The 72,089-nt window shown below is 47.2% G+C and overlaps 1 protein-coding gene across 1 annotated transcript; it reads left to right on the top strand.

The window, feature by feature from the left end:
* Positions 1-31,543: 31,543 nt before the first annotated feature.
* Positions 31,544-67,004, top strand: PNOC (prepronociceptin). Its single transcript, XM_065402185.1, has 3 exons — positions 31,544-31,634; positions 46,596-46,738; positions 66,438-67,004. Exons 2-3 carry the CDS (start codon positions 46,613-46,615, stop codon positions 67,002-67,004), a joined length of 693 nt encoding a protein of 230 aa, XP_065258257.1. The 5' UTR covers positions 31,544-31,634; positions 46,596-46,612.
* The last annotated feature ends 5,085 nt before the right edge of the window (positions 67,005-72,089 follow it).

The following is a 72,089-nucleotide window of genomic DNA, read 5'->3' as shown; positions in this document are numbered from 1 at the left end:
TTATCGCGTCTCGTCTAGACGCAATAAATCGATCCCCGAACGTGCTCCCCGTCGACTCTGGAACTCCACCAGAGCGAGAGGCGGAAGCGGAGTCGACGGGGAAGCCGCGGCCGTTGATCCCACGCCGTGAGGACCCGAGGTAAGTTGATCTAAGATACATCGACTTCAGCTACGCTATTCTCGTAGCTGAAGTTGCGTATCTTAGATCGATCCCCCCTGGCTGTGAACCAGAGTAGGCCTGGCCCTGGCAAAAAAACCACACATTAAGTATTAGCTAACGCCAAATAAGCACATTCCTGACCTGAGAAGATGGTACAGGACATGAAGAGTTCTCAAGTAACTACGTAAACACAATCTTAAGAGATGGTACAGGAGCACACCAACCCCTCCTAAGGATGGGATGACAGGATAATGGAAAAGGATGTTTTGTTCGAACTAGCAGGTACCAGGAGAAGGGCGGTAACTAGTAACGTCTGGAGTGTAATATGTAACTTATTTCATAGGAGGGGCATTTTTGTCCAGCCGAGGGGACAGGGTCCTGGTGCGCTGACTGAGCAGGTACCATTGTTGTGGGCATACATATGTTAGTGTACCGGTAACCACAGAGCCAGAGCATTAGTACTGTGCTTCATCGACAATAAACCTGGCCGAGCGCCTTTGCCACTGAACCGAGCCTCTGGTCTTTCCTTATGAGTAACATTGAGTTCTGCTGAATTAATAGGCTGCACTGTCTGCTAGTGCAGCTGACATCAGAGCGCCAAGACAGTAACAATGCTGCAGCAGCAACAACATTCCTCAGCACGTAACAACACTTATTAGCCTCCCCGCCCCGCCGGGAAGCTCAGGTTAAGATGAGGGTAAGGCTGCTTTGCTTCATTTGCACTTGGCAAGGCTAGTGCAGTATTTTCATATGGACACAGCTCTCACTAGTTATCCTGGCCTTTGGCACCTGGAGATGTTACGACACAGTCTACATGAGGCTGTAACATGAGCGCATCCAGAAACATACGCGAGTACTGGAGGTAGCTGCCTGCTTGTAAGCGGAAGCTGCGTGGTCAGAGCACAGGACACTGGTGTGCTGTACTCCGTACTGGCCTCGGATTGGTTTCCAGGTTGCATTTGCAGTGTTGGCTTTGACCCCTAAAGACCTAACCAGCCCAGGACCAGGCTACCCCAGAAACTGCATCTTTCCCAGTGTATTGCCGCTCCTGTTCTGATCAGCAGAGGCGCTCAAACTTACAGTCCTCAGGCTTAAATGGGAGAGTGGACTGGCAGCAGTGTGCTCCATGGGCATCCTGGACAATTCAACTCACTCTCGGCTCCTGTCTGATATGGTCTGGCTTTGATGACCTTCAGGATATGTTTCCCAAGAGCTCTGTCCCTGTGCCCAGTGCAGGAGCAGAGTGGGAAGGTTTTACTCCACCTTTGTCTCCCCATATTATGGGCCTGTCCAGCCCCCAGTGTAAATCAGTCCAGGCCCAGGGCTGCTCTGCTCCCCATGGTACTCCAAGGGCCGTAGGAAGCAGAGATCAGCTGCAGTACAGCAGCACCCTGGCCATGTTCCCCTTCTTCCCACGTCCCACTCCTGGCTTGCCCCTGACCTTCTTCCTCGCTGCCTCCCAGCATGTTCTTTGTGCTGGGGGCTGGGAAGAGACCTAGTCCCCTCTGATCACTCTATGTTGGCGGGGGGACCCCCTTACACAAGAAGCCATTTCCTCCCCTGGTGCCAAGGGGCCAGAGCACAACAGAGAGTTAGCCCCTCCGAGGGGCCTGCCTATTTTCCAAAGCTTGAGAGCAGGTCTGGTGCTTTGGGGGATACTGGAAAAGCAGATGTGGGAGGTGAGTTATGTTCTTGGGCATTCTGAAAGTTGGGAAATGGGAAAGTGGTCAGTTGCTTTAAAAGATTTTACAAACTCCTAGAACTAGGGAGAGGGGCTTTTTTAAAACAACAAAGAAAGAAGGAATGGGTGAATGCATGGCTTTAGCAGGGTCCCTTTAAATAACATTAGTATGTGTTGGCCCTCTTAGGGTATGTCTACACTGCACTCAGACACCCATGAGTGGCCTGTGCCAGCTGACTCATGGGGCTGTTTGATTGCAGTGTAAAGGTTTGGGCTCAGGCTGCAGCCTGATCGCTGGGACCTTCCCATCTCACAGGGTCCTACAGCCCAGCCCCAGCCCAAGACCTTAAAGAGCCCCTTAGCCCGAGCCCTGGGAGCCAGAGTCAGCTGGCACCAGCCAGTTGCAGGTTTTTAACTGCAGCGTAGGCATGCCCTTAATGTAAACTTCTGCTCTCCGCGGTGCTGAAATGTGCTCTCCCCCTCCCAACTCTGCTGTGGCTCTTTTACCTGTGTCTGCGAGGATGGTACCTGGAAGGAAAGCTTCATTCCAGAGCATTCGTTGAGAGTCTGATTAGTATTGATCAGGCAGCACATTCCACTTAATCTCAGCATCTCAACGTGGTAGCTACAACTGATCACAATCTCAAAGGAAAGCTGGTTGCTAATTATCTTTCTCTCCGGGAACGCCTGAGAAAGCTGGTCAATAGCAGCCCATTTTGTAGTTATCTCCGTGGCATAGAGGGGATGATAACAATGCTGGAGGGGTGCTGAGCACCCCGTCACTGAGAGTTAGAGATGCTCAGGATTTAGCATGCCCAAGCCCAGAGAGCCGGGGAGGGTGTGTGTATGTGTGTGTGTAAGAGACAAAGAAATTTTCAATTAAAACCAAAGTCATTCTCCACATAGCCCTGCTGTTGGGTGAGGAGACACAGAGGATGGTAGAGACAGGCTTTTTTTTTTTTTTTTTAAATGACCTTGAAAGGTCATTGAGTCCAGTCCCCTGCCTTCACAGCAGGACCAAGTACTGTCCCTGACAGATTTTTGCCCCAGATCCCTAAATGGCCCTCTCAAGGATTGAACACACAACCCTGGGTTTAGCAGACTAATGCTCAAACCACTGAGCTATCCCTCCCCCTTAAGGCTATGAGGTCTTTCACACTCAGGCTGCTGGGTGGCAGTGGCTGTAAGAACCCATGGGTCTAGAACCAGGGACTGTGTAGTCTGAGGCAGATGCTGCTTCCTTTCAGCACCAGGGGCAGAGTGGTCACCAAGAAGTCCAGAGAGGCTAAGCCCTGCAGGAAGTCCCACACTAAATGGCATGAGTGACAGCCCTCTGTGATTCCCTGATTGGCTGGCACTCTCCATATAAACCAAGAAGCCATTTCTGGGAGCTGGCTGAGCAATGCAGACCCCCAGTGTGCTTTTGCTCTAGACCCCGCCTTGCCTGGATCCTAGATTCTCGACCTTGGCCTAGCTCCTGACCCTGGCATTGGTTTATTGTCTTTGACTTAGGACCACTGCTGACGCTGGTGCAAGACCTCAGCCTGGCCTGACCCTGATTCTCGCCTCACGCTTTCAGCATGATAACGGACTCTGACTCTGCAGTGTGACCTGGACTGACCTCAGTCTGGTCTTTGCCTCTTCAGCCCCAACACTGAGCAATTCAGCCTATGCCCACAGGCTGCCCGCAGCCCAGCCCTGATAGTGACTGAAAGCCCTTCCCATCCTAGCCAGCAAGCATCCATATCACACACAACCTCCCTCCCTGCCACAAGTGGTGCTAATTGGCTGGCTCAGTAGATGGGGCTTTCCCACTCATCCCCAGAAGAGACCCCCTTAATGACACCACCACCACTTTTCTTGAGAAAGGGCAGACCTGTCTTAGGCGCCCGCCTCCAGGAGGGAGTTCATGGCTGGGAATCACAAGTGAGGACAGGCGCCACCCTCTGACCTGGACTTTGGCACCTAAACTCCTTTGATGCGTGGGGCTTAGGACAAAAGCAGACTGTGTGGATCCCGTTCTTCAGTGCCTAACTCTCCCTATGCCTCGGATGGAGCACCTGGGCTCCTCACACAGGGCTTGCAGTTCCACTACGCACCAGGGTGCCTAAAGCTAGATGCTGCAACGCTGAGCCTAAGTCCCCTTTGTGGATCTAGCCCCAAGCAACACTTGCCCAATATCACATCGGGAGCCTGTGATAAAGCGGGGAATTTAACCCAGATCCCCCAAGCCCCAGGCTAGTGCCCTAACCAGTGGACTGTCCTTCTGGCTGTTGCTGCTGCCTGCGCTGTACCATGTCTATGGCTGGATACAGGACTGCAGTCCCCAGGGCTGTCAATCAGACTCCCTTCACTAGCACTACATTCAGGGAGGGAAGAACAGGGATGTTGTTCTCTCACGAAAGCTCTGGTTGCTGCGTGACGTGTAATTATGGCACACATGACTCTGAAGCGGCTGAGTCCCAGAAGTGTGAGGCTGCTCTTTGAAAAGTGTGAGCTAGAGCCAATGCCAGGAGAAATGCAACAGCAAACAGCCAAGCAGGGAGTCATTGCATTAACAGATGGAACCCTGTGTCTCATGATTCAGCTGTGAGAATAGACCAGGGGTAGGAAAGGGGAAACAGAAATTCCATCCTTATTTGGAGGAGTGTGGCCTCCCTTTTAATGAGATATGGCTGAAAGCGCTGAACTAGCATTTTCCATGGCAATTAGCCACCCTACACATTAACTGGCCTGTTGGGATATTTAAAATAATGGGACTTTTCATAAAAGCTGCACTGGTTTCTGGCCTGTGTTAATGATCGCCATGGCAATGCTCAGTTCATAGGGGCTGATGCAGCTTAGGGGGCTTTAGGCACAATGTATGAAAGGCATGGCTGACTGGAAACAAAGCCGGGTCTCCCTCTGGTAGTGCAGAGTGCTGCCCCATTATAAGTACTAGAATGGGTTAGCTAGGGAGGTGGTGGAATCTCCATCCTTAGAGGTTTTTAAGGCCCAGCTTGACAAAGCCCTGGCTGGGATGATTTAGTTGGGGTTGGTCCTGCTTTGAGCAGGGAGTTGGACTAGATACCTCCTGAGGTCTCTTCCAACCCTATGATTCTATGAACATAAATTTGCATAGGCCATTCTAGGAAGGCCTGCAGCCATGCCCATCTCTGCATGTGTTCTCATCCAATATGAGGGGCATGCGAGGTCCAAAGAAAGCTCAGAGCATTGTAGAAGTGGAATTTGCAAATTGTACCATAGAATCTCTATGGATAGAAATTCCATGCTTGAATAGTAAGAATATAGCAGTAGGACTATACTACCGACCACCTGACCAGGATTGTGATGGTGGCTGAAATGCTCAGGGAGATTAGAGGGGCTATAAAAATAGAACACTTAATAATAATGGATGAACTACACAAAAATGAGGAAGCTAGTTAAACGGAAATTAAAAGATACAGTCACAAAAGTGAAATGCCTGCAAGCTTCATGGAAACTTTTTAAAAATACCATAATAGAGGCTCAAATTAAATGTACAAGAACTGACCAGTCAACACCACACCTCATTTGGAATCAGAAGTACACAATCAGGCAGCAGCAAAGACCTCCCCCCACCCGCCAAGAAAAAAGCAAATACAGTACAGTTTTAAATGTAAACTACAAAAAAATAAAATAAAACGAAAGCAGCATTTTCTTCCACTTAGTGAAGTTTCAAAGCTGTATTAAGCAAATGTTCAGTTGTAAACTTTTGAAAGAACAACCATAATGTTTTGTTCAGAGTTATGAACAACCTCCATTCCCTGGCTCTGCAACTATAACAGTATACTCCATGGAGCTAGAAGGGCAGTAGAGACGGGTGCCGGAGGTCATAGGGTCTGTCCCTGCTGACAAGCGTGCCGCTGTCCGTACGTAGGCACACTTCAGATGCTGCTATTATTAGAGCACAGAGACATAGCTCTGTTGTGTACTTTCTGCCAATGACCCTGCCTCCCTGCCCTGAGTCTGTGATTCAGGCAGTGCACTTTCGTCACTGTTCTGAATCCATTTCCATCCCCCGTTGGAGCCCAGCTGCATAAATTTTCGGCTGGCCGTGGCCTGTTAAGTGCATTAGCCAAGGTGAGGTGAAGAGGCAGCTGTGGCCCCAACCAGAGAAGAAAGGAGCTGAAGCCAACCGAGGCCTAGACCCTGTTATTAAAATCCCCATTTAGATGGATGAGATTGCAGACAACAAGCTCAAGCATATGATTATGAAGCTTTCTCAGGAGATGAGGGCACAGGCGTTGGGGCTGCCTATTGAGTCTCAGGCCATTTAAAGGGTTGAATGTGACTCTGAAAGGAGGGTGGAGGGAATCTGTACATGAGGGATAATGCGACGTGTGCGTTGGAAAACACACGTTATTTAGAGCCTTGTATGAGTTACATTCCTGGTGCTCACCCATCCTGTTACCATTGTTGGAGTCTCTCTCCTCTAGCGTCAAGCTCAACCCCGCGTTATGAGTCTGTTGTTGGAACCAAGTAGCTTACGGAGTCTGAGAAATGATGGGGGAAGGATTCTTAGAGCAGAATTGAATGATACCATGCTCTGGTGTAAAGTGTCCGTGACTCCATCAGAGTCAACGGAGGGTAAACAATCACCCATTGTGCCCTGTAGGCAAATCACACAGGCACTAGCATCTTATTCCATCTCCTAAACAGGGAAGTCCTTGAATGGAGGGAAATCCAGATGCTGCAGGAGGTAGTGCCAACACGTGAGTAGTTGGTGCTTTTACTCCAAATACAGTCCTGACCCCAACAGGCTGTTTGAACTTGCAAAGCTTTCTCTCAGCTGAGACGTAAAACCAAAGTCCCGACTTCCTTGCGTTAAAAGGCCCCGCTGCACATTGTTCAAGGTGGGGACATGAACCCTGACCAAATTACTGCTGGGTTAGTGGCTTAGTGAGTTACATCAGGGTCTCCTGCTGCGGATTGTCTCAGCTCCTGCAGGCCCGGATGCCATCCCTCAGAGATTCTGGGCCAGTTCACCATTGCCCTGCACCTTGCACAGTCATTTTCACCGGTGCAAAGTGGGCGTAACACACTGCCCTTCTGATACAATAGCATTTCCCTCTCGCGTTGTACCAGTGTACACGACTGCACAGCGAATCAAGTCTTTTGTCAGGCTTATTAATATCAACTCTGACAGTAGGAAGCAGATTCAAATCTGGTGCAACTCCAGTTGATTGCAGTGGAGTTGCACATCTTTACACTGGGTCTGGACGTGGCCCTATGGGCCTAGTATACTGATCCTTAACGACCGAGGTCACAAGAGCAAAACTGCAGGAATCAGGAATTAGCTTGTGAATTGGCAGGGCTAATATAAATGCATGTCCCCTTTAAAGAAGCTGCCCTCTTGGGTTCAATGGAATGGGGAGAGTGAGATTATGTTATTATTAGCTGGCATAAATTTGATCTGTGATCTCTTGTCAGATATGCAATATGGTAAGTAATTGTTGTGGTGCCTGATAGAGCCTTATGGAAAGTGTCACTCAGTGGAAGGCTGCTGGGGGATTTCATTATCTGTCTCACATCAGTTGGTGGTGGAGTTTAATAGCCTGATTCTCTAGCTTTGTCTAAAAGTGTTAAGTGGCTTTTGCTGTCACTTTCTGATTCTTGTGTCTAGGGGGTAGATGGTGAGGGATGAGGGACTGGAAGACAAGCACCGATGGGGGCAGAGAACACTACCACCACCTCTTAGTTTTAGTGGGGTCCCTCACTTGCACCCTTGTTCCGTTACATTCGTCTTTCACATCCGTTCATAGACACGACATTCTGAGAGGAAGCACAGTAGCTGACTCACAAAGTATTTACAAGAGTAATTTGCAAATGGAACAGACATGAATCATAAAACTTCAAGGAAGTCTGTCTAGTGGTTAGAGCAGAGAACTTCAAGTATAGCCATCTGTGGGATAATTCTGAGATCTCTTATGCCTGATATCTATGGACTTGCTCCTGATTTGCACCAGTGTAAGTGAGGGATTCACAGAGCCCCTGCTCAGCTGCTACTGAAGCCTGTAGGCATCTACACTCACTCAATGCCTAAATTTTTGCAGTAAAAGTTCCCTCGGGGCCTGTGTACATGCATACTGCAGCCCCATGCCAGGTGCATGGGCGCCTGAGTCCCAGACCAATGCACAAATTGGGGAAAGATGGGTGTTCTCGGGGCCTGATCTGATAAGTGTGCTCAGACCTTGCCTATCAGATCAGAACCCTATAGATGAGCTTACACAGCAGGCATGACTCGCGGACCCCCTGGAGCACCCTCGCGGACCCCCAGGGGTCTGCAGACCCCAGTTTGAGAAATCCTGCAAAAGAGGATGAAATAAGTTAAATCCAACCGGTTTTGTATTATTAATGCTGAAGACGGTATTTGGTACTGTTGTTTCTTTGTTTTGCTCAGTTGCCCAGAGTAAGTAAAAAGCAGCTCCACAGTCTCCAGTAGCTCCAATTAGTCCACTTTTATGTTACTGTTTGTTAAACTGAGGGACCAATGTGTGATTAAAGCCAGGCATAGCATCTTTTTGCTCTGTGTTTGTACAGCACCCAGCACAATAGGGTCCTGGCCTGTAACTGGGGCTCCAAGGTGCTACTGCAGTGCAAACAAATAACAGATGCTGTGCAAGCTTCTTAACTCACCATTTTACCCCTGTACTTCAGACATTACTTGAGCTAATCTAGTAGGGGGCTCCCACACAGCTCTGCAAATGCACCTCCATCCTGAACTGCAGCTCTGCCTTGCTGGGACCACAACACACAGTGCATCACAATCCAGACCTGCCGCCACCCTTACTGTTCCTCATAGGGTACGTCTACACAGCCCGCGGAATCGAGCCTCCCAGTGCAAACTGACAGACTTGGGCTTGCAGGGCTCACATGAGCACTCTACAGATAGCTGCATAGACGGTGCTTTGAAGTTACCGTTCGAGCTCTGAAGCCCACCCCCTCCCTAGGCTTCAGAGCCTGAGCTCCAGCCCAAGATGCAATGTCTACATGGCTGTTTTTACTGTAGGAGTTTTACAAGCCGGGATCTGTTGACCCAAGCTGGGAGGCTTGCTTCCACAGGGTGTGTAGACGTACCTGCACAGCCCCGCCAATGAGTCTCAATCCTGATTTGCACCAAGCCTTGCTATTCTGTTCCTCACTGCCCCTAGTGGGGAGTGCCATTCCTGGCAAATTACAGCTAATCGTAGAGAGGTTTGGTAACACAGACAAGTATCCAAAGGGGGCTAGAAGGAGGATCAGTAAACTCATTTCATTTATTATTTTCTACCCACCTTTGAAACCAACCCAACTGCGGCATCCAGTCTCTTTGTACTGCACCACTTTTAAATGTTGCTGCAATTTTGTTGTTTCACAGCTGTACTGCATTATGAAATTATTGGCTGAGGTCTTACCTGAGAAGTTCAATGAGTGTCACACAGTACAACAAGGAAAATCAGCTTGCAGTAAAGCGAGATGGGAAACACTGCAGGTTTAAAAATACAAGTGTCAATGTTTGCAGCTATTTTGCTTGTGAAGCTTACAAACTTTATTGGCTTAGGCTCCCATCTAGTCATCAGGTCTGCACAGGTGAATCCTTGCTGCTACACAGAGACTTCGCACCAGGATCTGCCTGGGCAGATATTATGGTAAGAGTAGGACCTTTAACAGCAACGCTTGTAAATTCTTTGCTGTGCACCTTGCCACTAGGGGAGCTTGTAAGAAGTTACTTGAACCAACCAGTGCACAATTAAATTTACTTCTCACAGATACACAGAATCATATATGTGAAAGTGCAGACCTGCAGGCAAGGATGTTTTCTACTTCCTCTGCAACTTTCAAGCGTTGGTGTCTTTGTTTAAATCAAAGTTAATCTATTTTCATGCCAAGCAAGATAACAGAGCACTGCATCCTGGCCAAGTTAGGTTTCAGATGCCAGCTTCTTTTTCACCATTTCACGTTTCCACAATGGAGACCAAACATGGGAAATTTCAGCCCTTCATTCCAACAGGGAATGACTCAAAGTAACAAGCACATGAAAACAAAGGGGTTTAGAATGGAAACTGTTCTGCAGCCCTAACTCTAGTGGTTGCTACACGACACAGTGTATCGTATGTGAAATCTGCATTTGGTGTGTGCTGCATCTTCTTCATTTCTTTCTTAAACTCAGACATTTATACCCTTAAAGCACAGCCAGGCGAGCTTAGTATTGACAAGCTTAATTTACCAGTAAAAGGTAATTTGTGAAAGGACCCATGATCTCCAGAAATATCGAAGATTGCTCCTTCTCGTAGCACCGTTTCAATGCTAATAAGTGGCTGCAGCACCAACTGAGTGACAGCTAAATGGGTGAAATTGTTCTTTCAATAAAACTGTAATTTGTAACGAGACGAGAGGAAAATCTTCAAGGCCTCAGAAGGTGCCCACCACAACTTCTGCCAAGAGCTCTAACTCCTGGTGGACGGCAATGCAGTAGACACTCATTAGTAGCAGCATATTGGTGCCCTTTTGCTATGTTGCTCCTAAGCAGCTGTTGCTGTCATGGGGAGCATCAACAGTTCACAGTAGGGAAAGTGTTCCCAGGGGAAATGTTGCTTGTAAGCGGCGGTTGCTCTTACAAGATATTGCTGCAAACAAGCGTCTACTCTACCGTATTCTCATGGTGTTGGTGTTGTTACCTCACATTGATTTTAGTTCCTCTGGAACATATTAAGCACTCACATTGCAAGTACACCTCCGTGTTTGGTATAGATGTCAGGAGATATGACTGTGTATCACTGTTATGCTGAAGACTGCCACCAGATGAGCTTTGGATCCAAAGAAAATCACAGACCATGTTAAAGCCAATGGAGATGCCAAGCATGCTCAGGTTCAATGGAAGATGCAATCAAGCCCTTTTATGTAGTAAAGACAGCTGCAGACAATAGTGGTGACAACCCATGGAAATAGGCAGAGCTTAACCAGGTATCTAGCAGGGGTTTCCCTTGTTACAAATACAGGAGCTAAGAGGTTGGTTGCAGGCGGTGTGTGTAGGAGGCAGGAAAGCCAGCAGGAGGAGTTGTGAGCATGATCCTGAGAGCAAGCAGAGAGACAGCTTCTTGGGCACAGAGTTCGCTGGAGTGGCAGATTTGGGAATTCCTGAGCAAGGAAGCTGCCTGCTGTTTGTTCCTACTGTGTTCAGGGAAACAGGACTTGGTGTTCATTTCTTATAAATAGACATGATTGCACCAGGACTCATGTCACTGATTTCTCAATCAAATGGAAACAGCCCTGGAAGGTCCCAAATTTTGCTATCCTCTTGGGCCAAAAGGGCCACATTATTATTATTTATGCCATGGTAGCCCCTGGGAAACCTAGTCAAGGACTTTTTGGCCCAAGGGCCACATCTGGGTAAGGAAATTGTATGGCAGGCAATGAATGCTCATGAAATTGGGGTTGGGTACAGGAGGGGGTGAGGGCTCTGGCTGTGGGTGCAGGCTCTGGGGTGGGGCCAGAAATGAGGAGTTCAGGCTGGGGCAGGGGTTGGGGTGTGTGGAAGGGGGGTGAGAGCTCCGGCTGGAGGGGTGGGCTCTGGGGTGGGGCTGGGAATGAGGGGATTGGGGTGCAGGAGGGTGTTCCAAGCTGGGATCGAGGGATTCGGAGGGTGGGAGGGGGATCAGGGTTGGGGCAGGGGGTTGGGGCATGGGAGGGACTCAGGGGTGCAGGCTCTTGGCAGCACTTACCTCAAGCAGTGCCCGGAAGCAGCAGCATGTCCCCCCCTCCAGCTCCTACTCAGAGGTGTGGCCAGGTGGCTCTGTGCATTGCACGCTGCCCCGTCCGCAGTTCCTGGTCAATGGGAGCTGTGGGGGCAGCGCTTGGGGCGGGGGCAGCATGTGGAGCCCCCTGGCCGCCCCTATGCGTAGGAGCCGGAGAGGGGATATGCTGCTGCTTCTGGGAGCCACATGGAGCTGCAGCACACACGTACGGAGTGGCCCCAAACACTGGCGGGAGCGGGGCAAGTCCCAGACCCCACTCTCCAGCGGGAGCTCGAGGGCCGGATAAAATCAGCTGGCAGGCCGGGTGTGGCCCGCAGGCCATAGTTTGCCCACCCCTGTGCTAGACCCTGTAGAATCAAGTAACAAAGACAGCCCCTGTTCCAGAGATGTTACAGCATAGGGATGGGAGAAGGGGGGTTGAGAGACAGACTCAGGTGGGAGATGCACAGAAGAGCCCAGGTCGAAGGGATAATGCGCTCTGGGTAGGTGTGGTGGCACGTGGGGGGGGTTTGATACATGGCTGTTGATCAGTTCAGTAGAACATAATGATTTTGTGAAGGAAACCCCCTCACTAAACTATGTTGTAAAATGGGTTCGGGGGGCATTAAGCATTTTCCAGGAGAAGGAGCTCTAGCCTCTCCCTTTCATTTGTTGCTTTTAAATCAATACAGAGATTCTTCATCCTGCTGAAGTCTAAACGGTGGGTTTTATAGGAAAAAGGAGGAAGACCACCAGAGACGTACCTTCCCTTGGGCAGCCTATGCTACATACACGTTTTCACTTAGCTGGCTACAGACTGCCTTAAGCATAAGTCTTTTCAGACACAATTTTATATCGTGTCCTCATTCTCTTCCACAGGGTGTGTCCCGTCACCCAAAGCCCACCCAACGCTGCAGCCTCCCACGACCTCTAGACCCATCACGACAACCCACAGAACTGGCAAGTCCCTGCTCCTGTTTTGAGCTATTTACACTGCTGGGTCCACAGGAGCTTTGGTGATGGAAGCTGAATCAGAGTTTCTCCTCTGGCTACACCTGCCATGCCCCCTCCCAGCCAGCACTCCCGCTTTCTGGGCTGCACTGTCCGTCCCTCCCCTCCCCCCCCCCCCCCCGCAATCTCCCTGATGGCCTGAAGACTGGGACTGTTTTGCATCACTGCAGGCTCCCGTCCCAGCTAACGTCCTAGCACCAGGGCCCTGCTCCTGGCTTATGGGGTTGAAACTGGCCCCGTATGTCCCTTTCTGCATCACTGCCATTTCCAAGCCTGTGTACCAGGCTGCTACATGCTGCTACATGCTGCGTGGCCCTTTCGTTACAGCTCTCTCCCACAGTTCAGCGCTCTGGGTTTCAGCATTTACTTTGCTCTCTGCATGTTGTTCCATGGAGAAGGGGATGTCTCTCCATTTCAATTTCTCCTCTGCCTGGTTAATGACACAGCCAGGCCTCCATGGCTCTCCTGTGTGCCTTCCACCCTCTGGCTTCTATTTCCAGGTTGTGATCATCACTGAGCTTATGTTTTGCTAAGAATCAGTCTGTCTCTTGCTCTTTTTTTTTTTTTCCTTCAGGAATCCATAGCAATCTGACTCGGAGCGTTTCTGTTTTAATTGCCTTTCACCACCACCTCTCAGAGCATCTGCTTCTCTCTCCTCCAAAGCAGGTCGGTTTCCAGGCAACCCAAAGCATCCTCAGCATGACTTCAATCATTTGTTTTGAATAAGTCCAGTTAATCTCCTAGAGCAAAGGGAGGGGCATCCAGGCCCCAGTTCCCTTTGCATGGACTTGAGTTAGACATCTTAGTTAAGACTCATCAATACCAGAAGCAGAGGAGGTAACAAACAAAAACCAATCTGCTAAAGCTCTGCTCCTACAAGTCCTTGCAGGTTGCTCAGCAGGGTGTGCAAAATTGTGGCGCTCCAGCAAAAGTGTGAGTGGAGGCTACCCTGTGGATGCAATAGTCATGCTACATACTGGATGCAGCTGTCCGCACAGTCACAAGCCTTGCTTGTCCATAGACTTACTTACTAGAGTCAAGTACAAAAAGGGGCTGGGCAGCGGTGAGGATATGTGGGTGTCTGTATGATCCCCATCATGCAAACGAGGCACAAGCTATGTGATTTAGCTATCGTACACTGCTCGCTAGGTCTGTGCACTCCATTACATTCCCATCCTGTGCCTCTGCAGCAAATGGCAAAACTCCCATTGACTTCAGTGGCACAGGACCAGAGAGAGTGAGAGAAAAGCAAAGCCAATTGTTGCCTTCCAAGCGACATGCCAGAGACACATATACTAGTGAGATACTGCAAGGAAAACATACTTACCAGGACATTGACTCTGTGACTAACTGGGATGCAGTAAAAGGAGGTTTAAAAAAAAAAAAAAAAAAGCGTCTTCCCCTTTCCCTGATCAATGGGGTGCCATGACAAAGGCATATCCCTCAGCCAATATCCCTTATTTCACTTCTGCGGTGTTTCTAAGTCCTAGGAATGAGCCACTTAGGGCTCGGGACTCAAACTTGGATTCCCCTGATCAAGTGGTAACATGAAGCAGTTCCAGACGGCATTGTGAAAGCCCTGTATGTTCACGAAAACAATGAACATCCTTCAGAAGGTCTGGCCAGTGTTTCACAATAATAACCTGGCTCCTAAATATTGCTAGTTTCAGTTTCTTCCCCAGCAATGTTGGATTGAAGAAATCCAGTTTCTACCTTCTGAGCTGGGCCACATGTGCAGAGCCCTGAGAAAGTGTCACTAACCAATGCAAGGGACTCATACAATCCTTTTGTCTGCTTTCTGATTACAGAGCAATGAACTCCTTGCCAGAGGATGTTGTGAAGGCCAACACTATAACAGGGTTCAAAAAAGAACTAGATATATTCATGGAGGATAGGTCCATCAATGGCTATTAGCCAGGATGGGCAGGGATGGTGTCCCTAGCCTCTGTTTGCCAGAAGCTGGGAATGGGCGACAGGGGATGGATCACTTGATGATTCCGTGTTCTGTTCATTCCCTCTGGGGCACTTGGCATTGGCCACTGTCGGAAGACAGGATACTGGGCTAGATGCACCTTTGGTCTGACCCAGTAGGGCCACTCTTATGTTCTTGTGTGATGCAAAGAGACAAGGAAGTAAAGCGGTTTGATTATTTTTTTGAGAGTTCATTGAACATTTCTGAGCCTCAAAAAGAGAGGTGGCATTTGGGTCAGTCCTTACTGTAGCTGATCACGTCCACCCCTCTTTAGCGACCCACTGCACTTACTTGAGAAACATACATAAAGCACACGAGACAGCTTCCTCCGTGGGATGATGGGAGAATCCCAGAGAACCACCATCGCCCAAAGACAAAACCAAGGTCATTTCCCAGCGCTGACCTTAAGGAATCTTGCAAGGCCGCCTCTCAGAAGTGACCCCTATAGTGTATGGTAGGTTAAGTGGGAGCAGTTTCCTTCCCCATAAGACAGGTTGGCAGCTTCATCCTCCTGCATGAGTTAAAAACCTAGTTCCATCACTGGAAAGCTCAAGCCTGGTACTTAATGTTGGAAGGTCGATGCAAGGAGGGGCTCCCTTCAGGGCTGGAGATAATAAAATGGGCTGGATCCTTGCTGGTAGAAACTGGATGATAAACAGTACCAGCTAAGGAAAAGGAAGGGAAACTGATAAGACAGCAGCCACAAACCCCAGACAGTCTCACTTATTCCCAGCCTGAGGCTTCAGGGTTGGCAGCATTATGGGGGCTACTCTCCAGGATACTGCAGGGCTCCAATGGGCTCTTCTCACCTTGCTTGGCTAACGCAGATTTGACAGGGTGGGATGAACTTTTTAACATCACAGTGGTAGAACCTGAGTCTCTCGAAGTTGTCACCAACTGGCACTGCTCGGAGATTCTTCCTCAGACCCTTTGCCATTGAATGCGTGGTTTGCTGCTTGCTGCTCTGTGTTCTCTTTGTGTTACACAGCTGTCAACAGGCTATTGCAGACACTGCAAGTGGCATCCAGTGGACCAAATTCCCTGCTCAGCAACACCACTGCAGCCTGTCACAGGATCTAACCCAATCCAGTGCTGGACTCTGCCGCTGCCTCAATTTCCCCTGTTGGGGCATCTCAAAAATTGCACCCAGACTCTTTTGAGTCAAACACCACCCCTTCTTGAGAGAAATCTCATTTATTAAAGCAACGTCATAGTTCAAAAGTCAGCTGAAATCAGAACAAGCCTTTCCCCCACTCCACATTTTCCTCAGCCCCTGGCTGGCTCAATAGTTCTTTCCCAAAACTTCTGCCTAGTGTTTTCTCCAGCCTCCTTTAATGGCTCCTGCCCCTCACTGCAGGTAGCTCCAGCCTCTTCATCTGGCTGGTATACGGAGTCCATTCCCCACTCCCCTCTGACTGACCCTGGGTCCTTGCAGGTCTCTCTCCTCATTTATCCTTGTATCAGTGCTTCAGGGCCCAGCATTCTCTCCACTCCCTAAATGCTTTCGAGCAAGGGAGCTCTGCTGGGCCCACCTACATTCTGGGCTTCTCTAGAGCAATCTCTCCATGGTCTTTCTGAGACCCTCTCTCTCTTTCTTTGATGGAGTAGGCTCCCTCTTATAGGCCACCTCCATCTGATGCCTGGTCATCTGATCCAAACCACCAGCCCAAACCCATCACTTGGGATTGGATAACAAGGTAGAGGTGCGGCAGAGCACAAATCTCTTAAAGGGCCAGCTCACCCTGACACATAGAACCATTAACATTAGTGACGTTACACCAGTTTCATCATAAGTAGAATTTGTCGTCCCCCCCTCCCCCCCCGTCTTATCAGTTCTTGAAATGTTAATGTAAAACTCACCATCTCTAATAGGAACTGCTGTATTTTAATAGGTTATTCTGACCACATGAAGAGTCTAGAAGCAGGATTTATACAGACAACATTCATTGGGGAAAATAATTCTGGATGGAACAGAGAGGAGCAAATGCTCCAAGGAACGCTGCCCTATAAACCTGAATTTCAGTAAGTGGCGGACATAAGAACGGCCATACTGGGTCAGACCAAAGCTCCATCTAGCCCAGTATCCTGTCTTCCAACAGCAGCCAATGCCAGGTGCCCCAGAGGGACAGAGTTAATAAAATCAACTAATGTTCCAGCTGAAGATATTTTTTTCTTGGAAGGCACCTGGTCTTGTGCATATTTTAAATTCCTCTGGTTGACACATCTATAAGACCAACAGTTCCAGCTAGAGCCTTAAGAAAGGAACAACTTCTTATGCCTCACTTAATCAACTCCCCGCCATTGCAGGGGCACAGGTGCACCTCAGACCCTCCTATTCTCTGCCTGTAGCGCATAACAGCAGAGCCACCCCAGGGCTGTCGTACTATGGGCTAATTCGAATTGATGGGTTTGTGTGGGGGTTCTATGTGGACTGTGATGTACAGGAAGTCAGATGAGATACACTGATGATGCTGATGATACATTTAGCCCAGTATCCTGTCTTCCGGCAGTGGCCAGTACCAGATGCTTCAGAGGGAATGAGCGGAACAAGGTAATTTCAGGTGATCCATCCCCTGTCATCCAGTCCAAGCTTCTGACAGTTGCAGGTATTGGGACATCTGGAGCATGTGGTTGTGTCCCTGACCATCTTGGCTAATACCTATTCAAGAACCTATCCTCTGTGGATTTATCAAATTATTTTTTTAACACAGTTATACTTTTGGCCTTCACAACCTCTCATGGCAACGAATTCCACAGATTGACTGTGCTGTGTGTGTGTTTGTTTTAAACCTGTCCCCTATTAATTTAATCAGGTGACCCCTAGTTTTTGTGTTACATGAAGGGGGTAAATAATACTTCCCTGTTCACTTTCTCCACACCAGTCACGATTTTATAGACCTCTATCATATCCTCGCTTAGTTGTTTCATTTCTAAGCTGAACAGTGCAGGCTTTTGAATCTCTCCTTGAATGGAAGCTGTTTCATACCCGAGTAATTTTTGTTGCTGTTTTCTGTACTTTTTCCAATTCTAATATACCTTTTTTGAGATGGGGTGACCAGAACTGCACGCAGTATTCAAGAAGTGGGTGTACAATGGATTTATATAGTGACATTATGATATTTTTGGTCTTATTATCTATCTCTTTCCTAACATTCTGTTAGCTTTTTGGTTTGCTGCTGCATATTGAGCAGATGTTTTCAGAGACCTATCCACAATGACTCCATGGTCTCTTTCTTGAGTGGTAACAGCTAATTTAAACCCCACAATTTTGTATTCATAGTTGGGATTATGTTTTCTATTACTTTGCCCTTATCAACATTGAATTTAATCTGCCATTCTCTTGCCCAGTCACTCAGTTTAGTGAGATCCCTTTAACTCTTCGCAATCTGCTTTGAACTTAACTGTCTTGAGTAATTTTGTATCAGCTGCAAACTTTGCCACCTCGCTGTTCACCCCTTTTTCTTTGATACTCTTAAGACAACTCAGGACATAGCACAGCCCCAGGTTGTTCCAGCTTCAAGCATCTCCAGTCTCAAGAATTTTCTGACTCTCAAATCTTCCAGCTCTTGGATCCTCCAGTCCTCCCCAGTACCAAACCTCACATCCTCTAAATAAAAAGGAAGTGCAGCTTGTGGTTTTAATTGGCTGCTGACAGCCCTCTTTCATGTCCTCTCTCAGTTCATGCTGAGTTTAGAATCACAGAATATCAGGGTTGGAAGGGACCTCAGGAGGTCATCTAGTCCAACCCCCTGCTCAAAGCAGGACCAATCCCCGAATAAATCATCCCAGTCAGGGCTTTGTCAAGCCTGACCTTAAAAACCTCTAAGGAAGGAGATTCCACCACCTCCCTAGGGAACCCATTCCAGGCTTCACCCCCCTCCTAGTGAAAAAGTGTTTCCTAATATCCAACTTAAACCTCCCCCACTGCAACTTGAGACCATTGCTCCTTGTTCTGTCATCTGCTACCACTGAGAAGAGTCTAGCTCCAACCTCTTTGGAACCCCCTTTCAGGTAGTTGAAAGCAGCTATCACAGTGATTCTCAAACTTTTGTACTGGTGACCCCTTTCACATAGCAAGCCTCTGAGTGCGACCCCCCCCCTTATAAATTAAAACCACTTTTTTATATATTTAACACCATTATAAATGCTGGAGGCAAAGCGGGGTTTGGGGTGGAGGTTGACAGCTCGCAACCCTCCATGTAATAACCTCGCGACCCCCTGAGGGGTCCCAACCCCCAGTTTGAGAACCCCTGAGCTATCAAATCCCCCCACATTCTTCTCTTCTGCAGACTAAACAATCCCAGTTCCCTCAGCCTCTCCTCACAAGTCATGTGTTCCAGCCCCCTAATCATTTTTGTTGCCCTTCACTGGACTCTTTCCAATTTTTCCACATCCTTCTTGCAGTGTGGGGCCCAAAACTGGACACAGTACTCCAGATGAGGCCTCACCAATGTCGAATAGAGGGGAATGATCATGTCCCTCGATCTGCTGGCAATGCCCCTATTTATACAGCCCAAAATGCCGTTAGCCTTCTTGGCAACAAGGGCACCACTGTTGACTCATATCCAGCTTCTCGTCCACTGTGACCCCTAGGTCCTTTTCTGCAGAACTGCTGCCTAGCCACTCGGTCCCTAGTCTGTAGCAGTGCATGGGATTCTTCCGTCCTAAGTGCAGGACTCTGCACTTGTCCTTGTTGAACTTTCTTTCACCATTGAATGGCACAGACGGGGCTGTCTGCATTACACAAACTTTTCAGCAGAAAAAGATAAACAATGAAAACAACCTTATAAAAATGATGTCAGATCACTCCTATAAAGGCCTTAAACCATTGTAATAGACTCCATTTTTTCCACTAATGACTATTTTTCACTCAAACTATTCCGCAGTGTTATGTAGGGGATGGACAGTGTAGCAGGCACAGAGAGAACTCTCTTATTCCTCCTCCTCCGGACCACCTTTAATGTAGCTGATCTTGCTGCTTGCAGAGCTGAGGGTTAACTCTTTGAGTGCATATGACTTGCTCTGCCACAGACTGCTGAACTGAGTGCTGAGTGTTTTAATTGCTCTGCCAAACTCATTGCAGGATTAACTGAGGGCTTGTCTACACTTAAAACGTTATAGTAGTGCAGCCGTAGCGTTTCCGTGTAGATACTATCTATGCTGATGAGTGGGATTCTCCCATTGGCATAGGTAGCCAAGAGGCGGTAGCTAGGTCGACAGAAGAATTCTTCCATTCCATCTATCTAGTGTTGTCTACACTAGGGGTTAGGACAATATAGCTTAGTCTCTCGGGGGGTGGATTTTTCACACCTCATAGCTATACCAATATAAAATACTAGAGTAGACCAGGCCGCAGTGTTTTAACCTATGCTACCACATTCATTGTAGAACTGAATGTTCTTAGTTAGGTTTTCCTTCCTTTTGTTCTCTCTCTCAAGTGGTTAGGTAAGGGTTAACAAATGTTCCAGCAGTTGCTCTAGTTGATTGCTGCTAGCTTGAATGTATCATTAAAGCTTGGCTTTCTCAGGGCAAGGATCATAGGAAAGTTATAAATAGTGTCACAAAGGAAGAAGGATCAGCCTGAGGAAGGAAGATCTGGACAGTGGATCCCTTTCAGCCCGCTGAGCTCCCCAGTCATTGTAGGGTAAGACTTGCGTTGATTGTTACGGATACCTAGCTTAGAGTCAGGGAAATGACTGTATGGCTGCCCTTTGCTGTTAAATAAAGACTTGAAAGAAGGCCTAGACTGTATATTCAACCCATGCCACCACCAAAGGTTAAGTCCCTGGGAGAATCCTGAGTGAGTTGGTAAAGACTGAAATACTGCTGCAAAATGGTTATTAATAAAATTACTATAATTTTATTCTTCTCTGTTATTACAAACTTAGCTTTGCCTTTACTGAAACTTTTAAGAAATACTTGGTTCCATTCATAGGCATGATACTTGGAGAATATAACGACTTACATGCTTGTGTTCTAATTGCTTCATTAATTATATGAAAGATGTAAGGTAGGTACCGTAATCCCTAGGAGGTCTTTGCTTTCCATCACCCAGGGACAGGCTCATGGACACTATGCTTAGTGCCCCTAGTGTGTTCACACAGACTCTGAAATGCAGCTTTTATAACTTCCATTTTGTTTTAACTTTCTGATACTTCGTAATATTCTTTGAAAAATGTACATACACATTGGTTATTGGGATTTATAGAATATTTGCTAGACGTCTTTAGTTGCAAATTGTAAATGTACCACACCTAGCAGACTGTAAATCTACAAATCATTTGATCTAAAGCAAACAAATATGCCCAATGGCCTGTGATGGGACACTAGATAGGGTAGGATTTGAGTTACTACAGAGAATTCTTTCCTGGGTGTCTGGCTGGTGAGTCTTGCCCACATGCTCAGGGTTTAGCTGATTGCCATATTTGGGGTCGGGAAGGAATTTTCCTCCAGGGCAGATTGGCAGAGGCCCTGGGGGGTTTTCGCCTTCCTCTGCAGCGTGGGGCACAGGTTACTTGCTGGAGAATTCTCTACACCTTGAAGTCTTTAAACCACAAATTGAGGACTTCAATAGCTCAGACATGGGTCAGGGGTTTGTTACAGGAGTGGGTGGGTGAGATTCTGTGGCCTGCGTTGTGCAGGAGGTCAGACTAGAAGATCATAATGGTCTCTTCTGACCTTAAAGTCTATGAGTCTATCAAGACTGTGTATGGATGACCAGAGCACACCCCTGTGGCATAAGATATCAGCTGGTATAGATATGAATTTATTTGAAGAGAACAAACTTTGTAAGATATTTATGTTTTAGAAAGGGTCCTGACTTAAAAAGAACGTAAGGAAGCCTTGTTCAAAATCAAAGAGAAATAATGTTTCGTGATATGTTATCAAGAGCCACAAACTATGTCATACAAGTGGGTTTTTCTTTATACCCCAACCCCACCTCCCCTTTGCAAAAAGTGCTGGCGATTTCCTTATTAAAAGTGATTTCTTTTATAAGCACTGTATAGTGTTCATTCTTTAAACTTTTCAGAGAACACTGATGACTGGAAAAAAGTTTTACAAAAGATTTTTTTTTTTTTTTTACATCTAATCCATCATTCCACTTAAAGGCACAAACTTTGGTTGTTCCTTAAAGGCTTGAGATAGCATGAGCTGCTTTTGAGATGTATATTGCAAACATTTTGTATCTAAATGCAAACCTTATAATAACTTTTTGATACCATTGGTTTATAAATAACAACATATTTTAGGTATCATTAGAGGAAGGTTATCTGATGCCAGAACTAGTTGCTAAATAAGAAGCCACTTGAGTATGGAATATATTTATACTGTGGAATTAGTTAGTTACCTGGCAATGCTTAAGCAAGTCCTTGCCCAAGACAAGAACCACCTCTTTAAAGGTTGTTAAGAAGGAGGGACAATAACTTCTTTGATGACTTTTTACATTAAAGACTCTCTTAAAGAAGAATTTAAGTTGTTTTTTTTTTTAATTATTTTGAGAGCAGAAAGACCTTTACTGGGACATAAGAGTGTCTGGACTTGTTTGAAGCAGAATTTCAACTCCTATTAAACCATGATGGAACTAAAGGGAAACCTCAGAAACAGACTGAACAAAAGAGAGTTTAAACTCTCAGCTGTAAAGGTGTTCTAGGAGTGCCCACCACAAAAGTAAAGGCAATCAGAACTCTGTTGCATATGCATTAACATATTGCATATTCATGAAGTGAAGATGCTTCTAAAATCAGCCCAGGAAGGTGTTGAGCCAATGAAAGGATGAGAGCAGCTGATCTCCAAATCCAGCCAACACCTGAAGGTGTGCTTGTCTCCTCCAGTAAAACTGTGGAAGGAGAAGCATATCAAATCTCTGAATTCAGCAAACCAAACAGCCAATGCAATCTGCTCCTCTCTCAGCTGTAACAAGTTCATCTCATCTCAAGCTAACAAGCAGCAACAGCAGTAAAAAGGCAGCAAGAACAAAGAAGCATCAACTTTCTAGTTCAGTACTGTTTCTGCAATATGATGATGACATCACCAAGACTTCAACATGCAAAAGTGCTGCCAAGAGATTAGATTTAAAATTTTCTTGTAATGATTTTAATGGGATATTGAAATGCTCTTGTAATTTAAGATAGTAAAAGCTCCTTCTGGTAAACATCAGATTGTTAGACTATGTATTCCTGGAGAGCTAAAAAGAGAAAAATAGCTGATTTAATTTGAGTTTAAGAGTCTTAATATTCATTAATTGTTTGCCTCAAGACCATGCCTGGAATGGCTTCTTTTAAGTAACTGAATTTAAATACTTTTTTTGGTTTCATAGGACAAATTAAGTCCACTCACCTTTGCCCCTTTATAAACTGTTCAGGTTATCCATGAAAAACCAAATAGGACTCTCACCTGCCTGGAAATGAAATTCCCTTGCCTTGTTTCAGTTATCTATGATACACTGAGACAGGATTGACTTGTAATTTTGGTCCAAAGTTATTTAGAGAAGAGGACCCTCACCAGGACTCTCTCTTAAGGGGCAATCTGTTGCAAGTTCTCCACAGAGAAGAATAAAGGAAATTATAATTGAAATAGCCATTGTTTGTGTTCTCTTTCTCTCTTTTTATCATAGTTAATAATTGTGATTATTGTGCTTGTCTTTGCTTGTTCTTGGGCCTGGCAAAGAATCCCATGTGGCCAAAATAGCAGGAGTCACATCCCTGAACTGGCATTGAAAGACGACTATTGAGATTTGGCCTCCCATTTCTTGTTCATTTAGACTATACATTTGAGTAATTTTGGGTATAAAATAACTTGGCACTCAACAACTTGAACCACTCACTTCTACCCCACAGCCACCTACTTGTGTTGACAGGTGCGCATTAGAGCAACGCTTCCAGACCTATCATAGTTACACGGTTACAGTACAATCTTGCAGGGTCCTGCCAGCTAGTCTTAATAAGATGTTGTTAGTGTGCTGAGCATGTGAATTGTCATGATAATCATAGTCTTTTAAAAACGTCCCTCTCCTATAGTCTTGCTTTAATAGATTAGCAGTGAAAGGTTACTGTTGTCATGCTTCAAAAGAACATTGATAAGCAATTACTCTTTTCACAGCTAGAGCAAAGCTTAGCTTTCAGAGACTGAGGGAGACAGCCATAGGCTGCCTTCCAAGGACCTCCTCACAAGTCCTGATATAAGGTAAGGTGGGGGCGGGGGGGGGAGAATTAGGAAGGGTGTTGTTGATGAGGCCAAGTGCTGCAGCTCCTAGGCAGTTGCGAAGGCTTCTATACCTTAGACAGGTCCACAGGGCCTTTTAAATTGTGCTGCGGGCCATGGAGCAGCCCAGGATCAGGAGGGGGCAAAGGTGACTTAAAACTACCTCAGCCCCCACACTTCACCTTGGGCTTCAAGTTCTGGGCTGCACCTCTTGGAGTCATAGCATGGAACCTCACCCAATTATTTCAGTGGGCCCATTTATGGGGTAACGTGCTACTCAGCATGACCAAGGGCTGGTCCACACTAGAAAGGTGGGGCGACCCAGCTACCCCTCAGAGATGTAGTTAAACCGGCCTATGCTCCAGTGTAGACAATGCTAGGTCTACAGAAGATTTCTTCCATTGACCTAGCTACTGCCTCTCAGGAAGGTGGATGTGCTACAGGAAAGGAAGAATCCCTCTCATTGCTGCAGGAACTGTCCACACTGAAGTGTGGCACAGCTGCAGCTGCGCTTGTAGCGTAGACATAGCCTAAGAGTGGCAGAGTCTGACCCTAATGAGAAACCAAAGAAACCCAGGAAATAAATGTATTAGAGGAAAGACTCACAGCTCTATTAACAAGCTGGTTTTCATGGTAAGTGGCTCAGCTAAGCAAGCACACCCAGTGTTCTTCAATTAGAATTCAACTGAAGGCACAGAAAATGATGAGACCGCCTTTGTCAGCTTGTCTATTTCGACAGTCAGCTCTTGGGGGCAGGGGCTGTTTCTCTTTAAGAGTATGTACAGCGCATAGCACAGTGGGGCCCCGCTCTGTGCTGAAGCCGCTAGGGGCTACCGTAACACATTAATAACACCAATTTATATTCACCACAAAATTCCCCAAAGAAACCACTTTTACAATTACAAACTAAAAATCATAGGGTTTTTTTTTAAAGTTCCACCTCCGGGTCTGGAAAGTGACGATTTGCCCCACGTCTGCGTGTTTATTTCCTTCAGAATTCCACAGGGATGACAGGAGTGTCAGAATCCAAGATTCCCGCCCTCTGCTCATATGCGTGTAACCCAGGCCCACTTGGTGTGGTGCTCTGTCCCCGTCGGGTGGGGGCGGGGTCACATAGAGGTTGATGAGCCTGCTATAACCTAATTTCAAGCACTAGAGGCTCATGCATTAATATACAGAGGCCCCATCCCCGATAACGATGACCCACCCAGGAGCACAGCATTACACATGCAATGGGTAAGCTCCAGCAACAAAAGTTTCCCCCATGCTCCCTGATGACATAACCTGAGCTGAACTGACTACCTTCCGCCACAGCTCAGTCTCCAGGGCTCATTCATTCCTTAGCCACTCTCTTTGAGGGTGGCCATTAGTGCCACCCTGAGATGGTGGCTTCTGTAGCCAAGGCAGAGACCAGATGTCTTATTCCTTTAAAATCATTCCACAGCCATCCGGTAATAAGAGCTTCCAGTCATTACAGCCCTGGGCTGGATTGGAGCAATGAAAAGCCCCCTATTGCAGTCCTGTCCCAAAGTAGCATAGTCCTAGAGAGCCTGATTTTCAGAAGCACTGAGCAATAGGGCTCCCAAGGAGTTTAGGTAGAGTTGTGGGTGCTCAGCGCTTCTGAAAATCAGGCCCAAATTCCCTAAGGTCTGGGAGCTGCTCAGCATAGATGCGGATAAATTGGAGAGGGTTCAGAGAAGAGCCATGAGAATGATTGAAGGCTTAAAAAACATCGCTTATCAAAGAGCCTAATCTAGTTAGTTTAACAAAGAGAAGGTTAAGGGGTGTCCTGATCACAGTCTACAAGTACCTACATGGAGAACAAATATTTAATAATGGGCTTTTCAACCTAGCAGAGAAAGATATCACATGATCCAATGGCTGGAAGTCAAAGCTAGACAAATTCAGACTGAAAATAAGGTGTACATTTTTCACTGTGAGAGTAATTAGCCATTGGAAAAATTTGCCAAGGGTCATGGTGGATTCTCCATCACTGACAATTTTAAAATCAAGATGGGAGGTTTTTGTAAAAGATCTGCTCTAGGCATTATTGTGGGGAAGTTCCCTGGCCTGAGCTATACAGGGGGTCAGACTAGATCGGGGTAGGGAACCTTTTTTCTATCAAGGGCCGTTGACCCACAGAAAAAATCAGTCACGGGCCACACACAGAGGTTTGGGGCTTCCCCTAGGCTCCGGGGTGGGGCCAGAAATGAGAGATTCTGGGAGCAGGAGGGGGCTCTGGACTGGGGCAGGGGGTTGGGGTGCAGGAGAGGGTGAGGGCTCTGGCTGGGGGTGTGGGCTCTGGGGTGGGGCTGGAGATGAGCGGTTTGGGGTGAATGAGGGGGTTCTGGACTGGGGCCAAGCAGTTTGGAGTGTGGAAGCGGGCTCAAGGCTGGGGCAGGGGGTTGGGGTGTGGAGGAGGTTCGGGTGCGGGCTCCGGGAGGGAGTCTGGTTGCGGGAGGGATCTCAGAGCTGGGGCAGTGGGCTGGGGTGTGGGTGGGGGTCTGGGAGGGAGTTAGGGCATGGGAGGGGGTTCCAACCTGGGGCAGAGGGTGGGGATCTGGGAGGGAGTTAGGGTGTGGGAGGGGGTTCCCACCTGGGGCAGGGGGTTTGGGGTGCGGGCTCTGGCCGGGTGGCGCTTACCTCAGGCGGCTCCCGGTTGACAGCGCAGCGGGGTTAAGGCAGGCTCCTTGCCTTCCCTGGCTCCGCACTGCTCCCAGATGCGGCCGGCATATCCGGCCTCTAGGGGAGGGGCCAGGTGGCTCTGCATGGTGTACGCTGCCCGCACCTACAGGTGCCGCCCCCTGCCATTCCCAGCCAATGGGAGCTGTGGAGCCAGCACTGGGGGTGGGGGAGGCGTGCGGAGTTTCCCTGATGGCCCCTGCACCTACGGGCCACAGGAACAGGTTCGGGGCTTCTGGCCCACGGTGCTGGATTAAATGAAGCGGGCCGTAGGTTCACCACCCCTGGACTAGATGATCACAATGGATCCCTTCTGGCCTTGGAATCTATGAATATGAATGGCTATCATATAAAAGGATCCGAGTTCAAGGGTCAAGAATGGTGCAAAGGCAGCATGCTTAAGCAGAGGAAGGGAAGAAGGAGCACCTCACATTGATCCCCGTCCAGTGGATGCATGAAGCAGCAATAAGTGACTCAGAAGTTTTGGCTCCTCTTTCCTGGAAGGAAAGTCACAGCATGGGGCCTTTGAAGGAGAGGGGGAGGAGGAAGAGGTAAAATGCTAAGATCTACCAGACTCAACGAAAGACTTGGGGTAGCAGCAAACCTCTGGGAAAAGGGAGGTGCTGAGAGGACTGGCTAGAGGCAGGCAAACTGCAGGTGAGGTCTGTGTAAGCTTCCTACACACAGCAATGTCAATGTACCTCAATCCTAACACCCCCCCCTGCTATTCCAGTCCTGGCCCCCTCCCCAGCTCTGCCAGTGCACCTCAGTCTTAACTCACAGCCCCCCACCCCCGCTATTCCAGTCCTGGGCACCCCATCCCCACCTCTCAGTTTGTGCTGCAGGTCTATTTGTTACATCTTAAAAAAAAAAAAAAAAGATTTATTTGTGAGATGTTTAACACACAACTACAAATGCTTCTCTCTGACTGATGTTCAGACCTTGCTAGGGTGTTGTTACAAGAAATTACACAGATAAAATCTCACCACCACCGAGCCTTTTGTTGTCTAGTTTAAAACACTGAGCCGAGGAAACATTTTCTCATCTCTCTGCTACTCAATTTGGGCCAGATCATGGTCCCACTTGAGTTACCTGCAGTTTTGCCATTGATTTCAGGAGAAACAAGAGTTTGACCCTTCCAGACCAGTTTGTTTAGTCTTCAGGAGAATCCTTTGTTGGTGTTGGGTTGCTTGAAAAGATGAATTCAGAAGGACTTGTCCCCTCCACCCCCAACCCAGAGCTATCAGAAACTCTGAACATGGAGAGAGTGGTCTGGTGGCTAGCACAGGGGTTGAGCATCAGTACTCCTGGGTTCTTTTCCTGGCTGTGGGAGGGAATGTGTCTGGTGGTTAGAGCAGGTCCACATTCCTATATTTTATTCTTGACTCTGCCACTGGTTTAGCTACATGACTTGTTCAAGTCACTTGAACTTTGTGCCTCAGTTTCTCTGCCTGTTGCCTGATCTATGGCTTGTGTATTAATTATATTGATTGCTTAAGAATTCCAGTTATCCCCTTGCGGTTTGACAGGTACTTGTCCCAAGATCAGGCTCTATGGGCTACACTGCAGAATGGGATTAATACTTCCCTACCCCACAGGAGTGTTGTGGGGGTTAGCTAAGAAATATTATTATACAAATGCTATGGCTCTAAGTAAGGGGCCACAGTACTTATGCTCACAAAGGCTAGATCCTTTGTGTATGTGGCCTTGGGCAATCTCTGGTACAGGGGGGTACCCCTTAAAGTCATGTGCATGTGGCCACGCAGCTGCCTATTAAGCCCCATGCAGTGGGAAAAATTAGAGGGAACACTGCTCACAACCCTGGCTACCCCCCCAGGAAGCGTCACAGGATGCCGTGAGATTTAGTGTGTTAACAGAGAATAAGGATGGCACTGTGGTTAGGGAACTTGCCTAGGACTCAGAAGAACTAGGTCCAGTTCAGTGCTTCAGTTGCTACAAACTCCCTGTGTGACCTTGGGCAAGTCACTTAGTCTCTCTCTGCATCAGTTCCCCAGCTGTAGCATGGGGATAATAGCCCTGCCCAGAGTGCAGTGAGAATACATACATTAAAGAATGAGAGCAGCTCAGATACTACAGGAATGGAGGCCAGATAAATAGCTAAGAATAAAAGACGTGGAGCTCTGTGTGTGTAAGGAGCTGCAGCAAAAGCCTCCAGAATGGATCTGAACTAAATGGACTGAGAATCTAGATAATCTTCCCCATAGGATTATGAACTATTTTAAGAAGGTCAAAGTTGGGGATGAAGCTACTTGATAGTGACTCTCTACCCAGATAGTGTGTGATCCCCCTCTAGTTTGAGGTTCGGTAAGTACCTATTGAAAGCATAATAGCTCATATTTATAGCATCTTTCATCCTAAAGGAGCTCAAAGTGCTTTCCCAACTTCCCACAAATACAGTTCCTAGATCACTTCATCAGCCTCTGATGCAGCCACCTCTAGCATGGTGGTACGTGGCAGTTGTTTCACAACAAACAGCAACACCAGTTAATATAGGAACCAGAGAAAAATCTTATCTCCAACTGAGACAGCAGAGTGGGGGATCGGAGAAAGCAGAATGTAACTGCTGGAGTTGGAATTCAGCAGGGAAATGGGACTAACTCGCCTGCTCTGGAGATCACTTCTAAAGGACCTTTGCTGATCAGGAGTGGTTAGGTTCTTGTCTCATTTGACACACCAGATTGCCATTCTTGTTGCTCTATGGGTTTGTTTCCAGCACCATCACTCTGGTGTTTCAGCTTGAGTGGCCAGTGACTCATGCTGATCCCTTTGCTCTCTGACTTTCAGTTGTTGTTTAGCATACGCCATTCACAAGGCAGGGTGACATACTTTCCAAACGTCCTGTCTGGAGAGGATGTTCGCTGGTGTCTCTCATATCAGTGGTCAGCTGCCTTTGTAGCTTCTTAGGGGAGAAAAGGATTTTAGCTACCTTGTGCTGCTCTTCAGGGTCTAAATTTTGAGGCTCAGATCCATTCGCTGCTTTTGCACAGGAACTAGTGTCTGTTCACAATCCATGGTGATCATTGCTTGATTAAATAATCCAATGCAGGGATTTTCTGCTGGATACCGCAGGCTCTAGTCAAGGTCAGCCAGAAAAATAAGACAACCAGGTAACTGCTCAGAGGCTTCTTGTTTAGCAGCTTGGCACCCAGTGGGCCTCAGACGAGGGGCAAGGCCATGGGAGAGGCAAGTGCTGGCCGCATTTCCCTATAGAGCAAATTAGAGGTGGGGCTTCACACTCAGTTGGTGCTCTGCAGATGCAAGATCAACTTGTACTGAGCACTCGCCTACATCTGGCTTGCAGGGCCCATTCATTTGCTCTCCCAGGAGGTCTGCACCGTTCAGAGTGCTGCATCACGCTCACCTGTCCACATGGACACAACCACATCAAACCTCAGAGATCTCCACCGCCAGGTGCTCTGAACTCCCATTGCATTTCTACACATGGCTACAGCCCCTCCTAGGCAACCACACTCCCTCCTCCTCCCCACTAGCAGAGGCTGATCCTTTGACTGCTGCTGTTGCAGCAGGATGAAATGGGGAACCTGACTCCCAACCCTTGTATGACACAGCCCTGACCCCCAATGCTTCTCCGCTGCCTGTAGCAAGTGGGCTGTTGGCCAGACCCTTGCACCGCACTATTACTACCTCTTTGCCTGACATCCCCACCCACATTCTCCCTCCTGCCCTTGAGCGTAGTGTTTCCGCTGCTGTCACTGCTCTATATCGTGAGAGAGCTGCATGAATGGCCTGTTATAGATATTACTTGCTGTTGTAACACGGTTGGAGGGTGGGCTAAGAGGGGTGGTGCTTGGATCTTAGAATGGGGTGTGATGGGAGCTCTCCAGAGAGCATCTAGGAGATGCAGGAAGTAGTGCTGGCAATTCCGTAGCTGGCAATCCTTCCTGAGTTAGTATTGAGCCAACACCCCAGCAAGGTGCAGGCGGGGGAGGGTGCTGTGTTATGGGAGGCACCATCTTTCAGGAGAGGTGGAAAACCCAGGATCTGTTCATTTGGTATCTTTGATCTCATGGTACTTTTCACATAAAAATGCCACTTATTCCTGATGTTCTGGCAAAATTCTAGCTATTGTCTTCCTAAAATTCCCCTTTGCAGTTTCAGTGGGATGCCGAATTCTCCTTAGCACTCTGGCTTATACTGTTGGGTAGGTTCACATGTGCTTCTAAACAGCTGCTGAATTCCATTCCAGCACTGCCTGTGTTTCAGTGATGGGTGGAGTGATCCCTCTCGATCTTTTTCCTACCTCACAGGCGTCTTGTGAAGCTTAATACATTTATAAAGCACTTTGAGATTGTTGGATGAAAGCTGCCGGTAACTTTATATAAAGGCAAAGAATTCTTAATAATACTCTCAAACAAAAAAAATCACAAAGCGTTTATCTAGGACTGTTCATCCTTAGATCTCAAGGCGCTTTCAGTAAGCTCCTTTTGCAGAAAGGGAAACTGAGGCACAAAGCAATAAAGTGACTGGAACAGAACCCCTGTCTCCCAGTCCAGGGCTCTCTGCACATCACCACACAGTTTCCCTGTCAGTGTTTTTTCATATGCAATGATACAAGCCCTGGGAGGAGAACAAGAGGTGCTAAATGTTCACACCTCATCCTTCTGGATCCAATTGAAGTGCTCTGTGAGTGAGGTGCAGGCCAGGGGATTGGGAAACTCAGTCCTAACTGGAAACCCAGGATTCCCTTGGCTCTTGCCCGGGATGCTGTGGCTGTGACCGAGCTGTTTAGGGTTCTGTGCTGCAGTTTGCTGGCACCGGGAGGTCTGAGCGTCAGTTACGGCTGCACCTCCTAAGAATGAGTAATACCGTGAGGTACTGCTTGTCCGCAGCAGGCTGGTGTCACGGCGTGTACGTTAAAGGGTTCCGGTAAAGAGATCGCAAAGTGACACTGTTTCTGGAAAGGTTTCGGGGGGAGGTGGGGGGGATGCTAAGGGCACAGTGCTGCTCCCCAGCTGTTAGTTAGCGTGTCAGCCAGCCAGCATCCTGGGGGTGGGCTCATAGATGCACGTGGTGGTAGGCTGGGGCGGGAGATGCGTGGATGTGTGTGTGTGTGTGTGTATACTGTATATATATATACACACCACTGTGACAGAGACACTGTGGAAGAGTCACATATCAGAGGAAGCCTTGCTACTGACAACACACCCTCAGGTAGGCAATTGCTTGATAATACCAGCACTGCTTCTCTTTGTGTCAGTGGGGAACAGAGGACCACAAGGGCTCTCTCTCTCTCTCTCTCTCTGCATGCAGGTGCTTCTTCAGATCAGGACATCCTTTTAGTATAAAGACAATGGGAGAGGCTTTTGGTTTTACTGAGATTTTTTCCCCCATTTAAAGGGTTACAATGAATATATTCTCTTTAAGGAGTTTCTCTGGCTGAAAGGGACTGAAAGATCAGACCTTGCTTAAGATGCTAGTTTGGGTGAGTGGTTCAGAAAAAAAAGTTTTGCCTTCACAATCCAGTTCCCTAGAAAATCTTTCTTGGACCTAATTACATGAAAGACCAAATGCAACTGGAGATGGAATTGCTCAGTGTATCGAAATCTACTAACCCTGTGGAAAAACCACATCATCTTCTTAGTAATGTGTCTATTGATTTTTACCCTCCCTGTTATTTCTATTGATATTTATCAGACAGGTATCATTTACATGACTGCTCATTCTAGACATAAATATTTTGCAGGTGCCTGATCCTCAGTTGAACAGAATGGGGGATTTTTTGTTTGCTAGCTTTACAAAATAAATTGCTATGAGCTTTGTGCAGTTATTCCCAGGAGAATTTCTTTGACCCAGGCTCAGAATTCCCTCAGTCATGGCACCATTATTTTCCCCATTCAGTATTTCTACCTCATCTAATTTAAAGCAAGAACAAGAGAGATCACTAACTTTGGAACTTGACTGGAGGGTGTTCTCAAAGACATCTGAATTAGGAGCAGTGCCTTGTCCTTTTGAAAACACACAAAAAGGTAAACAGAATATTCTTGCAGTCACCCGTGTAGGACAAGGAGAGGTAGGAATGACTGAGATTCAACTGGGTTATACTGGAAGGAGAAACCTTTTCCCAACAATGCTCTGCCTCTAAATTGCATTTCTGAATCTATAGATTTACTGCATCTTATAATTTGGCCAATTATGACCAATTGCACAATTTAGTGAATTAACAAGAGGATGCACTTGCTTTTCTGCAAGCATCATATAAACTAGAGGAAGCTATGGCCAATAAAAACCTTCGCTGAAATCTCACAAAACCCAGAAATATAATTTTCTTCTTATCAACCCATTCTCGCAAAAGGAGTGTGATTTCAGTAATGTTTGTGAACTGCTTTGAGACACTCTAGAAATGTTAAATATTCTTATTATTTTGTATACATATGTCTTTTAAAACAGCATTTTCTGTTTTAGGAATCAGATTCTTCCTTGCTTACAGGCAGGCTAGTCATAACTTTATACCTAGCATTGGAAGGGAGATTCAGAGAGCAAAACTGCCAGTGTTTTAACTGGTGCCAGTGGGGGGCACTATTGGACAATGTTGTGGCTATTTGCTGAAATCAGCTGGACACATTCACTGTGACTAACAGAAGCTGACATCTGCTAGCCACAGCGTGTTCAGACCAGGGGCCTGATCCAAAGCCCATTCAAGACAATGGGAGTCTTTCCAATTGGGCTTTTGCTCAGGCCCCACTTCGGTGTGTGTGCATGAATGAATGAAAGAATGTTATGGCTGGATTAACTTTATAAATGAAAACTTTAGAGAATGCAGAGTACAATTCTTTGTCACTCCCTAGTATGGAAATCACCCTTTTCCTTGTCTGTTAGCTCCGTGAGAGCATGACTGATTCAGTACCACTTCACCCACAGAGCAACAGCTCCACACACACCAACAAAGCTATCGAAAACTGATCATATTGTCGCCGATTCTAACTTTTATGGCTATTGATTCTGCTGAAGGAAAACTAGACCATCCAGCCCATCCCAACTCCCCCGTGGGATGGTTCCCACCTAGACATTGTGTCCAGACTCATGTCCCAAGCAATGGGGCTTCTGCCACGTCCTTAGGAGATTGCTGAGCAGCTAGTTGGGGGAAGGGATTCTGAGCCTGCTCTCACAAACGCTCAGTATAAAAGCATCAGTGCCTTTTAAATTAATTTCCCCAAAGACACAACAAGAGGGCAAAGATCCTGCCACTGGTTCTCTGCCTGCATAAAGTGCAACAGAAAATGCCTATGAGAGGAATTATTCTGTCTTTAGTACTACCAGGCTCCAGCATTCGGCTTATCTGCAGCGTGAAGTAAGACTAGCTCTGAGCTGAAGAGTTCCTGGCTGGCTTGGATACAGTAGATCAGAGGAACTGGTTCAATCTTGATTTCTTAGGTTGTTTCACAGCAGTATTACCAAATGGCAACATGTTTTGACCAACAAGGTGCTTTCTGCAATGTTATCCGATGGGGAATTTCTTCCTAGTATCTTGCTACTGATCAGTTTGTGCCCTGATGCATGAGGACTGATGGGCCTTGTAGTTTTTTGTTCTAACTGGCCGGTACTATTCTTAGTCATCTAAATGTTTAATCCATTTTTGAATCTTACTAACCTATTCAACTCAACAACATCCTACAGCAGCAAGTTCCACAGGTTAATCATATGCTGCTTTTTAAAAATAGCGTATTCTTTTATGCCTCCCTTTCCACTTGTATTATATGGGGAAGAATTATTAATGGATGTGCTTGATTGATCTAGTGAGCTGTGCTCAGTACAAGTGGCCTCAGTATTATTCATAATTTTATATACCTCCAACATGCTCCTGTCTGAAACCACAGCTACCCCTCCAATAGCCAGACTCCTAATATCTGAATTGGTAGGCTGGATTTCCATAGTGCTTTACAGCTTGGCTACTTCACAATAGAAATTGAGCACAATTAAGGTAGATTGAGTGATAATAACCACCAATATTTTATGCTTCCCTAGCACATTCCATCCAGGGATCCCAAACACTTTACAAAGAAATGAATGAATCTGCACACCCCCGCCCCTCCCTGTCAGGTTGGAAGGGGGATGCCTTGTCCTGTCACCCTCCCCCCAGGTGACCAGATGTCCCGATTTTATAGGGACAGTCCTGATATTTGGGGCTTTGTCTTATATAGGCACCTATTACCCCCCACCCCCTGATTTTTCACACTTGCTGTCTGTTCACTCTCCCCCTCTTCCCCTTACCTCCCGGAAGCTACATCAATATCCCTGTTCCAGGCAGAGATTTCTGCTGAGCATGTATTTGTTCTGGGAAGAAAATCTTTACAGCTTCATCTATACTTCCGCTAATTACGTGAATAAGGATACACTCTCCTCCTGACACCCTGTGGGTGGAGATGTGATGACTATAGGATAGTACGCTCAAGTGTCTTACGCCACCATTTGCATGACTGGGTGCCTCTGACAGAAGCTATCAGCATCTCTTTGGATTCCCTGCCTTCACACTTCCCAATTCATTCTCCCTCCCATGCTCCCTGCAGTTTATAAAGCCTCATAGTTCTGACCCTGCTCACCGCTAGACTTAGACTGGCATATTTTTGGCTACATTTAATAACACAAAATTTGGAATTTGAATTTTGTTACAAGTCTGTGGGCCAGAGCCTCATCTATGACCAGCAGAAGGGTGGGGGTGGGGGTGGCTTCCCAACCCTGGGGCTGGTAGCAAGTCCCACCAGCCCTCGTGTAACTTAAGTCAACCTAGGGGTTGCTCTGAACTACCCTGGCTGGCTCTGGGCTCCAAAGGCTGTTCACCAACCAAGGATTGCCAGAGTGCTCTGGCCCTCCACCCCCTACATCAGGGGCTGCATGGGAGGTGGGGTGGGTGAAGCCAGGGCAGGAACTGGTTATTCTGGCTCTACATTCACTAACTGGGGAGTTGTGGCTGCTTCTTGACCATATCTCAGCCCTCTGTGCCCTTGCTCAGATCTCTGCCCTCCATCCCTGGGACCCCCACCCCCTCACTTTCTGACTAGATTGATTTTGGGAGGTTTACGACAGCAGGAAGGTTCATAGCTGCTGCTCTGACCCCACTGCACAGTTGATCCCTTGAGAGCCACAAGCAATTGTGCACCAAGCCAGGATTTCACATTGCATGGCAGTACAAATCAGCCGCTTTGCTTATCTCTCTCACCAGAACATGTCTGTCCCAGCCAATTCTCTGTGGTGCATTTCATTCACTGGGTGATGATTGCTAGTGCCTGGAGAGACCGGGCTGATAAGATCTTTCAATTAGCAGGAAAGAAAAGACTCAATGGTTGTCTGTGTGTCTCCCTCAGCCACTTTGTGACAGCCAGTTGCAACCTGCCTTTCTAGGGCACAGCGAACTTGAAACCTCTTTTGGGGACAAAAGGGGTGTGGTAAGCTGCCTGGAGGGCCTGATCCTGATCCCAATTACTTTGGTATGAATCAGGAGTAACTCTGTTGCAGTTACATGGGTTACACTGTGTGAATGAGGTCAGAATCAGGCTCATTGGAGTTTTGCCCTTTGTAGTACGGGGAGAGGACAGCCTTTGTCTAGTTAGTGTGGGAAGTAGAGAGAACTACCGGGTCTTGTCTATCCCATTTATATTAATTACAGCCAACACCTGCCTCTTCCCCACCATGAGAAGCAATGAGCCACTGGCTTGCATGGGAGCAGGATGGAAGCCACACACTCTCATGGACGTCAGTGAGTGGGGTGCCAGGCATTCTGGGCTGAAATAATAATTAATAAACTCAAGGGAAAGAAGACGTCTTAAACAGTGGACTCCAATAAAAGGGTCATAAATGAATAAGTATTGGTAGGCGTTGTTTCTTTATCCTAGTCTTAATTCTAAGATCACCACTGTGCTTTGTAGAATGATTAATAGATTTCAGTCAAAAGGGCCATTAATATCATCTAGCCTGGCCTGAATGGCCAGTGTAAGTGCTTGACAGCACTTCCTACCGCTAGAGCACGTTTCATTCAAGGCTCTCGGGTGCTGCCCAAACATCAGAGTTGAAAAATGAGAACAGGCTTTAAAATCAGAGCCTTGTAATGACCAGATAAAGAAGCAGGAGATGCCACAGACAGAGAAATACCACGGATAGTAACAGTTAGCACTTCTATAGAGTTTTTCCCCATCTCCACGATATTCTATGCACTTCAGCACTCATAACACTGTGTGAGACAGATCAGCCAGAACCAGTACCCCCATTTTACAGATGGGGAAACTGAGGCACAAAGGGGTGACACAATGTGCACAAGGACACCCAGGGAATCAGTGGCACCCCTGGGTTAGAACACACCACTGCTTGGACCGTTAAACCCTGTTCAGCCCTTTAGGTCACTCTGCCTCTGTGCATCATGAGAGAGGAGATTAATCCAAATGACTTTTAGGCGTGAGTTGAAAAGATGATTGCCATTCCCAGCCCCTCTTCTGGAAGCTTTTGCCAATCCTCTGACTCATTCTGCCATCCAGCTTTAATGAGACTCAGCAAAGATTAAAGTAATTCCAAACCTTATCAGCTCTCTCCCTTGTACAGTTGGCAAACAACAAACAAGCTACTGAGATTAACCCTTCCATGCCCTCAGCATATTCTACTCCAGCCAGAGAGAAACTGTGTGTGACCCTGGTACCAAAGTGCTATGAATCTGATACTCCAGACTTTATGGGAATCTGCATAACACTTCCACTCTGCTGGTAACACTGAATTAAGGAAACTTTGTATGAACCATCCCTTCAGCAGAAAGAAGAAGCCCAGCTTTCATTTCTTTACTGCCTTATGTGTTCCCTCTACTCAGCCTGGGAAAAGAATTATGGTTTGAGGATCCCGCGGGTAGCCTTTTCCTCTCTACATTTGCCACTGTCACAAGCCCCAGAGAAGTTAACTAGGTCAGATCAGATCAGATTGGAACCAGCTCAAACGTTTGCCCAAGTTAGAGCTGACCCGGGCTCAAAGTGAGTCTTTGTTCTGAGGTGTCAGAGCTTTGGACAAACTAGGTTTTTCATGGCACCGCAATCTTGATTCTCCACTAATAGACGGATGTTCACTCCTATGCCTGTTGGATCCTCAGCTTCAAACTGTTTACGCTCAGCTTGCTTCCCTCTACCCAAATCCCCTTTTTCTCACTCGTTGGGTTCTGATCAACCAACGAAATGAGCATTTCCAAGAGGACTAGAGTCACGGGACCACATTCAACAAGGCAACCTGGAACAAGCAGCTGCCACATCCATAGATATCTCTGGGCCAAGTTCAGCAGTGACATACACAGGGGTATGCTCAGATGCCAGGGTGATGGGTGGCAGTAGAAACCCCTAAGATAAACAACCTACGTGTTAGCTCCAAATCTCAGAACTGCTCTGGTTACTTTGCCTGGTCTTGTACGTGAGATGGCATATTCATGCCCTGCACATTGACTGTACCGGTTTCCTCCTCGAACTGCTGGGAAAACACACCATGGTCCCAACACCAGCCAGCAGAGCCAGCTGGAGACACCAGGGCCAGCCATACTGTACCATCCTAAGGTGCAGCAGAGGTCCAAGGAGCCATAATCCCTTCCGCAGCTCCCTCTCAGGTAGCACCGAGACCCCAGCTCAGGGCAGCGCTTATCAGGCATGCTTGGGCCCTAATGGATTCCACTCCCTGACATCCCTCTGAGGAAGGTGAATGATCCCCATTTTGCAGATGGGATAATGGAGTCACAGCAAGGTGAAGTGACTTGCCCAAGGCCACGCAGTGGCAGAGCTGGGAAATGATCCCAGGTCTCTTACCTTCACCACAAGACAATGGTCTGTTTCTCCCTTTTAGGCAGTTAATCTAGTCCACTGGCTCTCAACCTTTCCAGACTACTGTACCCCTTTCAGGAGTCTGACTTGTCTTGCATACCCCAAGTTTCACCTCACTTAAATTCTATTTGTTGACAAAATCAGACATAAAAATACAAGTGTCACAGCACACTATGACTGAAAAATGGCTGACTTTCTCATTTTTACCATATAATTCTAAAATAAATCAATTGGAATATAAATATTGTACTTACATTTCAGTGCATAGTATGTAGAGCAGTATAGACAAGTCATTCTCGGCATGAAATTTTAGTTTGTACTGACTTGGCAAGTGCTTTTTACGTAGCCTGTTGTAAAACTAGGCAAATATCTAGATGAGTTGATGTACCCCCTGAAAGACCTCTGTGTACCCCCAGGGATATGCATACCCCTCGTTGAGAACCACTGATCTAGTCCATCCCTCAGATGCCAGTACAAGGTGATTCCCTATGTATATACTCCAGTGCATTGTCCAATCTAGTTTTCCCTTTGGGAGATTCTTCCACAGTCTACATGCATATGTCCCTGGGTTAGCTATACACTGCAAAGGTGCCACATCAGGTGAATGGGGCAGCACCACCTGTGGGCACCACCCCAACCTCAGATCTGTGCTACATGAGGCAGCTCTGACAGGGATCCGATCACTTATTTTCGGTAAATTGATGCTGCAGCAGCAGGTAGTTAAGTAACGTTATCCTGTGACCACATTCCAACCCACTGACGGTATTGCTGCGGTAAACTGTACCCAGGGGAATGATTTTAAAGAGGATTCACAATGTAATATGCAACCCTTCAGTTCTGCAGGCGGACTCATCTCATCTCCCTGTAACAAAGCCCCTTTTAAATCTCTTCCAGTGAGGCATCCTGGGCCAAGTCCTGTACACCCTTTTCACTGAAGTCAAGAGAGCGCTGCATGCAAACTGTATACAGGAGGGAGGTATGCCCATTCTCTTGGCATGAGCTAGGGGCCTGGATTCTCATCCCTGTCTGGAATGAGACAGCTGGCACAAAGGGAACAGAACAAGGATCTGGCCCTAAGTCTCAAAGTATCTTCTCCTCCAGCCTTCTCTGTTTTCCCACCTCCTCTCTCTCTCTCTCTCTCTTTCCCCTCAAAGACTTTTAGGGGTTCCACTAGTCCCTGTTTTACACACAGCTCAACCCAGCAACCACAAGCAGAAGCAAAAAGAAATGTTGTGGTCCGAATCCTGGTATTACTGAAGTTAACAGGCCCAGGTCTGCTCTCACATCAGTTTAACACCCGCTGACTTTGACCAGGTTACTCTCAATTTACACTGGCGTGAGCAAGGCCAGAATCAGGTCCAACTGGCATTGTGCCACTGACTTCAACTGCATCAGGATTTGGCCCTCGTTTATTAAGTCTGTATCAAACATCTCATTTTTGTATTTGTCCAAAGGCAATTACAAGCTGGATAGCAGACAGAGCAATAAATGCTGCAATCACAAGCATTATACCTGATTGCTTATTGCAACAAGGAGTTGGTAAAAAGCATACCCAAGTGCTTAGTTAACCTTGTAGCCTCCCAAATCATCCCAATTAGACAGTTTCCTCTTAGAATTTGTTTATCCCCTACTATTGTCATCAGAAACACCCTAAAAAAACCAATTCACAATGTTTTCGATTATACAGGTGAATGGGAATTTCAGCTCTGAGCGGCTAATCATTTGAATAAAAACTGTTATCCCCACTGTGCAGAACAACACTTTGACAAATAAGACCAGTGTGGAGAGAATTACCTTTCCTTACATAAAACAATTCATTATTTTTATTTTTAAATAGCGACGTGCACTAAGGTTAAAGACCTTGCTCAAGCTATTCACCCAGAAGAGTAAGGTTGGCAAATGAGCCTCTGGAATAAGATTCACATCTGCCTCTTCTAAGCTAAGTTTATTCACAGTGGCAAAAAATGGTAGTCTTAAGGCACAGGTTACAAAAGTGAGGGATGAGATAAGCAGCTTCTTTAAATGCTACAGGCACATCTCAGACCTGTTGTGGCAGTTGTGACTGTCCTTCAGCAGGCTGGGGCCCATTCAGGGAAGCCCTGGCTAGTGTCAACTATGCCCATATGGCTATGATCCCAAGGAACCATCTGCCATCTACTTGCCAGAGCACAGCATGTTCTGGCTATGCCATCTTCCCCTCTGCCCCAAAGAACGACCTGACGTGCCCCCTACACTATGGGCTGCAGAAGGTGGTGGTATAGGAGTCAGTTAGCCTGACTCTATGCCAATGGAGCACTCCTCCATGCGGCGGGATTCCCCAGCTGGGGAGATCTGCTGCTTTCTAACTTCTTCGCACCAGGACCAGAGCGGGGCTCAGGATTGAATCCCACTGTTCTTCTGTTCATCCACAGCCACGGATGTGTGAGTGAGTAGAATCTGCGCTGCTCTACTCATCGTCTCTGGATGCAGTCCTTGGTCTCTGATCAGCAGGAGCTCCTGGTCCTCCGTGTATTGCTCAGGGAGAACAGTGCCAGCGAAAGCAATGCCCCATGCTGTCCCAGCTCATGTCCAGTTCATAGGGCGGATCCCCATTCATGGATTGTCACCTCTGAGTGGAATCTTACAGTGTCAAGGAAGGAAATGAAAGTCACACTGCAGGGAGGGGGCCTTCCGAAGCCTGCCAGCTTCGTGCCACACGTGCAGAGATTGCGTGACGCCGAAGACGGGAATGCGAATCACAAACAGAACATCCTGCTAGACAGGAGACATAATGCAGAACATCTGTCACACCACCGTGCTTTGTGGGAGTCATTGCCCCATGCAGGGGAAATGCAGCCCAGGAATTTCACAGGCAGCAGAGAGACTGGCATCCCCACTGTGTACAGCATAAATCACCCTGGTGACAGGCACCCTGCCTGCAATGCAGCGCTGCTCCTGGACTCTGTTCATGAGTAATGGCGTGTCATGTCTCCTCGCTCACTGTCATGCAAATAAGAAAACCTGCTTCTTCTGGGTGCCAGGATCCAAGTCCTTGTTCCACTTCTCCCAGCCCTGCTGATTAAATATAACAGCGGAAGAGGGAGCTTTCCGATAGGTCAGACCTCAGCCTATATGTACTTGTACAGCACCTAGCCCAGTGACTCTCAGATCCATGACCGGGGCGCCTGGGTGCTGTTATAGTACAAACAATAAACAATAATATATCCAGTGCTGGAATTTCAGTGGTGAAAACTTTGGGGAACTAAGGGAAAAGACGGTGGGCCATCTGCTCTACTCTCTTTTGTTTAAGTTGATATCTTAATTTGAGATGTACTAAGTCTCCTTAACAAGGGGAGGAAGGATGGTTAAAAAAAAACCAAGCCACTGGCAGGAGTCCTGGGTACCACTTCTTCAGCTCTGATTCACTGCTGCACCTTGATTGAGTCATTTCACCACTATGTGCCTCAGTTTCCCCATCTATAACATGGCAATAAACAACCCCAGTCTCACAGAAGTGTGAGTCTTCATTCATGGCTATAAAGTGTTTTCAGCTCTTCAGATGAAAGGTGCTTGAAACAAGGTAGCATGGTCTTCTATTAGCCCATTTCAACTATCCCCATATTGACTGGGTACATGTCATCTCAGGACGGGGTAGATTCATAGATTCTAGGACTGGAAGGGACCTCGAGAGGTCATTGAGTCCAGTCCCCTGCCCACATGGCAGGACCAAATACAGTCTAGACCATCCCTGATAGACATTTATCTAACCTACTCTTAAATATCCCCAGAGATGGAGATTCCACAACCTCCCTAGGCAATTTATTCCAGTGTTTAACCACCCTGACAGTTAGGAACTTTTTCCTAGTATCCAACCTAGACCTCCCTTGCTGCAGTTTAAGCCCATTGCTTCTTGTTCTATCCTTAGAGGCTAAGGTGAACAAGTTTTCTCCCTCCTCCTTATGACACCGTTTTAGATACCTGAAAACTGCTATCATGTCCCCTCTCAGTCTTCTCTTTTCCAAACTAAACAAACCCAATTCTTTCCGCCTTCCTTCATAGGTCATGTTCTCAAGACCTTTAATCATTCTTGTTGCTCTTCTCTGGACCCTCTCCAATTTCTCCACATCTTTCTTGAAATGCGGTGCCCAGAACTGGACACAATACTCCAGCTGAGGCCTAACCAGCGTAGAGTAGAGCGGAAGAATGACTTCTCGTGTCTTGCTCACAACACACCTGTTAATACATCCCAGAATCATGTTTGCTTTTTTTGCAACAGCATCACACTGTTGACTCATATTTAGCTTGTGGTCCACTATAACCCCTAGATCCCTTTCTGCCATACTCCCTTTCTGCCGATGCAGAGATAAAGTTTCTTGACACTTTAAATGATTACTTCTTGGATCAGCTAGTCCTGGAACTCACAAGAGGAGAGGCAATTCTGATTTAGTCCTAAGTGGAGCACAGGTTCTGGACCAAGACGTGAATATAGTTGAACCATTTAGTAATAGTAACCATAACATAATAAAATTTAACAACCCTCTGGGGGGAAAACACCAATGCAGCCCACCCCAGTAGCATTTAATTTCAGAGAGGGGAACTACACAAAAATGAGGAAGTCTGTTAAATAGAAGTTAAAAAGTACAGCGCCAAAAGTGAAGTCCCTGCATGGAAACTTTTTAAAGACACCATAATCAAAGCTCAATTTAAATGTGTACCCCAAATTTAAAAACATAGTAAGAGGACAGAAAAAGTGCCACCGTGGCTAACCAACAGAGTAAAAAGTGGAAGTTAAATCCTATTGAGGAAAATAGAAAGGAGCATAAACTCTGGCAAGTGAAGTATAAAAAAAACATAATTAGGAAAGCCAAAAAAAGAAATTAAAGAACAGCTAGCCAAAGATTCAAAAAGCAACAGCAAAAAATGTTTTAAGTACATCAGAAGCAGGAAGCTTGCTAAACAACCAGTTGGGCCACTAGATAATCGAGATGCTAAAAGAGCACTCAAGGAGAATAAGGCCATTGCAGAGAAACTAAACTAAACTAAAGTAAACTAAATGAATACTTTGCAACAGTCTTCATGGCAGAGACTGTGAGGGAGACAAACTTGAGCCATTCTTTTTAGGTGACAAATCTGAGGAACTGTCCCAGACTGAGGTGTTGTTAGAGGAGGTTTTGGAGCAAATGGATATATTAAACAGCAATAAGTCACCATGGCGAGATGGTATTCACCCGAGTTCTGAAGGAACTCAAATGTGAAATTGCAGAACTACTAACTGTGGTTTTTAACCTATCATTTAAATCAGCTTCTGTATGAGATGACTGGAGGATAGCTAATGTGACGCCAATATTTTTAAAAGGCTCCAGAGGCAATCCTTGCAATTACAGGCTGGTAAGCCTAATTTCAGAACCAAATTTGTTGAAACTATAGTAAAGAACAGAATTATCAGACATGTAGATGAACACGATTTGTTGGGGAAGAGTCAACATGGTTTGTGTAAAGGGAAATCATGCCTCACCAATCTACTTGAATTCTTTGAGGGGGTCAACAAGCATGTGGATAAGGGTGATCCAGTGGACATAGTGTACTTTGATTTTCAGAAAGCCTTTGATAAGGTCCTTCACCAAAGGCTCTTAAGCAAAGTAAGCTGTCATGGGATAGGAAGGAAGGTCCTCTCATGGATCAGTAACCGGTTAAAAGATAGGAAACAAAGGGGAGGAATAAATTATCAGTTTTCAGAATGGAGAGATGTAAATAGTGGTGTCCCCCAGGAGTCTGAACTGGGACCTGTACTAGAAACAGTACTTTTCAACATGTTCATAAATGATCTGGAAAACGGGGTAAACACTAGTGAAGTGACAAAATTTGCAGATGATACAAAACTAATCAAGAGAGTTAAGTCCCAAGCAGACTGCAAAGATCCCTTTCTCACAAAACTGGGTGACCGGGCAACAAAATGGCAGATGAAATCCAGTGTTGATACATGTAAAGTAATGCACATTGGAAAGCATAATCCCAACTATACATATAAAATGATGGGGTCTAAATTAGATGTTACCACTCAAGAAAGAGATCTTGGAGTCATTGCGGATAGTTCTCTGAAAACATCCACTCAATGTGCAGCGGCAGTCACAGAAGCCAACAGAATGTTGGGAATCATTAGGAAAGGGATCGATAATAAGACAGAAAATATTATATTGCCTCTATATAAACCCATGGTACGCCCACATCTTGAATACTGCATGCAGATGTGGTCACCCCATCTCAAAAAAGATATATTGAAATTGGAAAAGGTTCAGAAAAGGACAACAAAAATGATTAGGGATATGGAACAGCTTCCATATGAGGGGAGATTATAAGAATGGGAATTTTCAGCTTGGAAAAGAGATGACTAAGGAGGATATGATAGAGGTCTATAAAATCATGACTGGTGTGGAGAAAGTAAATAAGGAAGTGTTATTTACTCCTTCTCATAACACAAGAACTAAGGGTCATCCAATGAAATTAATGGCAGCAGATTTAAAACAAACAAAAGGAAGTATTTCTTCACACAATGCACAATCAGCCTATGGAACTCATTGCCAGGGGATGTTGTGAAGGCCAAAACTATAACAGGTTCAAAAAAGAAGGATAGGTCCATCAATGGCTATTAGTCAGGATGGGCAGGGATGGTGTCCCTAGCCTCTGTTTGCCAGAAGCTGCGAATGGGCGACAGAGGATTGATCACTTGATGATTACCTGTTCTGTTCATTCCCTCTGGGGCACCTGGCATTGGCCACTGTCGGAAGACAGGATACTGGGCTAGATGAACCATTGGTCTGACTCTGTATGGCCGTTCTTATGTTCACATTCTCAGCAGCTGCTGACTGATTCCTGCTAACTGGTTTTGGCACCTGTGGAGTGGGATAGGAAATTAGGATCTGAGGTAAAAAGGTCCTTCAGGAAGAGCCTTAGAGCCAACCAAACCTGGGGAGAAGGCTTGGGTTGTCATATTGTCAATGACAAAGGCTATGGAAGCTTAGATAGAAGAGTAACTTGTATTCTAGTTGTGTTGGCGATAGAGAGAGACTAGAGAGGCGGAGAGAAGTGAAGTGAATACACACTAGCTGAAGTTGGAGAAGAGGATGTCTCCAAGGACTGGGAATGAGATGCAAACACCTTCACTTCTAGATTACTAGCTCAGATGGGAGGCGAGCTCTGCCCAGCTCCTAGCAGCCAGGATCCACATCCCACAAACCACCTCCCTAATTGGCTTTAAATCAGCTGCCTTGGCTGGCAGCCTCAGCTCAGAAACTATGATGGGTCACAAAAACTTACTTCCCCTCACCGCCTATGTGTGATCACTCCAGGGTTGAGGTAAACTTCACTTCTGGATACCTCTGCTGTCTAGACAAATTCCATCTCCGGCAGCCAATCCTTCATCAACACAGAATTAACTTTTAAAACCTGTTTCAGTTACACTGAAGCTTAACTGAGCTTGCTTTGGGTTTGAAGAGTGCCTCAAAGAAGGGCAGAGTTGCAACCATTGATTTTAATGTAGGAGTGACAGTACAACTTGGCCCACTTTAGCTCACTGATATGGAGTTTTCCTCCAGCACCATCTCAAATACAAAATTAATATACCAGACAAGCACATCTATCACTGAAGACAATGTGAATTGTATGAATGTGTCTGACAGCAGAATTTGGTTCCATATGTTCGACAATATCTCCCTTACATGTGTCACTAAGAGCTGATGGAGTATTATGAGTAATACTGTTTGTTATGGATTTAGCTGCTCTTTAAATTAGCAAATTGTTTGGAACCCAAATTTGATTGCCTATGAATGTATTCATTACTCACATTTGCTGAACAGTTTCGACAGATACATTTTCAGACCAGAGGCTCTTTATCAACAGTTTACTTTGACTATTTGCACCTTTTGTTCCAAGATCTTAAAGTGCCTTACAAACAATTAAGTCTCACACTGCCCCTGTGGAGCGACGCGGCCTGCAATTTAATGATGGGTAACTGACCTGAAGAAGTTAAGTGATTCACCCAGGGTCACACAGGGAATCAGTGGCAGAGTTGGTAATGGAACAGTGGAGTCCTAACCATTAGTTTTGTAAAACCACGAACAGTTTGGGGAAGCACCAACTGACTGGGGCAAAAGCAAATGCAGTATCTGTTTCCAAAAATGAAAGCGTGATCCTGGCAGTTACTGACCAGTCAGACCACATGCATCTTGTTAGTGTACTGGGGAAATAATCTGGTTGCTTAAGAGGTTTTGCCACTCTGGTGACAGCAATGGGAGAATTTCTCTTTCTAACAGACCGGGAGTGATCTCTTCAATGAGCTACTTGTCTTTGTTTCTCTGTTCCCTAGGTCTTGCAACTGCCACCATGGGGGCTCTGCTGTGGGATCTCTTGCTGCTGTGCTTGTTTGCCCACGTGCTCGGCGACTGTCAGAGGGACTGCCTGAGCTGCAACAGACACTTGTACAACCAACAGGACAACTTCAACGTTCTCGTAAGTCAGTCAAGGCCACAGCCTCACTCACTCTCCAGCGATTGACATGCAGATGTCCCAGGTGCATCAGTAAGGCTGCCCTGTCCCGACGTCACCAGCATTAGGAACAGATAACATAGGCAATCACCTAGAGCCACATCAGGAGGTGGGGGGCAGTAGAATTGGTAAAGTGCTTCACTGGACTAAATGAACCCTTCTATCCCTCTTTGTTTGTTTGTTTGAAATATACCAGGGTCACCTTGTACCCCATAGTGAGATCCCCACCTGCCCCCATCCACTCCAGAATCCTTTATTCCTTTGCATTAGCAGCCAGGGCAGCCCCATGCAAAGGATTCTCAGGAGCATTTGGAAGTAAGGGGGGAGATCAGATCCGTCCATCACCTAGGGCTTCCAGTGACAGACCTGGGGCTGCTTTGCAGGAGAGCTATATTAGCTATGAATGCGTCAGACATCCAGCTATATTTTTATGGTTGCAGATTAAGATAATCAATGGCTAGTGCAGGGGTGGCCAGCCTGGGGCTCCGGAGCCACATGCGGCTCTTCAGAAGTTAATATACGGCTCCTTGTATACGCACCGACTCCGGGGCTGGAGCTACAGGCGCCAACTTTCCAATGTGCCGGGGGGTGCTCACTGCTCAACCCCTGCCTCTGCCACAGGCCCTGCCCCCACTCCACCCCTTTCTGCTCCCTCCCCTAAGCCTGCCATGCCCTTGCTCCTCCCCCTCTCCCCCCAGAGCCTCCTGCATGCCACGAAACAACTGATCGGGAGGTGCAGGGAGGGAGGGGGAGGCGCTGATTGGCGGGGCTGCCGGTGGGCGGGAGGCACTGGGAGCAGGGGGCGGGGGGAGCTGATGTGGGGCTGCTGCCGTATTACTGTGGCTCTTTGGCAATGTACATTGGTAAATTCTGGCTCCTTCTCAGGCTCAGGTTGGCCACCCCTGGGCTAGAGGGACAGTCAAGTAAATACAAAGCATAGAAACAAGGGGCCTGATTCTGAGCTAGCTTTCCCTGGTGTAAATCAGGAGTAATCCCATTGAAGTTAATGGAGTTACACCAGTGTAAAACTAGAATAGCGCAGTAGTGAATCAGGTCCACCCTCCTCGTCTCTGAATTTGTTAGGAGCCCTGGGAGGCACGTCATAAAGCTGGAATACTCTGTGGGACCCGTATGTTTGGCACAGCATACCTTTTACATAGCACCGTGTGCAGCTATTGTATTATATGCATGGCTAGCAAGGGTAAAGGCCTCCATTTTAGGAGCAGCAGGTCACAAGTTCTCACCCCGCTGTCATCTGTGTGCAGGTCAGTTAGACACTGAGAGGTCTTATTTCCAGCAACAATCCTAGAATTTCCCAGTTCGATTACACTAGGACACTTGCTTCTTGGACTTTCGACACTACAGCAATGAGTGCATTACAAATAACGCAGAAAGACAGGCTTGCTGGGACTGTGGACACACAAGTGGGCAGTTTCAATCTGATATGTGGAGGGCCCCCATGGTAATCAGAAAGCTGAGATCTTGGTGTTGTCAGCTTCCCACTCCCCAAAATAGGGTTGCCAGGTGTCTGGTTTTCGACCGGAGAGTCCAGTCGAAAAGGGAACCTGGCCAGGGCCGGTCAGCACTGCTGACCAGACACTAAAAGTTTGGCTAGCTACAGTAACTGGCCTCTGCCACCAGGGGGCAGGAAGAGCAGCAGCTGCTGCTGGAGCCTGGAGGAGCACTCAGGAAAGGCTCAGGTGGAGGGAGAGCCCGCATCCTGCCCCAAGCGCGGCTCTGCCTGCCCCACTCACCCCCACCCCAACCCCCAGAGCCCGGCTCTCCCTCCCCTGTCTTGTCCCAGTTACTCACCCCTGGAGCCCAGCTCTCTCTCCAGTGTCCTGCCCCAGTCACCTCTAGAGCCCTGCTCAACTGGCAGTGGGATGGTGGTGGAGAGCGCAGTGAGTGATGGGGGCGGGAGGAAGAGGAGCAGGGGTGGGGCCTCGAGGGAAAGAGGTGGAGTTAGGGGCAGGGCCTCTGGGGAAGAGGCAGAGCAGGGGGGCAGGAGAGGTTCCAGGGCTCAGTGTCTGGTTTTCACAAATGAGAAAGTTGACCACCCTACCCCAAAACAATCTCTAGGCCCAAGCTGCTCATAGATACAATCTGAGCCATTTCCTGATGTGACTTTGTCCTGAGGGCAAAAGAGTTTTTCAAAGTGTCAACCCTCGAGTCAGCCCAGACAGAGACAAGACTGTTGGGAGTGATAGGGCCAGCACCTGGATCACAGCTGGCTTGAACCAAACATTTCACTGCTATCCCCCTATTCTACTGCAGCTCATAGAGAAGAATGGTCCTGCTTTTCTTCTTCTTCTTCACATCCCCTTCTCTCGCTCTGGCACAGCGTTTGTTAGGCAGTGAGTCCTGACCAGTTTTATTGGTAACAATGTGTTTGAAAGGCCTTGTCTGGCTCTATAAATTTCTGTTGAAGTTTATGACTCACGAGAGGTACCACAGAATGCACCGGGCAAAGGAGTGGAAAATCCCAGCTCATAGAAAACAAGTCTCAGTAACTGCACCCAGAAGAAGGGCTCCTGCAGTTTGCCTAGGGAGTTACAGTTGGGTTCAAGGAGAGTCAGGATTTGATTCCTGTCTGGTGCATATTAATAATGGGAAGTGGCTGACAGAATGCCCATCTGTATGGGTCATAGAAGATGAGGGCTGGAAGGGACCTCAGGAGGTCATCTAGTCCAATCCCCTGCTCAAAGCAGGACCAATCCCCAACTCAATCCCCAAATGGCCCCCTCAAGGATTGAATTTACAACCCTGGGTTTAGCAGGGCAATGCTCAAACCACTGAGCTATCCCTCAGTAGTAGTTTCTACTACTTGGTGTCCTGTGCAGAGGAAGAATTTCCAAGGATTTGTATTTACACTGGAAGAATCATAGAATCATAGAATATCAGCATTGGAAGGGACCTCAGGAGGTCATCTAGTCCAACCCCCTGCTCAAAGCAGGACCAATTCCCAACTAAATCATCCCAGCCAGGGCTTTGTCAAGCCGGGCCTTAAAAACCTCCAAGGAAGGAGACTCCACCACCTCCCTAGGTAACGCATTCCAGTGCTTCACCACCCTCCTAGTGAAATAGTGTTTCCTAATATCCAACCTAGACCTCCCCCACTGCAACTTGAGACCATTGCTCCTTGTTCTGTCATCTGCCACCACTGAGAACAGCCGAGTTCCATCCTCTTTGGAACCCCCCTTCAGGTAGTTGAAAGCAGCTATCAAATCCCCCCTCATTCTTCTCTTCTGGAGACTAAACAATCCCAGTTCCCTCAGCCTCTCCTCATAAGTCATGTGCTCCAGACCCCTAATCATTTTTGTTGCCCTCCGCTGGACTCTTTCAAATTTTTCCACCAAGAGGTGGATAAAAGGCCTGAAATCAACCCCCACCCCATCACAGGGTTTAGGTGGCAGAGCTGGGGGATCTAATGCACCAGCTTTACCATGTCTCTGACTTCAGACTGACACAGTCTGCTAGGAAATCTGCTGCACTGCGAGTCCTGATCCACAAACACTCATGTTCAGGGTTGGCTTTAGATGCCTCCTGGTGTCAACTGATTGAAGTGTCAGGAAAAGGATTTACAAAGTTGGTCACACTAATCTGGCCACATGATGATGACAGATTAGGCCAAATGAATCCTATTGCTGAATGCATATTGGCTGCCCCAGGTATCTAGTGGTTAGTGCTCTTATCTGTACAACTGTTTAGATTCCATCCAGTCCCCTGCTACCTGCGTCAGTGGCAGTAAGGGGTTGTGCAGGAAGCCTGCTCAGCTTAACAGGGACCACTCTGACCAGTTGGGCTCTGAAGAGCCAATTATTCATATTGATTTTAGAGTGCAATCTGCCTTCCCACTCCAAGCTAGGGATGGGCAAGGGTTACAATGAGGGAGGTGTGGGGATACACAGCTAAAAGCCGAGGGAGAAATGTCCCTCTTCTACCAGGGTCAAGGGAGCAGAACTCCCCCCAGGTCCACCTCCGTTCCAGTTGGGTTTGGATGAACTTTCCCATCCTTATTCGGTCTCTTTCATACAACCCTGTGCACTGCAGCTAGAAGTGCTAAATACTCAGAGAGAAGCCGTTCTTGTGTGATTTCCAGACTCAGCTGTGTAAATCCAAAATGTCTAGATTATTCTTCATTATTTGTATTACTGGGCCGCCTAAAATCCCAGTCATTAACCAGGGCCCTTTGGCAAGGCGCTGTACAAACCTAGAATAAAAGATAACAGGAGTACTTGTGGCACCTTAGAGACTAACAAGTCTCTAAGGTGCCACAAGTACTCCTGTTATTTTTGCGGATACAGACTAACACGGCTGCTACTCTGAAACCTAGAATAAAGAGACAGTCCCTGCCCCAAGGAGCTCACAGTCTCAGTAGTGTCAGCCAAACTTTTGGATGCTCATCTAAACCTCTGTCCCCTTTCGGAAGCTCAGCCACTGCTATTGCAACCCACAACTTAGAATAAAGGCGTTGGCCACATTACAGTTTCATGCATGAATATTACTCTGAAGTATATTAAGTCACATCCTCTCTTTTACATGTAAAATAGTGTGTTGAAGACACACACACACACACAACCACCACCTTTGGCTGAATCCAGCCTGGGTTGGTAATGATCAAAAGCAGCTGCTGCCTGTTTGGTGACCTCTGTGAAACATTCTTGGTGTCTTTACCCCCCCCCTTCCAGTGCCCAGATATTCCCAACATAATGGACAATAGCTGGTCCCCTTTCTCAGCATTCTCAACACAGTGACCAACAACTGCATGGTCCATGGAGGGTGCATGGTCATCTGACTCCTAGAAATGGTCTCGCCTCCTGGGCAAGGTTGAGGCATGGCGATGGAGGAAGCTGGCACGATCACTCCTCCTGTTGTAAATGTTCTGGGGATAACTAGAGGACTTCAAACTCCAGGGCTGTCAAGCTAGCAGTAAGTGCATTCAGAATGGAAACTTTTAATTGGAAAGGAATGAATCCGCATGTCAGACCCGACTCCCCGACCCCAACAGACATGAGGCTTGGGAGCTGGCGCGTAACTTTATAATCTAGTCTTTAGACACATTTTCAGAAACAATGCTAAGCCTTGCTAGTCTCCTGAGTCACCCCCAATCTAACTTGTCTCAACAACTCATCCCTGTTGCCAGCTGTTTGTCCCTCAGGACTCAGCCTTACACATACAAGTGAAAACTGTCTTTGTCAAGACCAGTGAGGCTCAATACAAGGCAACGTTCTGATCTGATTCGACATATAAACTGATTAATGAGCACCCCTTAGTTCTGAGCATCTCCTGATGCAGATCACACATGTGGAGAGGGGCAGAGCAGGATTGGAAGGATAGGAAAAAGGACATTTCTATCCTCCCTATCCTATGATGGAAATGAAGGGCCTGATCCTGAGAGGTGATGAGTAGCTGCATCTCCCCTGGAAGTCAGTAGGAGCTGCATTTGCTTACCACTCTCCGGATCAGGCCCTAGCTTCCCTAGGGAAGTTTGCGTGTCTAGATCAGTATCTTCTAATTCCTTGGTTATCACTGCTCCGATCTTTCTAGCCTGTTGTGCAGGAAAATGAGACTTACCTTCAGCACTTGATTAAAGAGCACACAGGCATGAGAGCCATTAGAGACTCTGGCCAGTACTTTTTCACAGTTCATAATGCTTTCTTTTCCTCTCTATTGATCCTCTGTGACAGCCTTGGTAGGCGACTTTCTTTCCCTATTGTTCTTTTCTACTTGGTATGTATTGATTTCCCCTCCCCCTTTCTATTTCTTAACAAGCCCAAGCCAATACATCACTGCAGTGTTTTACTTGCGTTTGTCATGGTGACAAGTCCTGAGTCACTTGGGTACATTTCACAGGATGCATCTTCTGCACTGAATGCCCTGCAGGATCCATCACCCTGCAGCAGATGGGCCAGATTTGGCCTGCAGGAGGCACCTTCTGCATCAGCAAACCTCCTATAAATAGTTAATTCCTATTGGGGGGGGGGTCCTTCTAGGGACCCTCAGTGCACCCATTAGCTGCAGGAGTGGGAAGTAGTATGGCCCAATGGTTAGGGCACTACCCTAGGACCCAAGAGTCTTGCATTCCCGTCCTGGCTCTGCCATTAACTTGCCAAGTGACCTTGGACAAATCATTCTCTGTGCCCATGTTTCCCCAATTGTAGAATGGGGATAATAATGCTTAGATGATGATTACCAGATACTATGGTGATGGGCAGAGTGTAATTGCCTAGCTACAGCCAACCAAGACATCAGCTGATCATGGTGCCTCCACATCACCCAGCCCAGTGATTTTGGAAGCAAACATGGATCTTCCAAACCTTTCAAATCTTTGCGTTGGGTTTATGTTTTGTAAGTGTGATTCTGGCCAGTGCCGACCTGGAAAGGCCGGGGGGGGGGGGGGTAGAGATGGTTGGGGTGGTGGGGAATGCACTGCACTTCTCTGGGTATGCCTACACTGCAAAGAAAAACCCATGGCAGTGAGTCTCAGAGCCCAGGTCAATTGACTCGGGCTTGTGCTTCAGGGCTAAAAATAACAGCATAGATGTTCCCACTGTAGCTGGAGCCTAGGCTCTGAAATCCACCCCATGGGGAGGGACTCGAAGCCTGGGTTCCACCCCAAATGGGAGCATCTACACTAGTATTTTTAGCCCCATAGCGCGATCCCCATAAGCCCCAGTCACTTGACCTGGGCTCTGAAACTTGGTACCGTGGGTTTTTCTTTGCAATATAGACATACCCTCTGAGCTGGCTGGCTCTGTTTGCCAGGAGAAGACTCACCATAAAGTGCACCTGGATTGTCTTTTAACATGTGTGGATTTCACAGAGCTCTAAATGAGAGAATTATTGTGTGCAATGCATTCCAGTAGCACCAGGAGGCCGCAGCGAAGATCGGGGCCTACTGCGCAGGTGCCTGTCAATTTAGATTGTGAGTTCTTCAGGCCAGGGACTATCCCAAAGAGTTTACAGCCTAACTAGATACAGACAAAGGAAGCATCTTTGTCCCCATTCTATAGATAAGGAGCAGAGCTGAAGTAACTTGCCCAAAGCCACAAAGCTTCTATGTCAGAGCAAATGACTCAACCCTCTCTCCCAAGGCCTTCACCACAAAACCAGTCTTCCTCTCTATTCTCCTGCTTAAAAAAACATGGAATGACAGTTGACATTTTCAGTCTGCATTCTTTTAGACCTGGAGAGCAGCAACAGGGTATTTAATACCTCACACAGCTTAACAGCTCTCAGAGCAGCAGCACATACAGATAATTTACCATCTTGTAGAAAAAGTGCTACCACCTGGAAGAGGCTCAGATACTACAGGGATGAGTGTGGTATAAGAACCTAGATAGACAGAACAGTGTAACCAGCAGTAGAGTAAAACTTAGTATGCAGGAGTCAGGCACAGCGCTTGGATCAACTACATGAGCATTCAGCTCAGTCTGAATCTGCTCAGACTTCTGGAGACATCAAGTTCACACAGGACATGCTCAGAGGTACTCAGTCCCGTACTGGTAATTGATCCCTCTCCTTAGTCACATAGTGTAAATCCAAATGACCCACTGATGTCAATGGAGTTACTCTAAAAACAACAAGGAGTCTGGTGGCACCTTAAAGACTAACAGATTTATCTGGGCATAAGCTTTCGTGGGTAAAAACCTCACTTCTTCAGATGCATAGAGTGAAAGTTACAGATGCAGGCATTATATACTGACACATGGAGAAAGTAAATAAAGTGTTATTTACTCCTTCTCATAACACAAGAACTACGGGTCACCAAATGAAATTAATAGGCAGCAGGTTTAAAACAAATAAAAGGAAGTATTTCTTCACACAACACACAGTCAACCTGTGGAACTCTTTGCCAGAGGATGTTGTGAAGGCCAAGACTATAACAGGGTTCAAAAAAGAACTAGATAAATTCACGGAGGATATTGGCTATTAGCCAGAATGGTCCGGGATGGTGTCCCTAACCTCTGTTTGCCAGAAGCTGAGAATTGGTGACAGGGGATGGATCACTTGATGATTACCTGTTCTATTCATTCCCTCTGAAGCACCTGGCATTGGCCACTGTCAGAAGACGGGATACTGGGCTAGATGGACCTTTGGTCTGACCCAGTATGCTGTTCTTATGTTTGCAAATTGATTACTTAATTATTTGCTCCATTATCTATCCAGGTACTGAAGTTAAGCTGACTGGTCTGTAATTCCCCGGGTTGTCCTTATTCTCCTTTTTATAGATTGGCACTATATTTGCCCTTTTCCAGTCCTCTGGCATCTCACTCATCTTCCATGACTTTTTGAAGATAATCACTAATGGCTCACATATCTCCTCAGTCAGCTCCTTGAGTATTCTAGGATGTATTTCAACAGGCCCTGGTGACTTGAAGGCATCTAACTTCTCTAAGTAATTTTTAACTTGTTCTTTCCCTATTTTAGTCTCGGATCCTACCTCATTTTCACTGGCATTCACTATGTTAGACGTCCAATCGTTATTAACCTTTTTGGTGAAAACTGAAACAAAAAAGTCATTTAGCACTTCTGCCGTTTCCATATTTTCTGTTATTGTTTCCCCCCCTTCATTGAGTAACGGGCCTACCCTGTCCTTGGTCTTTCTCTTGCTTCTAATGTATTTGTACTGATCCTCAGCACCTTGAAGGATCAGGCTCTTAATAAGGTGTGGGGAACGACTGCCTTCTGTGTCTAGGTAACAATTTGTAAAATGCTTTTGTGTGTGTGATGTATGACTTTAAAGAAGGTTGTGAAGTGGCTCAGCCACTGTATGATTAGGATTGTGTTTTTCACTGACAAATGAAACTCTTTGTTGTGGCTGGATAAGGTGGTCTGAGTTCCCTACACTCAGGGCATAGCTGCAGGGATAGAGCTGAAGTCATTAGAGTGCCTAGTTTGAGAAATCCCACCTGAATTCGGTGCCAGGTCTCAACACCACTAACTCAAATTTGACCTGGTTCACTGCACTCCCCTAAAGTTTGATGTCCCCCAGTTGAGAACCTAGAGCACAACAGTCCCCCAGTTACAGTTACCTCCTGTTGTACGTTCTACCCTGTAACCATGCACAGGACATGCAGTGCAAATGGCTCGGTCCCAGGAAGGTACTGGTTTATATTCTACACCAGAGGTGGGCAAACTATGGCCCGCGGGACCATCCTGCCTGGCCCCTGAGATCCCGTCCGGGGAGGCTAGCCCCCGGCCCCTCCCCTGCTGTCCTGTCCCCCCGCAGCAACACCGCTGCATGGGCAGCGGGGCTGCGAGCTTCTGCCACTCTGAGCAGCATGGTAAGGGGGTGGGGGGATGCGGGGGGCAGTTAGGGGATAGGCAGCGGTTGGATGGGGTGGAGGTTCTCGGGGGCGGTCAGGGGATGGGGAGCAGGGGGGCTTGGATAGGGGGTTGGATCCTGGGAGGGGGCGGTCAGGAGACAAGGAGCGGGGGGGTTGGATAGGGAGTGGGGCCCCGGGGGGCGGTTAGGGGCGGGGGTCCCAGGAGGGGGCGGTCAGGGGACAAGGAGCAGGGGGGGTTGGATGGGTCAGGAGTTCTGAGGGGGGCAGTCAGGGGGCAGGAAGTGGGAGGGGGCAGATAGGGGCGGGGGCCAGGCTGTTTGGGGAGGCACAGCCTTCCTGACCCGGCCCTCCATACAGTTTTGCAACCCCCGATGTGGCCCTCAGGCCAAAAAGTTTGCCCACCCCTGTTCTACACCAAGCCCTTGATTCATTCTGAGGGCAAGTCTACATTTAAAATGCTGCATCGGCACAGCTGCAGCACTTTAATGAAGACCCTCCTGCTGGCTGACTTGGTCTCTGAGAAAAACAACAAATCGGACATCAGGAATGGTAACATACATAAGCCAGTAAGTGAACATTTCAATCTCCCTGGTCATTCTATTACAGATTTAAAAGTCACTATCATTGAACAAAAAAACTTCAGAAACAGACTTCAAAGAGAAACAGCAGAACTAAAATTCATTTGCAAATTTAACACCATTAATCTGGGCTTGACTAGGGACTGGGAGTGGCTGGCTCATTACAGAAGCAGCTTTTCCTCTCCTGGAATTGACACCTCCTCATCTATTATTGGGAGTGGACTACATCCACCCTGATTGAATTGGCCCTGTCAACACTGGTTCTCCACTTGCGAAGTAACTCCCTGCTCTCCATGTGTCAGTATATAATGCCTGCATCTGTAACTTTCACTCTATGCATCTGAAGAAGTGGGTTTTTACCCACGAAAGCTTATGCCCAAATAAATCTGTTAGTCTTTAAGGTGCCACCAGACTCCTTGTTGTTTTTGTAGATACAGACTAACACGGCTACCCCCTGATACTTGGTCTCTGAGAGAAGCCTTCGGAACCTCCCCAGCTCTTGACTCCCCACCCCCAATTTCCCTATAAAGGAGAACAGACAGTTAACACAGCTGATGCATCATTCCGGTTAGATTTGAACACCCATCACTATCCCATGCTGCGCTCTCTGTGCTTCAGCACTATGACTAATCCCTGCCGTAACATGCTGCACCTACAACAGCCCTTCAAGAGCACTGCAGAAGGGAGACGGCTTCCGTGAGCTTGTGGCTGCTGTTGTGCTTGGGAGCAGCGACATGATGGCCTCGCAGCAGATGGTCACTTTCTGGCTCAGTAGCCCAGGCAATCACTAGGGAAGATGAATGAATGCATGCACTGGAAGAATCCGCGTTAGCAGCTGGCGTCGTGAGTGGCCCCTGGCAGGCAGCTAAACTAACGGGTATTTGGAGCAGTAGGGACGGTGGCAAATGAGTACAAAAGAATGGAATGGATGGGGAAGTAAATAAGAACTAGAAGGTAATAAAGCAAGTCTGTTCCTATGATCCTGTAGCTCACTTATCATGGTAACTAATATAGGGCCAATGACTTCAAGGGGAACAGGATCAGGACCATAGTCTGCCCAGGAGGTTGCTCTCCCTTTCTGTCTTAATAGCAATAATTTGCAAATCAGCTACTATAAAACCCCCATTTCCATATGCTCTGATTTCTGACAAGTTCCCAGCTCAGGCTAAGATTCAAGACTCAAAGATGTATTTTTTTCCTTTTTAAAGTTAGAGCAAAGTCTCTCCAGTCCCTTTTTTTATTGTGAAAAATTATTTCCCCATAGCTGGTTCTAGCCCCCACACCACCATTTTGTCACAGAACTACCTCAAAAGGCTGAAACTTGAACCATGCTCAGTTATTCCCGTCTCTGCTTTCCCAGGCGTATCAGGGCTTCTCTGTGTCAGTAAGCAGCTTATCCATAAGCTCGTCAGGGCAGCGCCTCTTATTGCTGTGTCTCGTGCGGTACTGAGCGTGTAGCTGGAACTCCCTTTTATAGGAATTGGGGAAACTGATCCAGGCGACCTGTTCTGTAGCGTGACTAGATCAGATTCAGATCTCAGTCACACTTGGACTTAACTACTGAAGTCAAAGGAGTCATCTGGTGTAAGCAAGGGCAGGCTTTTCCCTGAGGAATATAGACAAGTTCTGTTTTGGAGAGGATCTGGTTCTGTCCAGTCTCTCAGCTATACTTTTTGCTGGTGCAATAGTAGTGAGGACTGTCTCCTTAGCCCTAAAGGCCAAGAAGGTTGGTACATGGTTGCCCTAAAGAGACAGAGTTTAATATCAAGGATGACAGGTAGTTAGATCTTATGCCCGTTGAGTACCGATAGTTGTCCATGTTGGAAATATTTGCAGGCAAGATCAAGGAAAGTGAGACGTAGGCAAGAGCTCAGACTTCCTGCTGGCTCGTGATTCTGGGACACTGGGTGGTATCCAGTACAGTCTCACATTTTGTCTCAAGCCAGATGCAAGTTGAGCACCGAAGAAGAGCATTTTACATTATGACAGACTTGATTTGCCCTGCAAGGAGCTAAGTTTCTTGTTCCACTTGAGAGCGTGGCAGGATGGATATGAGTGATAGCTGGCATGCAGCCACTGGCAACAATGACCAGTAAAATGTAGGTGACTTGTGGCATTGGAAATAATTGCTTCAGGAGGGGAGATGACTGGTGGTGGGCCAGTGTGTGACACTGAGACAATAGCAGAGGATGACTTGAATCAGGGAGGCTCAGATACCACAGTGATAGGCACGGTAGACTTAGAAAGAAGATATGGTTTTGACAGCGAGAACTTTATACTGGACTGGGACATTTTCTAAGCATCAGCCAACTAATTCTCATCCAGTCTCATGGGCAGGTGAAGCCCCACACAACATTTTGAAAACTTAGGAGTAGTTTTTCAGTGTTGTGACCTAATTGGCTGGCTGGTTAAGACTTCTTAATGATGTCATAGCCAGCTTCAGATCCCCCAAAGTTATGGGAGTGACCTCAAGTCCTTCATCATCGTATCAACTTGCTGTCAGTGTGGGGCAGGAATTTGGGGTGAGGTGGAAAGGGCTGGGGAGAGAAACTCCGTGGAGCAGGTCTATCTGGCAAATGTAGATGAGCTATTCAGACTAGCTCACTCTGAGCCAGATCCACACCTGGTGTAAACCAATGGGGGCGCCATTCACAGCTAAGGATCTACCATTATGGCTCTGGGTGTTAGAAACTGGGAGTAGGGAAGTGGATCTGGCATTCATTGGGACAGTCCCAACCCTTATCTCCCACCCCCATTCCAACCCCTGGAAATGTCACTGTGTCAGCCCTAATCAGTAGGCACCTGTGTGCCCTGGAAGGCAGCACTAAGAACAAGTTAAGGAGAGACAGACAAGAGAACCCTGACAACGAGGGCCTCTCACTCCAATAGAGCTCCACTGAACCCTCCTGAGGAAGCCATGTGTAGCATGTAATGCTCCTAATGTGGACACAGATCAGTGCCTAAATGGTAAGTGGAAACCCATTTGCAAGTACGCTTGAGTGGCAACAAAGGAGTTTCATTATCTTTTATTGGAAATGAAGCATTACAAATTGCACCTGCTCTCATTCTGACAGAGAAGAGTCTGGGGGCAGCAGGGTGGGGGAAGGAGAGACAGATGTCATTCCCGTTCCCCGCACCCATCAGCTCAATCAATAGCATTCAGGGCCTCTATTTCTGCTCACTGGCTTGGAAGTGAAGCTGCGGCACAGTATGAGGAGGCACAGTTGATAGTGTCTTTTAGCTGATTTGCTAACCTGAGCGTTAGCATGATCTTTGTGGGGAAGTGATGCTCTACTTGCTGTCCTCAGTGTGTGTGCGGCATGCTCAGGTTTAAAGCAAATCCCCCTGCAAAAGCCCTAGACCTACAGCTTCAAAAGACACTGATCTCTGCCATTTGAGCTAAAGGAAATTAGCCATTAGCTCTAGAAAGACCTTTATATTCTTCCCAAGCTGCAGCTAGCCAATAGAGAGCAAGATGCACCAAAACTTGGACAGATTTTCAAAAGAATTCAGCACCCACAATTGGGGCCAGATTTTCCAGACAGCTCAGCTCCTGTCAGGCATCGAAATAATGGGCCAGAATTACTGAAGAGCCAAGTCTGTTAGATGTTGCACTCCTCTGAAAGTCTGACCCTAAGCATCACAATAGGAGCTCGGCGCTTTCAGTAATCTGGGCCATGGTTCCAAAGGGCATTTTTTGCCGGAGGACTGAGCCCCAGACTATCCCTCACAAAAACACTGTAAGCAAGCAAACTTATTAATGATCGATTTTCTTCAAACACAGCTAGTGCATGGGCTTGCAAGGAGAGGTGACTATAAAAAGTTTGAAGGGATAGTGTAGTAATAACCGGTCTGCACTAGAGGGAGACAAAGGAATGTTAGACAATTTCCCCCCCCCAAATCTAGGTATTTATTGACCAGTAAGACAGTTTGACTGATTTTCTTCAAAACTTTAGACTCATAGATTTTAAGGTCAGAAGGGACCATTATGATCATCTAGTCCGACCTCCTGCACAACGCAGGCCACAGAAACTCACCCACCCACTCCTGTAACAACCCCCTAACCTATGTCTGAGTTATTGAAGTCCTCAAATCGTAGCCCTTTGCAGAAACAGTCCTCCTTTGTTTCAGACTAAAAATGGCACTTTTTAGTTTAAAGGAATTTTCCAAACCAAAGCTGTAGGATGTTAAAAATAGGATTTTATAACAGAAGCTGGCTGCAACTAACTACTGTATGGACAGGCTGCCCCCTTTTCGTAATACCCATATAACAAGGGTGGGCCTTTACTGTGTTTGTAAAGCACTTTGGGTTCCCCAGAAGCAAGATGCTATAGAAATGCCCCAGACTAACACGGCTACCACTCTGAACATTGACAGAGTAAAACTACACCACCACATAGGAGTTACAGTGAAAGAGCTCCCTCAAGTGGCATAAAGTTCACCAACAGGTCTATACTTACCTCTGAAGAGAGCATTCACAACTCAGGAGAGATCTTACCAGGAGTGCTGAGAATAGCATTCCATACTCCCAGGGCCCTCTGTTTTAATGTAAGGTTTTCTCCCCATTATTAGATATACAGAAGAGATGGTCACAACCAAGACTCCAGGTCCAGACACCCCTGGACTTTGGGAAGACAGGCCCATGAGCTATATATTTAATAAACCTACAGGTTTCTAATATGGGTGTGGTTTGGCGGGGCACTGGCAGGCACAGAATTTGTCCCCCCAAACGCAGCCCCACTGGCCTGACTGCAGCTGCCCCTCCCAAATATAGAAGTCAAACTACACCTATGGTTTCTAAGGGTACGCCTCCTACGGTGCCCCAATCTGGAAAGGAGGTGTAGTCCCTGATTCCGGCCCCCTCGGTTACTCTCAGACCCTCTCCCTTCCCCTTAGGACCAATGGGCTCTGGGTCCAGGTGACGGGTGCCCCCACCTAAAGGCAGGCGTACACAGGGCTAATACCCCATGACCTCTTAGATAAAACTAACATAGCAAATCTAAACCACATCAAAAACAACAACAGTTTACACCCTGGAACAGGAAAGGGGGTCATTAAGGGAGGAGAAAGGAACAGGAGACAGAGCTAGGGATGGTGACTAAAAGCTGCAAGCAATATTACAAACACCAAGTGAAAACCCACTACGATACCAGTACATAAGAACATAAGAATGGCCCTACTGGGTCAGACCAAGGGTCCATCTAGCCCAGTATCCTGTCTTCCAACAGTGGCCAGTGCCAGGTGCCCCAGAGGGAAAGAACGGAACAGGTAATCATCAAGTGATCCATCCCCTGTCGCACATTCCCAGCTTCTGGCAAACAGAGGCTAGGGACACCATTCCTGCCCATCCTGGCTAATAGCCATTGGTGGACCTATCCTCCATGAATTTATCTAGTTCTTTTCTGAACCCTGTTATGGTCTTAGCCTTCACAACATCCTCTGGCAAGGAGTTCCACAGGTTGACTGTGCGTTGTGTGAAGAAATACTTCCTTTTATTTGTTTTAAACCTGCTGCCTATTAATTTCATTTGGTGACCCCTAGTTCTTCTGTTATGAGAAGCAGTAAACAACACTTTCTTATCTACTTTCTCTACACCAGTCATAATTTTATAGACCTCAATCATATCTCCCCTTAGCCATCTCTTTTCCAAGCTGAAAAGTCCCAGTCTTATTAATCTCTCCTCATACGGAAGCCGTTCCATACCCCTAATAATTTTTGTTGCCCTTTTCTGAACCTTTTCCAATTCCAAGATATCTTTTTTGAGATGGGGCGACCACATCTGCACACAGTATTCAAGATATGGGCTTTAAATAGAGGCAACATCATATGTTTTGTCCTATTATCTATCCTTTTCTTGATTATTCCCAGCAGTATTAGGAGAGAACTCCCACCCCTCCCCAAGGGCCACCCCCAGCCTGATCAAGAGAGCTGTTTGAGGGGCAGGTAGGTATCACTGTCTGAGCTGCAGGCAGCTTCCGCATGCAGCTGGTTGATGTCCCAGTCGAATCAAGCCCTGGCTGACTCCTGGCTTCCAGAGCAGAGAGTGGCCTATGGGCTCTCTGAGGTAGCCTCAGGCCCTCTGACTGGGACAGTCAGAAAACGGCTCCCTCTCCATGCGGCGGTGGAGGTTAAGAATCACCCCCACCTTCTCCTCTAGGTCTCTCTTGCTCTGGTCATCCAGTCCCTTGGACAGTACCTCCCAGAGGAAACCCAGGTTGCCAATCACACTTCTGGTGTGTCCTCTCTCCAGCCAGGTAGATAGTCTCTGTGCGGCCCTGCTCCCTGTGCGAGCTACATCTCTGGAACCCCTAAACTGGCAGGCTCTACACACATTGTTTAGTTTAATCCGATCTGTTGGTGCAACCAGTGTGTCATTTTGGCCCAGCCTGCGTCATACAAACAACTCTGGAGAGGACCAAATCGGTTTCTGTCTGAAGATAACAAAAAAATACTATTTTCCCCTGGACCAGTTTTCCCCGTTGGCTGGTTTTAGTCATCAACACGAGGCTTGCTAACCATGACTAACAGCAAAAGCTGTGGCCACATGACCCGTCGTTTGATCCGCATCCTAGCCTGGGGAGAACTAGGTCTGATAAAAGGAGGAAGGATGCGGATGATGCCTGGATTAAGGACAGAGCCGTAATAAGCAGAGGGAGAGTGGAACAGAAGCACAAACTTCAAAGGGAAACGTGAATCATTTTCACCGATGAGTGCATATTGTTTTTTTAAAGCAGTTGCTGTCTGCTTCCCCAATAGTCACACAGAGGTTCCACAGATAAGTCCTTGCGAAAGCGGGGGTGAAGTGAACAGTCTTGAGGATCAGTTTGGATAATTAATACATTATGCATTTCTAGAAGGCATTGCATTTCTGTGGCTCTTTTCAACCCAGGGGAATCCATAGTGCTTTACAAGCATTAACTGCCCCCAGATAGGCAAGTATGATCATTCTGAGCTGATGGGCAAACGGAGACATGGCAAAGTGACTTGCCCAAGGTCACACAGTGAGACACTGTCTGAGAACCCATAAGTTCAGATGCTTACTTGACCTATTGGAATCTCTCAAATCTCCTAAATTTGGGGTGGAAGCCTCTCAGGGTCAGACTTGTAAAAATAACCAACAATGTTAGGTCAGACATCCCACATGTGTATTTCAGCATCTTTCGTAGTGGGGATGCTAGAACCAGAGACCGGAAGGTTTTTAAACAAATGAAAGCTAAGGGGGAGGGAGCAGTTCCAACGCTCAGAAAAGGATCAGTTCAGGTTTGAGTTCGTTCTGATTTTGGGTGGACTAGTCACCCAATGAAAGTCAATGGAGTTACTCTGGCTTTGTACCAGCATAACTGAGAAGAAAATCTAGCTCTGTGTCTACGTACAGTGTCTAAAGGGATGCCTGCTGGGCTGTAAAAGGTGCCCAGATACTATTACGATGGGGGCAGTATGATAATTCCCACATCAGGTTTGAATGTTGTCTGTGAATCCTCTGCACAGACAGTTCAGTGCTGCCAAGCAGCCAAAGCAGAGAAAGGAAGGAAAAACCTGAAGGGTGTTAACTATACAATTGCCAAACATGCTTCAGTGACAGGATTACAGGGCTGGCTAGATAGCCCCCTTGTGAGCACAACTGCTTTCCCCTCAGATTTTTAGCCAGTTACACAAGGCTAATTAAATGCCATTCTGCAGGTCAGAGGGGCTGTTGTGCAGTTTTATAACCTCAGTATTACACAGCTGCAGGCATTTTACAGGCTGCTGTAATCTGACAGTTGAGATGAGCACGAATGGGATCTAGCCCCCTCAGCACAACCTTCTATAGCTGTGGCTGATGGGAACGTATTTTACCAGGAGGATGAAACAAAAGATTTGTTTCAAAATGTCCTCCAGCAGAAGGGTGCATTTAACGCACATACTCTGTATTTTAAATGCTGCTGTTATGAACTGGATTAAACCTTGTGATGGGTGAAATTAAAACCTCATTGAAACTGATGTGCGAATTCACCCTTCACTTAAAACAGCTGTGAAGCATTTTGGGTGTGGCCCCTTAACTAAAGCCTAAGGCCTTGGCTACACTCGGGAATTCACAGCGCTGTCGCGGCAGCACGGCCGCAGCAGCGCTGTGAAGCGCGAGTGTAGTCGCGCCGCCAGCGCTGCGAGAGCTCTCTCGCAGCGCTGTAAGGACTCCACCTCTCCGAGGGGAGTAGCTTGCAGCACTGCGAGTGAGCGTGCAGCGCTGCAGGCTCTGATCACACTGCCGCTTTACAGCGCTGCACTTGCTGCGCTCGGGGGGGGGGGGGGGGCGTTTTCACACCCCTGAGCTGTGAAGCATTTTGGGTGTGGCCCCTTAACTAAAGCCTAAGGCCTTGGCTACACTTGGGAATTCACAGCGCTGTCGCGGCAGCACGGCCGCAGCAGCGCTGTGAAGCGCGAGTGTAGTCGCGCCGCCAGCGCTGCGAGAGCTCTCTCGCAGCGCTGTAAGGACTCCACCTCTCCGAGGGGAGTAGCTTGCAGCACTGCGAGTGAGCGTGCAGCGCTGCAGGCTCTGATCACACTGCCGCTTTACAGCGCTGCACTTGCTGCGCTCGGGGGGGGGGGGGGCGTTTTCACACCCCTGAGCACAGCAAGTTGCAGCGCTGTACAGCGCCAGTGTAGCCAAGGCCTAAGAGAGCCCACCCAGGAGTTCGTTGACGGAGTGCGAGGAAGGGTTTTGCTGAGTATTGGTTGGGGGGGGTGGGGGGGGATGTTCATGTGTAGGCAGAACACACAGAAACTGAGAACAGACAGAACAAAGAAAGAAAGCCCAGCAGTAGTCGGTGAGCATAGTGTAACCATGGAAAAAGCTAGAGTGCGCACAGCTCCTTTTTTTCGTGGTTCCTACTGCGTTTGGGGAAGCAGGACCTTGTACATTCCTTGTAAATAAACAAGATTGCATCAAAGCTAAATACCAGACTCCATCAATTTCTACTTCCAGCTAGAACATCCCCATGACCTAGGGTGACTAGACAGCAAGTGTGAAAGACGGGGGCTGGGGGATAACAGGTGCCTATACAAGACAAACCCCCAAATATCAGGACTGTCCCTATAAAATCGGGATATCTGGTCACCCTATTATGGCCCCAAAATGTAACTAGTTGATCAGGTCAAAAAAAGAAGCAATACTATGTCATGGGCCTCCCCAGCTAGGACAAAGTCGTGCCATTTCTCTGATGTGCAGAACTCCATGCATACCAAAGATAGCTCTGCCTGCAGGACAGGGAATTAGCATAATTACTTGCTTCAATTAATCCTTATTCTGTACGGCCCTTTTCAAACATTTTGGGATTATTGGTTCCCTAGCACTTTAGGCCGAATCCGGGAAAGACTCTGTGCTGCCTTTGCCAGTTCTATACAATGGTCTACAGCTATTAATTGTTGACTAACAAACAGCCAGGTTGGGAAACCATGCAACACTAACAGACCCTGGTTAGCGGCAGGCAGGATCGAACCCGGGACCTCTGGAGCTAAATGCATGAGCTTCTACCGCATGAGCTAAAAGCCATATGGCTATTAGCTAAGGCTGTAGAGCAGACTCATTAATCTCTCTCTCTTTCTCTAAGTGGTCTCAGGGCCACTAGATAGGACAGAACACCACACCCAGAAGGTTACACAAGCTCACATTGATGAGCAATTGTCACTGAGGGCTTAAGTAGGGCTTGAAGCAGAGCACAGACCTTGCACTAGTGTTCTGCAGGAGGTTACTTCCACTCGCTGGAGAAAAGGCTCAATGGCCGATTGAAAGCCTCCTTGCTTTGTTCCTCTCTGCAGGTCTGCATCATGGAGTGCGAAGGGAAGGCCTTTTCGAGTACCACCTGGGAGCTTTGCACCAAAGTGGCTGGGAAGTCATCCATACAGGTGAGCGCTGACAGCCTGGAAGAAGATTCCTACCAGCCCTTAGAGATGGACGATAGTGGCCTGTTCAGAGGCAGCCGGAAGCACTTCGATGACCTCACCAGAGTGGTGGATCTTAGCAAAGTGGAAGGTGAGAAGAGAGTTTCCAAGGTGAGCAGCCTCATCCGCCAGCGGGAGGTGGACGAGGGTGTCAGCAATGGGAGTGAGACCCCGCTGGGTGACTTCCAAGAGCAGCCCAAGGATATTTCCAAGCGGCTCGGTGGCTTCCTCAAAGGAAAGTACAGTTACAGGCAGGTGCTGGAGCCCACCGTGCAGGGGGTGCAGAAGCGGTACGGGGGCTTCATCGGGGTCAGGAAGTCGGCCCGGAAGTGGAACAACCAGAAGAGGTTTAGCGAGTTCTTGAAGCAGTACCTGGGCATGTCACCGCGCTCCAGCGAGTACGATAGCTTAACCAATGACCTGAATGAACAGAACGAGATCTAACCGGAAACTCTGTTTCATGTCACTGACACATAGTGAATCGGTTTAAGTCTGCCATGGCCAAAGAAGTCAACCCCTTCCCTGATCCCAAAGAGCCTGTGTTAGGAATGGTTCACCAGACACAACCGGATTCATTGCTGCTCAGAGTCAAGGGGGGAAAGCCGCGTGGTGGTTGTTTCTGAATATCCAATGTATTTATTAATTCTTCTATATTTTCATGGCACTTTTGAAGGCAAATACAAGACAACTGTCCCTGCCCTGAGCTTACAGTCTAGGTTTACTAGAGAGAGAGAGAGAGAAAATGAATCAGTCAGGTTTCTCTTTTCACATTCAAAATGGATTTCCAAGTGTTTTGGTCCCTTAGGATATGTCTACACTGCAATTAGACACTCGTGGCTGGCCTGTGCCAGCTGACTCAGGCTCGTGGGGCTCGGGCTAAGGAGTTGTTTAATTGCATGGGCTCGGGCTGCAGCTTGAGTGCTGGGACCCTCTCACCTTGCAGGGTCCTAAAGCCCAAGTTGAACACCTACACTGCAATTAAACTGCCCATTAGCCTGAGCCCCACGAGCCTGACTCAGTTGGCACAGGCCAGCAGCCGGTTTTTAATTGCAGCGTAGATGTACCCTAAGTCTCATAGGGCTACATGAGCAACTCAAACCTCCACTAACTACAGAATCCACAAACCTATGGGGCCTGTGACCCATTACCACCAAGGTAGTCCCCCTCCAGAGCAACCAAGGGAAATCCCATGGCCATCCCACTCTACCTGGGACCAGCATGCCCTGGGGGATACAATTTCTAGCCCAACAAGATGGAGTTGTTAAAATCAGTCATGTCACTCTTTCCTTCTTCAACTTGGGCTTTTGCTTTTTAAAATGTAGCCCTTCCAAACCTAACCCCCATGCTGCTCTCCCTGCTCCACATGGGGATCTTTGTTTATTTTAAATAAATTTTCTTCGGGTTAAATGAGCTGGATTGACATCCCTGGAGGCTAATCAACTACAAAACAAGTATGCCATGGGCCAGCAGGAGTGCAAGTCTGATGGCCACCATACCACGAACTGAATCAGGGACCTCCTGACCGTGAAAGCATGAGCTGCTACAGCTTGAACTAAAGAGCCAGGCTCTGTAGCTCTGGCTGCGATACTCTGTCTGCAGCCCAGGCATAAACAGGGACCTGTAATATACATTCCCCAGTGGTTACAGAAACTTCACTACACACTGCCCACCACCATGCCTGAGCCCTGCCCTGGGGGCAGAGAGGGGAGTTGATTCCCAATGCCCATTCATTCCTTGAGCTCTCTTCTGAGACTTAACCCACGCCAGAAAGCTCCAGGTACACTCCAACTGTAACCTTGGCAGAGGACAGGGTTAGAACATGGTCATCCCATAGCCCAGTTTCAACATGGATAAAGCTGTAGTGTAGATGGGACCTATTTGTGTCCCCACACCAGGTTAACACCTTGGACTGATCAAGGGTTTATCCCCGTGACAGGGATACGGTTACTACAATTTTTATCTGTGTTGTAACCACAGCCCCCCAAGTAGACCCCTCTGTTCCATCAGGAAGCCAGAGAAAACCTTTCCTCTCTGCATGAGTTCACACCGCTCCTGCCCACTGCCCTCCTTCCTCAATCAAGCTGGCAACCACCCTTAGTCTGTGACTTTATCCAGACGCTGCAGTGTCACTTCTTACGAGATGAACCCCCAGGCTCGCAGCTGGAGAGGAAAGAGAACTCTGACACCAGAATCAGTTTTGTGGGCTAGGAGGATTATTCTGGGGTCAGAGGATTGATTGTGTACCTGCACCACCTGGAGGAGAGTTAGGGCATATCTACACAACAGCTGCACGGTTACAGCGCAGGGTTTCAAAGTAAAAAGGGGGCCTCTTCAGAGCTGGAGGTGAAAGAGCCATGGTAGGACAGAGGGAGGGAACTGTACACGATTAGAGAGTCCAAAATACTCCGTTCTCATAAAACAAACGAGCGCTCACAGACACACCTGGAACAGGAGAGCCACTAGCTGGCAGCCTCAGCAGAGACCAAGGGGTGATTGGGCCATGGGAAATGAGCTCTACCACTAGATTCCCAATGCCCATTCCCAATCTACCACTCCAGGACAGAATCGAGGCACTTTGGGAGTGGGTAATATATGATCAAAGAGAGTGGACATTGCCATTGCCTGTACTGCCCCTGCTCTGTGGTTAAAGAGGACTACAGTCTCCAGGACTGCTGATCCAGCACCAAATTCATTGCCCTTTTAAAAAAAATTAACGAAGAAGCTTAATGGCCCCCTTCACTGTGTGTAACTACAGATTCATTCGTAAGAACATTGCTTCAGTTTGTCCTTAGAAAAATCCTTTGGATTAAATATTTCATGTACATCTGTAAAGCATCCAACTCATTCTGGTGGATCCCAAAGCACTTCAGAAATCACTTTACCCACTACTGCAATGCAGCCACTGTGGCGGGGCATGAAAGCTGCGTAACATTACAGTTTAACAGCACAATAACTGTTAAAGACAGGATGTAAAGAAGGGTGCATCCATCTGCAACTGGATTGTGAATGTATTAGAGCAAAGGACTATGGGTAGTACAACAGGTGGAGGAACCACATTTTACAAAAGAGTTAACATCTGATTGGTCACTGAAAATCCCAAATTAGATTTGGGGGTCTGGAATTTCAACAGAAATTTATTTTTCATTCCCCTGTAAAAAAAAAAACAACCCAAGCTATTTTATAATAGCAAGAGGCCATTCCAAGTGGTGGTACTATGTAAGGATATTTAAAATGATACTCCTGTTATGGCCTCTGTGTCTCTAATACCTGCTGGTTCTATTTTCAGCTCCATTACTGACTTACTGCGAGACCACGGGCAATGGCTTCCCCTCTTTGTGCCTCAGTTTCCCCCTCTGTATAATGGGGGTAATGATCATACTTACCCTCTTACTATTCTGGAGAGTGCACTGAGTTCATCAGAGAACAAGTGCTATCACAATGCAAAGCTCTGTCATCTCCCTGTCTGAGTATTGGCAGGCGAGGTCCTGAGTCGTCGTCCTTCTTCTGAGCGTATGCGCAACATGCCTCAGGCGGCACGTGACCAGGATTCATCACCGAATTTGGTCCGCTGGTTGGATCATGAGCTTCCCTGGCTTGGGCCAGGTACTGACGGAGAGTGCGATGAGAATGCTGATCCACGCCTCCCCCCACGAGTCCTTTACCCAACTGGTCATGAATTGCCAAGAAATGTCTGGCTAGAAGATCAATATTGCTATTAGAAACTACGGAAATAATGTTAAATAATGCCTTACTGCATGAGTGGACCCACATATGGACTAAATTGCTACTCTGTATGAATAAGGGCATCAGAATTTGATCCTACTGTAACTATTTTAATGCATTGCACTTCTCTAGCATCTTCCCCCAGGGGCCACAAAACACTTAACACATTTTGATCGCATTAAGCCTCACATCACTCTTGGATTGTTATAGCTCATTTTACAGATAGGGAAACCAAGGCACAGGGAAGTCACATGACTTGACCAAGGTGATCCAGTCAGCCCAGAGGAGTGCTGGGAACAGAACCCAGATATCCCAACTCCTAGTCCCCTTCTTTAGTTACCAAGTACTTCTCCTTCCATCCCAGTTAAGAGTTGAACTGTTTACTGCCATGAACACAGGGATCCATTTACAGTTCAATTCCAGTAAGGTATACAAGGGTTGTCAGAGTCAGCACCAGCCGGTCAGTTAAAGGCTGGTACAGGAAGCAGCAGGAAAACAAGGTTTCCTGGTCAGCATTCCTCAAGGTTTTATAATCACTCCGGGGTTGACTTCTTTGCTCAGCGTTACAGCGGTGTCTGTGTTTTCATTATGTCTCTTTCCCATGGCATGTATCTTGTCCTAGCTGCTGTCTCAGTGCTGTCACATTAGAGGGTGTATTTTTGTAACTCCCAGGATGACAAACGGAGCCGTGCCTGCCGCTCGGCCCTATTCTGCCTAACTCGCAGACGAAAGCATGACCAATAAACAACGAGCCTGGGTCTTACCTGCGTCACTGCCGTTACTGTTTGTAAAAAGAACCAGTTCTTTTTAATTGTTTCATACAAATATTTCTCCATTAAACTTGTACATAGCAAAAAATGATTAATAAATTAGTTTACTATTTCTACTGTATCATTGTGATCGACACAATCACTGGGTCTGGCTTCCTGAGCACCCCACCCACAAACCTCCATATAATATCACCTCCGCTGCTAAGGCCCCACATGGACAATATAACCCCAAACTGTTCAAAAATCACCAATCAGACCTCAACATAATGATGAGATTAGTTTAAAAATCATGAAATGTTTTAATAAAATAAAGCATTTGGGGTTATTTGCCTCAGCGCCTTTAGAGTGCACTTGGGTTCAGGTTTTGAAGCTTTTCTCTACTGCCACAAGGGTAGAAGTTTTTTTTTTTAAATGAAGGCTGAGAGTCTCACATCATCATGTGACTCCAGGTCTGGGGGCATTACGAAAAATATTGCTAGACTCATCACAAATGTGAGAGTTGCCAACCCTGCATGGAGGAAAGCTGGCTTCCTTTAGATATGGAAGGAGGAAGAGACCAGGACCATGGGTCAGTTCCTTCCCACTCTAGTCTCGCTTCTGGGGAACCTACTTGTGGACCCCACTCTGATCCTGCCTCTGGATGAGGGTCAGAGGATTGTAAGGCAATGAGCATCACCTCCCACTAGTGTCACACCCACAAGGAGAGACAGGGCCAAGTCTTCACAGAACTGTGGAATTCCAAGAATTCATTTGTGCCCCATGCCATGCCTGCATCCACCTCTCCTGGACACAGGGGCCTCCCCCCAGTGTAGACCAGGACTCAGTCTAGATCCTATTGTTCACATCTCAGACCAGTCTGTATCCTTACTGGAAACCAGGCCAAGTCTGATGGATATGATTACTGAATGGCTGTCTCACCCTAGGTTAGGGAGGAGATACCTGTGTAATGACCCCTCTATTGGTTTGTACCCTTCATTCTATTTGCATGCTAAGGGAGGACCTTCAGCACCACAACACAGACCTCTAACCCTTGAGG

Source organism: Emys orbicularis, chromosome 3 (assembly GCF_028017835.1).
Source record: "Emys orbicularis isolate rEmyOrb1 chromosome 3, rEmyOrb1.hap1, whole genome shotgun sequence".
Classification (NCBI taxonomy): Eukaryota; Metazoa; Chordata; order Testudines; family Emydidae; genus Emys; species Emys orbicularis.
This window is presented reverse-complemented; position numbering and strand designations above follow the sequence as displayed.

Excerpts from the sequence above, each read along its gene's own strand:
- PNOC (XM_065402185.1), top strand. The coding sequence starts at position 46,613 with ATGGGGGCTCTGCTGTGGGATCTCTTGCTGCTGTGCTTGTTTGCCCAC. Across the intron at positions 46,739-66,437 it reads AGGACAACTTCAACGTTCTC|GTCTGCATCATGGAGTGCGA; the intron begins GTAAGTCAGTCA and ends TCCTCTCTGCAG.